Source organism: Phalacrocorax carbo, chromosome 1 (assembly GCF_963921805.1).
Source record: "Phalacrocorax carbo chromosome 1, bPhaCar2.1, whole genome shotgun sequence".
Taxonomy (NCBI): domain Eukaryota; kingdom Metazoa; phylum Chordata; class Aves; order Suliformes; family Phalacrocoracidae; genus Phalacrocorax; species Phalacrocorax carbo.
Window position 1 is genome coordinate 46,664,789 of NC_087513.1, and position 70,058 is coordinate 46,734,846.

General features: G+C 39.0%; 1 protein-coding gene across 1 annotated transcript; it reads right to left on the reverse strand.

Moving 5' to 3' along the window:
- Positions 1-21,748: 21,748 nt before the first annotated feature.
- On the reverse strand, positions 21,749-60,492 carry SLC6A15 (solute carrier family 6 member 15). The gene is made up of 12 exons (XM_064450376.1): positions 60,222-60,492; positions 49,072-49,552; positions 40,097-40,254; positions 39,500-39,626; positions 37,446-37,627; positions 35,773-35,883; positions 31,986-32,227; positions 31,689-31,881; positions 30,537-30,729; positions 27,404-27,563; positions 24,598-24,760; positions 21,749-23,117 (listed from the first exon to the last, which is right to left on the reverse strand). The coding sequence occupies exons 2-12, from the start codon at positions 49,358-49,360 to the stop codon at positions 22,746-22,748; spliced, it is 2,190 nt and encodes a 729-aa protein (XP_064306446.1). The 5' UTR covers positions 49,361-49,552; positions 60,222-60,492; the 3' UTR covers positions 21,749-22,745.
- Positions 60,493-70,058: the final 9,566 nt, after the last annotated feature.

Sequence of the window (70,058 nt, forward strand, 5' to 3'; positions counted from 1 at the left end):
TGGGAGAGGTAATGGGCAAAAGTCAGTCTGGACATTGCTAGAAAGTAGAATATCTGTGAGGAATTTTTTTTTGTAATGTCGTAAAGGGATGAGGGGTGGAGTGTGTGTATATTGTTCAACTTTGTTGGTGTAGTGATGATATTAGTTTGACCTTGGTGTGGGGAACTCTTTATTGATGTAAGTGAAGTTTGTGCAGATTGTGTGGTGAATGTATATTTTAATGATAATTCTTAACTATATGTTTCACGGAGGTGAGGGTTGTGGAGGTATGGCGGTGGATATGGGTGATGGATGTATGGCATGCAGGTGCTCAGCCGCTGGCAGTGGGGGTCTGTGGGGCGGCCTCTGTGGGGAGAGGCCGGGGCTGCCCCGAGCCGGACACAGCCGGCTCCAGCCGGCTCCAACCCCCCCACCCCAGGGCACGGCTGAGCCCTGCAGCCACGGTGGCGGCACCTCGGGGAAAGTGTTTGTAAGAAAGGGTAAGAGATACTACGTGGCAGCTGGGAGAGAGGAGTGAGAAAAATGTGAGCGAAACAGCCATGCAGACACCCAGGTCAGTGAAGAAGGCGGGGGAGGAGGTGCTCCAGGCGCCAGAGCAGAGATTCCCCTGCAGCTCGCAGAGGAGACCACTGCGGGGCAGACTGTCCCACTGCAGCCCATAAACGACCACAGTGAGGCAAATATCCATTCTGCAGCCCATGGAGGACCCGATGCTGTAGTAGGTGGTTGTGCCCTGAAGGAAGCTGCAGCCTGTGGAGAGCCCATGCGGGAGCAGGATCCTGGCAGGAGCTGCAGCCTGTGGGAGACCTACACAGGAGCAGTTCTAGAAGTACTGCACCCCATGGGAAGGACCCACACTGAAGAAGTTAATGAAGGACTAGCTGCCATGGGAGGGATCCCACAATGAAGCAGGGGAAGAGCATGAAGGGGAAGGAGCAGTAGCCCTCAAGTGTCATGAACTGACTGCTACCCCATTACCTATCCCCCTGCACTGCTTGAGGGGGAGGAGGTAGAGGAATGAGGACAGAAGTTGAGCCTGGAAAGAAGTGAGGGTGGTGGAAAGGTGTGTTTAGTTTTGGTTTTGTTTCTCACTATTCTACACTACTTCTAAATGGCGATAAAATAAATTAATCTTCCTCAAGTTGAGTCTGTTGTGCCTGTGACGGCAATTGGTGAGAGGTCTCCCTCACTCAACCCACAAGCTTTTCCATCTTATATTGTCCCCTTGTCCTGATGAGGAGTGGGAGGCAGAGAGTGGCTGCGTGGGCACCTGGCAGCCAGCCAAGGTCAATCCACTGTAGTATCGAATAATGAAAGATTAGTTCTCATCGATATCCACATTGGTACACATCTATGCAAAGTCTGTGCAGATAAAAACAAAGACAATAAGCTACACAGTCTGGAGGGCGATTTTTAAAGAGTAGTGACTAAGAAAAAGATAACCAGCTGAAAGATAATCAGTTGCAAGTGTCTTCTGGCAAATGCAATTTTTGGGAATGTCATGGTGAATCTCTTATGTGTAAGCAGAACATAAGAATTCGAAGGTGCAAGTGTAGATACTGTGATTTCCTACTGCTTTTCTCTGCATGACATTTGTGAAATCATTATTTGATTATGATGTCCACAACTGATGTTTATTCAAGAGAAAAATAAAGATGATCTTATTACATTCTGTAAGTAAGTGTGGAATAAATTTCTTAAAGTCTGAGCATCTTTAATCTAACAGGTAGAAACTTCACAGTATGCAATGGCTGGAGGCTAATGTAAGACAAATTCACACAAATATTGAGGCATACATTTTTCAACACAGAGTAGCTAACCATTGAACTAGCTTTCCTAGTAAGGCAATGAATTCTGTACCATCTGCAGTCTTTAAATAAAGGCTAGACCATTTTGAAAAAAATTCTCTAGCTCAGAAGATATATTCAGTAGACTGCATACATCACTTATCAGTTTAAAGTCTACAGCTTCTGCAAGCAGGTCAAGCTGTGATGATTCCTGGTAAGCTTGAAATCTATGTTAATTCTTGAGAGAGAGTGAATGTGAGTAATAGGTTGCAAAAGCAATTGCCAAGAAGATCCAGGAAAGTTAGGCACGAATTTACAGTGAGGTGCTTACAGAGGTGAAAAAAGTAAACACAGATTTGTTTTATAAACACACAGGTCTGTATCCAAACAAAATGTGTGGATTCTGTGCAAGACTAGTGATTTCATTTTAATGCATCTTATCCTGAGCATGGTCTTGTAAGACAAACTGGAAGGATTTTGGAGAAAATCAACAATTCCATAGATTCTTTGTCATAGAGCCATTTGAATTTAATTATATACATTTCATGTCTGAATAGTAATTACGAAGTGAAGGAACATTTTAGTGAATGGGTACAAATGGCAAGGAAAGTAAAGATGAGATGGTGCAGAATACTTATCAACCCATTCTTTCGTATAATTACCCTCACACAAACCTGCTTTAAAAGTAGGATCACTAGCATTTCAGCATGTCCAGATTCTGGATATCTTCAATTTTCATAATTCAAGTGAGATTTACTGGGGAAACAGCTCTAAAACGGTAAAACCACATGCTTCTCACCAACCATATTGCAGAGGTATTTCCAGATTGGTTGTTATGACTGTAGATAGCCATCTGCCTCCATTCAAGCTGAAACTGCCACTGATTTTTGGAGGTGTTTTTGGAGGTAGCTACAGAAGAAATTGCTCATAACTGTGTCCAGCTCTGAATAACTAGCACAGTTTTTGTCCCTGACTTTTTAGACAACAGGAAGTTGACTTTTAAGCGATTGTTGACAGCAGCCACAGAAACCAGTAAAAATAAGGTGTATACCATTAAGCCTGAAGCAAATTTACAATTAAGCAAATAACCCTAATAGGCTGTTATGGATGGCACCTTGCAAATGGTTTCTTGCTTTCCGCTCTACGTCTTCCAGCAGAGTAAGCATACACCGTTATTATACTAACAATAATGCTCTGCCTCAGAAAATAAAAGTGATTAACAATTGATTAGCCATTGTTCCATATGCTACCATGTCATTCTTACTCTGCTTCAGTTTAAATGCAGGCTTTATTGCCAGCAGCTTTGTTTCACTTCCCTCGAAGCTTGCGTTTGCACAGTTGGAATAGCAAGGAAAGCTGCCAGAGGAAGGCCGAACTTTTCACATAGCACCTGTGCACACAAGAGCTGCACGCTGCTAGTCTGCCACAGGGCTGGCCGAGCTGATCAGTACAGTACCCCTTTCTTTTTTGGTTGCTCTGTCTTGTGGAAAAGCAGCATCTGAAGTTTTACTGAATCTTTTGACCTCCTGCTATGCAGTTCCTCGTCTGACAAATTGAAATGAGAGTTTTTCCCAGTTCATATCAGGGCTGTTCAGATTTGGGAGTCATGCAGAGTCAAGTTAGTTGGTATAAAGTCCATTTTCAACCAGTTCTGGTTCGACTCTTCCCCCTTGCATCTTCTCCCAGGCATTAGAAGCCTACCTGGTCTAGCCAACTGTGATCTCTCCTTTTCTGGATGGAATTTACAGGCGGCTCATTTTCCACCTCCACACTGGAATAGAGGTTTCCTGGAACTGTTCTCCTTTCTCAGAACTGAGCATGATGGATCAAATGTCCCTAGAGCCTTTGTTAAATGGATTTTGGATGGTCTCTTAAGAAGGCAAAGTTGGATACTGATCAGGATGTCTTGCTCTACTAAAATAAGATGCATGGGTGCAGCAACCTTAACCCTTTTTTTCATTTTCTTCTTGGCTGCAGTGAAAAGGTATTGTGTTAAACCACAGCAACGCAGAGTCAAATACAGGGAGAATCTGGTGTAAATTGATTTAAGTATCACTTGCTTCTCCCTCTTCTTGTGGGGCTCACTGGTTCTGCCGCTTAACTAACCTGGCACCAAATCCCCATCCCCACATCCCTTAGAGTATGGGGATTGCTTTGAACAAGTGGAGCTGATGTTTCCCTTGTGCAATAGGTAGAGCAGCAGCTGCTGTCACGTTCTGATATTATATCCTAATTCTAGATGACAATGTTTACCCTGTAAAGCACATTCATCATCATGAAATCTTTTAGCATTTGTATTCTACATAATCTGATTTCCAATATCTTTTCCCAATCCAAAAAAAGTAAAAAGAAATCTCTTACATATGTGCGTACCCTGATTGCTAGGTGTTGACTATGTGGGAGGCACTGGGGGAAAGTACACCACTACTTGTGAAATTTAGAAAGATACACTAGGGTTCTCATTGGGTGGTTTTATGAAAATATGAAGCGGTGAATTGGTTTGCTTCAAATTATTTAATATTTGGACCCTGTTGTACATGAGGATAAAAAGTACTTTCCAAGTACAAAAACAGAGCAGACCATTTTTATATCAAATCATTCATCTTCCTCCACAAAAACAAAAAGCTATTTCCCTAGAAATGTTGCAAAACGGACTGTACAGTCGATTTAGGAGAATTGAGTTTTGCTCATAGCACAATGTGACCAGCTGGTAAGTATGCATTTCTTTGCAGCAGCAGAGAGAATGAAATCTCCTTCCTTTTTATGCTTGTGGATTAAAATAAATATCTGAAAAATTCTCAAGGTGAGGGTGTTGTTCACCTTTAGAAATATGTCTACTTTCATATCTTAAAATTAAATTCATTTTCTGTGCATGGAGAAAAAAAATTGAAGATCCATCGGTAACTGGTTTTTTCTGCATTTTGAGTGGTTTCTCTAGTCCCTTGTTACTAGACAGAATGATACGCTGCAGCACTATAAGATTTTTTTCTGCTTAACTTATTTGGCTAGCAGTACTGTACATTTTCAGCAGCTACATGACCATGCTGTACTGTGTCTTTCTGTGTCCATGACTTGGATCTTTCCAAAGCTTAGAAGTCTGATTCAAAGAAACTATTAAAATGCACAGGCAGCAGAAACGGCAACCTGCAATATCTTCTGTGGTTCGCAATGAATTTGAGCCATGACTTCTGACTCCCATTACTTTGTGTGGGTGGTCATTTGACAAGTTATCTGCAGGGATATTACTAATACACTGATATTTTTATTTGAAGTCCAAGCCTATCAGTTAGAATGAAAACATTCTGAAGAACAAACACATTTTACAAGGACAGGGAAAACTTACTTTCAAATGAAATTTAGCCTCATGAAATCCACAGCCCTGGCAAATGTCTCCGATTGGCTGACCTACCCATCACCGGCAGATTCTGTAGAGGGTTGAGGAAAACTATCAGTGAAACACCTCATTCCCATGAGCATCAAAACATCCCAGCTGCCAGAAATAACCGCATTTTTATGACTGTATAACCTGCCAGAGTCTAAATATGACTATTAGCCACAACACTGTGGAGAAAACAACTGCTTTGATTTTGTGAGGAGCTGAGTACTCACAGTTCCCCATGATATAATAGTCCTAATAAGAAAATCAGGCCTGATATGTCCTGCGGTTGTCTAAGAGCTACTCCAACCAAGGTCTCAACATCGGCATGTACATTAACTATAGAGGTACTATTTCACTAAATATGAAAACCACCAAAACTTCTTGCATCAGTCTACACATGGTAGAGTTTTTCTAAAAAAGAGAAATATATCCTGCCATCACTAATAAAATAGGCCTTAGTACAAGCTTGCAAAACGTGATGTTCTCACCCTGTTTATCTGAATGGTTTTTACCAGAAATAGCTGGAAAAATGGGTTTTTTTCAATAAATTTTCAGTACCAAATGAGCATCTTTCCTCCACAAAGAATTTCCAAACAAATACCAACTTCAGCTTGTCATCTTTGCAAAATGATTACGGAATCCCAAACCTTCTTTCAAACCTGAATGTAAACCTTTCTTTTTGTTCTGTATCTGAATGAAAGCAGCCTTGCCTGCATTCCCCTCACTCTATGTGATGTTGACTGAATCAAACCTGGAGTAAGAGTGCCAAATTATGGTGCTAAACTGCTTGAGAAGAGCTCCAGCTAATGTCCCTGACGGGCGTTTTTTCAAGTTCCCGTTCTGTATGGGGCAGCATTATGCATCATCCTGTCTAACCCACTTTATACTTGATTACCTCAAGCCTGTTTCCATAAAACTGAAATATTATGCACCACACTGTATTGAATGGGCTGGATGCACACTTATGACTACACTTGAGAATGAAATGGGTAGACACTCTGCCCAGAATATAGTGCTCTTATACTACCATAATGGAGAAAGCAGATGAGTGTCATAGACAACTCTGAGGCATTTCTGTCATTGATAGAAATGGTTTTCATGGGGACTGACTGATCTGTCTGTCCCTGTACCTATCCATATTTCTGTCTCCATTAATCTATTTCCCAAGAGCTATGCAGTGTTTTGCCAGATGTATTGCACAGATTGGAATCAGTGCTCTTATCAGCAAATCTTTGGACCAGAAGCACTTTAACAGCATACAATGAAGGACTCACAAGAAATGAAAATGTATTTTTGTTAATAAATCTGTTAATCTCAGCTGTATTTTACTATTTTGTTTTGAATTTATGAGCAAACTTTTGACTGTAATGTTTAAATTTATCTGAATTCCATTCTGCTTATGAAGGGGCATAATTTTATTATTCTGCAGATCAGGTCATTATTACTGCTATTACAGTGATCAGATTCATGGCCATACTATTCCACTCTCAGTGTATTAATATTGGAACAGTACATCAATGGCTCCTGCCCTTAAAAGAGGATTTCTGTCCTGACCAGCCACAGCCTCATTAAAAAGGAAAGTGAAATTAATTATACACCTAATTACAAAAGTACAAAACCAGTTTCCTAAAGAGAAAGAAAAAGTATATATTTATCTCTCCAAGTGGCCCCCAGCATATCTGGCTTAAGATAGAATCGTAGAGTCATTTAGGTTGGAAAAGAACCTTAATATCATCATGTCCAACCATTAACCTAACACTGCCAAGTCCATCACTAAACCATGTCCCTAAGCACCACACCTACACATCTTTTAAATACCTTCAGGGATGGTGACTCAATCAATTCCTTGGGCAGCCTGTTCCAATATTTGACAACCCTTTTGGTGAAGAAGTTTTTCCTAATATCCAATGTAAACCTCTCCTGGTACAACTTGAGACCATTTTGTCCTATTGCTTGTTACTTGGGAGAAGAGACTGACCCCCACCTCTCTACAACCTCCTTTCAGGTAGTTGTAGAGAGCGATAAGGTCTCCCCTCAGCCTCCTCTTCTCCAGGCTAAACAACCCCAGCTCCCTCAGCCACTCCTCATAAGGCTTGTTCTCCAACCTCATTGCCCTTCTCTGGACACACTCCAGCACCTCATGTCTTTCTTGCAGCGAGGGGCCCAAAACTGCACACAGTACTCGAGATGCAGCCTCACCAGTGCTGAGTACAGGGGCATGATCACTTCCCTACTCCTGATGGCCGCACTATTTCTTATACAAGCAAGGGTGCTATTGGCTTGCTTGGCCACCTGGCCACACTGCTGGCTTTGAATGATGCCAGCTGTCAATGAATAACTCCAGGTCTTTTTCTGCTAGAAGACATTCCAGCCACTCTTCCCCAAGCCTGTAACGTTGCACAGGACTGTTGTGACCAAAGTGCAGGACCTGACACTTAGCCTTGTTGAACCTCATACAACTGGCCTCAGCCCATCGATCCAGCCTGTCCAGGTCCCTCTGTAGAGCCTTCCTACCCTCAAGCAGATCAACACTCCCACCCAACTTTGTGTTGTCTGCAAACTTACTGAGGGTGCACTCGATCCCCTCATCCAGATCATTGGCAAAGATATTGAACAGAACTGGGCCCAGTACTGAGCCCTGGGGAACACCACTTTTGACCTACCACCAACTAGATTTAATTCCATTCACCACAACTCTTCAGGCCCAGCCACCCAGCCAGTTTTTTATCCAGAGAAGAGTACACCTGTCTGAGCCATGGCCAACAAATCTCTCCAGGGGAATGCTGTGGGAAACAGTGTCAAAGGCTTTAATAAAGTCCAGGTAGACAATATCCACAGCCTTTCCTTCATCCACTGAGCAGGTCACCTTGTTGTAGAAGGAGATCAGGTTAGGCTAGAAGGAGATCAGGTTAGGCAAGCAGGACTTGCCTTTCATAAACCCCTGTTGACTGGGCCTGATAACCTGGTTGTTCTGCACATGCCACATGATGGCATTCAAGATGATCAAGATGATCAAGATGATCTGTTCCCCTGGCGCCAAGGCCAGACTAACAGGTCTTTCATTCCCTGGATCCTCCTTCCAGCCCTTCTTGTAGATGGGCATCACATTTGTTAACTTCCAGTCAACTGGGACCTCCCTGGTTAGCCAGGACTGCTGATAAATTGTGGAAAGTGGCTTCATGAACACTTCCACCAGCTCCCTCAGTACTCTTCGGTGATCCTATCTGGCCCCATAGGCTTGTGCATGTTGAAGTGGTGTAGCAGGTCACTAACCATTTTTCCTTGGATCAGGGGGCTTCATTCTGTTCCCTGTCCCTGTCTTCCTCCTCAAGGGGCTGGGTACCTGGAGAACAACTGGAATTACTATTAAAGACTGGGGTAAAGAAGGCATTAAGTACCTCAGCATTTTCCTCATTTTTTTTGTCACTATGTTTCCCCCTGCATCCAATAAAGAATGAAGATTCTCCTTAGCCCTCCTTTTGCTGTTAATGTATTTATGGAAACACTTTTTGTTTTCTTTTACAGCAGTAGCCCGATTAAGTTCTACCTGGACTTTGGCCTTTCTAATGTTCTCCCTGCATAACCTCACAACATCATTGTAGTCCTCCTGAGTTGCCTGTCCCTTCTTCCAAAGGTCATGAACTCTCCTTTTTTTTCCTGAATTCCAGCCAAAGCTCTCTGTTCAGCCAGGCTGTTCTTCCTCACCATCTTATTTTTCACTAGATGGGGACAACCTCCTCCTGTGCCTTTAAGATTTCCTTCTTGAAGAATGTCCATCCTTCCTGGACTCCTTTGCCCTTCAGGATTGCCTCCCAAGGGCAATCAGTCTGTCAACCAGTCTCCTAAACAAGCCAAAGTCTGCCCTCTGGAAGTCCAAGTCCAAAATGTCAGTTCTGCTGACACCTCTCCTTACTTCTCCAAGAACTGAAAGCTCTATCATTTCGTAATCGCTATGCTCAGGGTGGCCTCCAACAATCACATCTTCCACAAGTCCTTCTCTGTTCACAAACAACAGGTCCAATGGGGCGCCTTCCCTGGTTGGCTCACTCACCATCTGTGTCAGGAAATTATCTTCCACACACTCCAGGAGCCTCCTAGACTGTTTTCTTTCTGCTGTATTGTATTTCTAGCACACATGTGGTAGATTGAAGTCCCCCACAAGAACGAGGGCTAGCGATTGTGAGACTTTTCCCAGATGCTTGTAGAATATTTCATCTACCTCTTCATGATGGTTGGGTGGTCTATAACAGACTCCCACCATGATATCTGCCCTGTTGGCCTTCCTCCTGATTCTTACCCATAAACACTCAGACCTACCATCACCATCATTAAGCTCTAGACAATGAAACCACTCCCTAACATACAGGGCTACCACACCACCTCTCCTTCCTTGCCTATCCCATCTGAAGAGTTTATAACCATCCATTGCAGCTGTGCAAGTCATCCCACCATGTTTCTGTGATGGCAACTACGTCATAGTTTTCCTGCTGCACAGTGGCTTCTAGCCACTCCTGTTTGCTGCCCATGCTGCATGCATTGGTGTAGATGCACTTCATGTGGGCTATTGATCCCTCCAACGTTTGGGGCATTCTCAGGTGCTTCGGTGGGTTCTAACACATCCATAACCCTTGCGACTTTGCTGCTGCATGGATCTCCATCCCCTACCTCCACTGAGGCAGCAGACTGAAGGACGTAACTAACATACCGTCCCTCAAACATCTGCGTGCCACCTCTAGGCTTCTCTCTAGTGAGCCTGGTTTTATCCCTTTCCCCCTTCAAATCTAGTTTAAAGCTCTTTCAGTGAGCCCTGCTAACTCCTGTGCAAAGATCCTTTTTCCCCTTTGAGACGGGTATACCCTGTCTCTCATCAGGAGGCCTGGTGTCAGGGAAACTGATAAAAATGATCAAAAAAACCTAAAATTCTGCTGGTGACACCAGGCTCAGAGCCAGATCCTGATCTGCTGGCTCTTCCTGCATCTTCCCTCATCATTCCCTGAAACTGAAAGGACAGAGAAGACCTCTATTTGTGCTCCTGATCCCTTAAGCTGTTGTCCCGAGGCCCTGAAGTCTCTCTTGATTGCCCTCGGACTTCCAGCTGCAACTTCATCACTGCCTACCTGAAAAATCAATGATGGAGAGTAATCTGAGCACCGTACCACGGTAGGAAGCTTTCTTTCACATCTTTAGCCTGGGTCCCAGGGAGGCAGCAGACTTCCCTAAGTGGGTCTAGTCTGCATATTGGGCCTTCTTTTCCCCTCAGAAGGGAGTCTCCTGTGACAATGACCCATCATATATAAGCAACCTGAGCATTACCTGAGATCCCAGGCTATGAAAAGTCTATGTTTTGGCCAAGTTAGATAGTGGTGAGTGTTTTCTGTGGAGAGGAAAAGTCAAGGGAATCTCTACTGCTTGCGGAGCTGCGTAATATAATATGACTGTAAGAGACCTAGCACTTTATCACTGCTGCTGTGGTATTCTCTCCTTCAGTCAAGTGCAGCTAGAGACCTTTATGCCTTCTTGAGAAGAAACTTAATACTAAAAATAGAAAATTTTTATTAACTGGAAAAAGAATACTTACTATCCTCTTTTGACTGTCTTCAACGTATCAGTGAAAAATTTATTGTTATGGGAATGTTAAGATGTGGGTTGCAACTTATTCATACTTTATGGAAAAAATAACAGATATGAAAAGAGATGAATTAAACGATGTCACACAAGAAATCTGTGTCAAAGTTAGGTTTAGAATTGGTATTCTCTGAGGCAAAGTTCTGTACTTGAACCTTAAGAAATTCTCTTCTGTCTTTTTTTTATAGCAGTTTTTTATATACACTCGTTGCATACGTGAAACAGGCTCCAAGCTTGCATTGTATGTCTGTCATGACATTTTTGGTGCTCAGCTGTTTGGATGTTCATTCACCTGTGTTCATTCACAGCACCACCTGTCCATCACCCGTACAGCATCTGCTGCCACACAGTCTCTTTCTCCCAAAGGTTAGTCAGGCACTATACAGAACCACACACTATCAGGAAATGTCAACATGCATTTGAATTTTCTACTTTTAAAGCAAAAAGCTCCAATTAATTTTTTTCCACCTTAAAAGCAAAAGCAATGGGAAAAAGGATAGTTAAAATCCTCAATTAAAAGAGGCAACTGCCTGCTCTCGCTGTTAGTTCAAAAGAGCTATAAAACAAGCACGGAAGAAAACCTAAGGTAAACACATTGGCCAAGGGCTATAGTGCCAGCCAGCTCTGCACTAGCTATGTGAAATTGCAGCAGTATGCAGCATCTCCTAATCTCGGCAAAATACATTTTAAAGGATGGACTCATTTCTTTCTTTGGCTTCATAAGCGAAGTGTCAGCTCCTTCCTCTCCTTTCCAATGAATGTTATCTGAGCTTTGTATCTACATCTGTCACAAACTTGATTTGTGATCTTTCTAGTCTTTGTCTTCTCTGCAAAATGGAGATCACACATTCTATTTTATGGGAGCTTTGTGCAAGTACAGATTTAAAGTAAAAAATAAGAAAAAGAATACCCAAAATGTGCATCACAGGCCTCACAGTTCTGGGAAGAGGCTAAATTATTCTTGCATTCTCCCAGGCTTAAACTGTTGGAGAGTCAGTGCTGTTACAACTTCAGCAAACAGGGAAGTCCTGTGTAGGTTGTGCAACCCCTTTTGCACTGCACTGTCGTTTCCAGCAGCTCTGACAATGCTTATTCCTTCATTCCCAGTTGCTGACAGTGCCCTGCCTCCTGTAGGCTCCCTGACCCTTTCCAAGGCTAGTGTACTTGCTGCGAAGGAGGTGTATCTCATGGAAACTGGACAGCTCTGTCTGCACAAGAAGAATCCTCATCCATGATGCTTTGTAAGTTTTTACAACATTACCAAGTATGAAGGGGTCATAACAAAGATGACAAACTCACAGCTTTGGTAATAAATCTGGCCTCATTTGAATCAATTCCCAAACCTGTTTTTATTCCTATCTTTTTTTGAAAAAAAAAAAGATAGAGATGAAAAGTTAAAGGTGGGAAAATACCACACATACAGCCACATACAAGTCATACTCTTCTTCCCTCCTGTATAACATGTAGTCTTGGCAAAAGTTTGTGGGTTTTTTGGAATGATTTAGTCTTAATAGCACCTACCAATGAGTAGAACTGACTCCTCCATGTAGAAAGGAAACAGTTGCCAGCACAGATGAATTCTTTCTAATGCTGTTGATGATGCAGCTATATTAGTTCAAGACTAGACTGTCAACCTAAATTAGGGGCCCGAGCACTGAAAATGAAAAAGATACTGGCACATACTGCACAGTTTGGCTCAAATATGTGACATGCAAGCCAGGACGCACAGTACATGAAAGATTCAAAAATTAAAATCTTCATCCCTAATGGTTGCACAGGGACAGGTTTTCACAGGGTTAAGCTGCATGACACCCATTAAAGTAAACAGAAGTTTAAAGCTTGAATCTTCTGTCCACTTTCAATACTTCCCTCATTGTAGCATATAAAGAGATTGAAATGTCACATTTTCCCCTTAAAACCTGCAGTTAACAAATGAGAGGCTAATTCGTTTGGTTTATTATGCACCACCAGACTTACCTTCTTAACATTGTACAAGCAATAAAAAACTGAAGAGAGGATTTATTTTCCCAATTTTGGAGGGATTTACTCATGTATATTGTCTGTTAAAAAAGGAAAGTGGAGAGGAATATAACTGAGCATCCCATCTAGTATCTCATTTTGTTGCTGTTACATTCCTCTCCTTTTTCAACAATTGTCATAAATCCTCTGGTGTGAGGAAGATGCAGGCTGGGGAGACAGATTGGACTGTTACTTCTGTCATAAAAGGCAATTATAGGAACTTTTAAAATCTCTGGGACAGGATGAGGTTTCCTTGGCTTTTGTTCTCTTCGCATTAAATAACTGCATCCAAGTCTCACTAAAGCTGAGTACTCATTTCTCCTTGCTCAGTACGACACTATCTTGAGGGAACAGTAGGTATCTCCCACTGTATCTGTTTACCTGCATCACTGTCTGATAGGCCAGATTGCAAACTGTAAGCTGCAATCCTTTATTAGTAGAGTAGCCTGTTTGAGAGAAGGGACTGATCTCTTTGTGCATGTGTGTGGTGGGAGATATTTCTGGCTTTATACTGTTTTCCACAGTGGAGTTTATACCCTAGCCAGGCTCCTGCGACATGCCAGCAGAACAAATAAATATCTGTCTGGATCTGCTTGTCCCCTGCAAGGCTGCATTTTGATAAAGGAGGGTCTAGAAGCATGCACTGTGCATCCTGCATGTAGTATATGTGAGGGTGTACAAAGGCAGACAAATACAATTTTTGCCCTCTCTGTTGCTGTTTTCTTTTTCCAAGCAAGCAATACTTATAAAATACCCTTCATTCCTGATGCTCACAAAAGTTAGAAACAATGGAATTCTTTCTTCGCTTTTTAATCAAATTAAAACACATTATTTTCAGGTCTATATCATTCAGATGTTAGTGTTTGAATACCATTTTTCCCCTGCATTTTCTTTTCCACAACTTTACTCCATAGTTGTACTCCTTTTATTAGTTGACATTGTCCAGTCACCTGAATGCTTACCGAAGTACTTTTTAATCTTACTACTATAACATGTCTTGCTGTCTAAAGTGATCACCATATCGTGATCTCAGCGAGTTTCTGGCTATTTGCATACTTTCCACAAGAAACATATTCCTGAGGAGCTGACCCACTCTGTGATGACAAAAGGGCTAACCTTCTGCCCAAAATCTGCTCCCGAAGCTGCAGAGACAAGGTATGCTTATGCCTCTGAGACCAATGTGATACTTGTTGCCATTTTTCTTCAAATCTTCCATCTGAAGAAACTCAACTGTCTAACATAGCTGCAAACCTTTCTGGTTTTACTCCCGATGTTGTGTCCTCAAGTGAGATCTTCTATATGTTGTGTAGCATATAAATAATTATGCATAAAGCCAGCAAGGACACTGACGTGTTACATTTTCATTATGAATTTTTGTTCATTTCCAGACACAGTCTTAAAATCTGTTACACCACATGCTGAGTTTCTCAAGTATTTTGCCTGGGCAGCACTCAAAACTTCATATATGCCTGTAAATGTGCTAGGAGTCAAATCTAAGATCTGACTTAGACACATTTGCATTCTCTCTGAAGAAATGTGTTCCCATAGCTAAATAATGATCTTCTGTTAAAATCAGATTAGCCATTTAGTATTATGACTGTGACGATGGAAGGTCAGCAGCACATTCAAGTACACATCAAGACAGGGAAACCACTGAGTCAATTCAGCAGCAGCAAGCAGCAGCGTTAAAACCTAAAGGAGTGGCAAATTATTATATTCACATTAAAGACATGATTAGGCACTAACATTTCCCTCACAATTTGTTCTAGAAGATTATTAACCTGCTTTAATAAGAATGCATTATGAATTCAATCGGTAATACATACCGTGAAAGTTCATGTACACATAATATAACCTTCTTAATGATATAGCGGATCTGGGAATTGTTCCTATCCTGGCCAAAATTCAGATTATCCAGTCATACATCTCCATCTTGGGCTAATGTTACACAATTAAGCAGATATAATAATTTCATTATTACCAAAAGAGAGAGGTCATTCCCCCATCCCACTCCAACTGTCTGTTGCTTTCCTGACTGTACAGTCGCCTCCTCCCTCCTGCATCTGTGCTTGCACTCGTTTCACCCTGTGATGCCTCAGTTTAACAAAAAATAAAGTGGAATAAAAATTGAAGTGCTTTGCTGGTATAATGAATTTAATTCGTTCTGTGAGGTTCTAATGAACGTCAGAGTGGGCAGAAGTGAGAGTAGGAAGATAAAAACATCCTCCTCCTCCTCTTCCTCCTCACCAAATTGCTAGATTTGTTCAGTTGCTTTTTGATATCACAAAATCCCACAATAGGTGCTTCACCTAAGAATGGTTTGAAATGTTTCTGAGAAAAACAATTAGTTCCCTGGGCCCTTTACATAGCCGGTACAGAGAGATGCAGCATGTGTACACAGTCAGAGTGTGATCTGGACCAGAATCCTTCTGACCTGGGCAGGATTGGCTTGTGGTTTCTGTCCAGCTTAGCAATACAGACTCAGCTTCTCTGCATTCAAACTGCAAAGGCAATTAAGAAATCCAATGCAGATAGGTAGAATGTATTTCGTATGTGTGTGATAAATGCTCTTCGGCTGCTTCTGCAAATTCCAGCTACTTCACCAAACTGCTGAGTCCTGAAGGTTGGTGATTGTGTAATGGGGAAAAGATAGATATGGAAGGCTAGAAAAAGTTATCCCCAATAACAGAAGGAAAAGGCTGTGGAAAGAAGTTTAAGAACTGCAATTCAGTCCCTTCTGTTGTATTTTAATGATTGCGATGAACTCATGATTTAATGTCAACAGCTCTTTTTATACAGATATATGGCCATATATGTGTACACCATGTGTTGGCTAACTTTCAGCTACCTGCCAGCAGTAAATTATGTAAAACCCTTAAAAGACTGTGGATATTTTTTAGTTGTTCATATCACAGTTTTCATAGAAAGAACTGAATATTTCTAAGGCTGAAAGCAAAATTCCATGTTTCTTTCTTCAGTGGCAGTGGAGGTTTAAGCAATTTCCACCCTCAGCCCTTCCTTCCTGTTTCCACACTGCCACATGCATTGTGCCAGCACAGCTGTTTGTGCAGCCGGTGGTGAAAATGGGAACCACCTGAGAAATTCTGGGGCGGCAAAGAGTAATCAAAATCAAAAGGAAGCTTATAATAACATGTGAATTAAGATGTATGAGGGACTGACCTTGCACTGGAACATCGACGAGGTATATGGAGACCTTGTTAAACTCATGCTAGAGGATCTGAGGTCTGAGGAAGATTTTATAGTTTCCCGTGAAATTTCAAAACATGTATCAAGAACCCTCTAATTTCTCTAATTCAAAAGCTCTTTCTTTATCTAGTGACCTTACTTTTAGCCATTTGCCGCTTTTAAGACTTTTTATGGAACAATCTTAATCTTACTTGAAGATAAATCTTCTTGAGGAGGAAAGACAGACACTTAAGTGCCAACTGTTCCATCCCTCCTTTGTTTTTCTCCCAGGAAGCCAGCTGAATTGTAGCTAGATATCTGTTCATGTATATGTATACATATACATATAGGTATAGGTAATGGGTACATATATGGCTTACAACATTTTTGCAAGCCACACTATTTTTTTATGTTAGGTAAGCAGTTTTCCTTTTATTTATTTTTTGCTGCCTAGGGAAGAGCAGAAGATTCATTACATCATCATTAAATACAATATCCATGTTATTAAATACTTTTATATTAAAAATATTTTACACTTGAACAGAGCCGAAAGCTCAGTTTCTGTAAAGAAAGACCCACAGACATTAATGCCTCACCTGTCTGATCTGGCAGTTTCTCCAGAGTGCCTCAGTTTCTCCTTTTTTGAGAACAAGGGGTTCTGTCACACTCAAGTCCCACACCAAATGTTGCCCATTTATAGATCTATAATTTTGGAACAGTTTGCTGTCCAGATGCATTGCATATGGGAGGCTGGGTATCTGGTTTCCATTCCAGGGACCAGACAGTAAAAGGCGTATCACTTAGGTGCTTTGAGTTTTTTGGCTAATTTCAAGTCTGTGCATAATGACTGGGACTATTCATATCCTTGATGCTAGGAAAATGCTCAGGAGATTTACTACAATGTTAAATCACAGTAACACAGTGGTCTCCAACTCAGAGCTTCTAGTCACAAACTCTCATTTTTCTTCACCTCATATCCTCATACATTGAGTTTTCTGTGCTTTTAAGTAATTATTTTTCCCCTTAAATTCATGGCACAATTAAGCTGGTATTTTACCCTGACAGTTTTGTCTTCAGTTCAGACAGCTAACATAAAATCATTTTGGAAGGCTGCATGTCTTTAACATCTTTCCCCAGACCATCTCAAAATGCTTTATGAAAAATAACCAAGTTTTTCAGTATGTCAAAGGCACTTGGGTACTTAGAGAGAAATTGATTCTGACACAGCCCAAGTCTTTCTTCCCAGCCCAGCATGTTCTTGTCCAGATGCATTCCTCCTCTCTCTCTCCTCTATGCTAACAAAACTTCAACCACCTTTGATTCATACCTCTCTTTAACAGCTATATCTAACTGTAGACTATTTCTTCTAAAGGCTTGATTACACCATACTTCACATGGCCATCAAATCCAGTTTTCTTTATGAAGTCCTTTTTTTTTTTTCTATATCTCTTTATCTTTCTGGTCACCTAATACCTATTCAATTTACACTTTGTCATTCATTCAGTGAATCTTATTTCTGCACTATCTTTTTCCTTCTTCCTTCTCCTAACGAGCTCCATTTCAGTTCCATCCCCTTTCACCACTCTTTTAACATATTTTCTTAATTCCTTATTCTTTGGATTGCAAACCTGACTCTTCCTTTACATGTATTTCCTTTTTGCTTGAATCAAAAATCCAAAAATCAACTAGACTTGCTTTGAAGCAAATTTCTTTTTTCTTTCCATATCATTTTTCTTTTCGCTAATCAGTTCTACTTCTTTTAGTTAAGAGAGTATCTCTTATCCTTGAACGCCTAGTGATGGAAAACATATTCTTTTTCCGCCTGTTGAGTTTGGATTTAACATGAGACATCCGGAGGACACCTCAAAAAGCAGAAAAAGATAAAGGACTGAATAAAAAGGGAGAATGTCTACACCTGCTTTTTATACTGAATACATTCTTTATATTAACACCATAACTTAAAGACTACGGCGTAGGCGCTCATGGTGCCATTGTGTGTTGGGAAAAAATTAAAATCAAAGGCATGTATTGATGCTGATTTGAGGCAAGGGCATCTTAGTTAATATTGTCACTCATTCAGTACTAAGTAATGCTGAATACAGTACAGATGAAAGACACAGCGGTTCTGTCAGACTGAGCGAGCAATGCTTTACACCCTCTTTACAAAAAGGGTTAAACAGCTGCCGGCGGCATGTTTTAGTAGCTGTACTACCTTCAAAACGCTACCAGATATCACAGTAGTTGCTTTCTTCCGGAAGCAAAGTTAGAGGCTTGAGTCACTCCTGAAGCTGCTGTCCCTTTTCGGTGCTACTTGCTGCCCCCTCAGCTCTCACCTGCCTCATTGCAACTTCCAGCGTTAACGATGATGGAAGTGAGAAGCGTTGAAGTCTTTAATATTATTATTAGTGGTAGAAGTAATATTATAGTCTGAGATTCTCTTATTCCACCATTAATTCCAGTAATTAATTTGCCAAATAATTAATTCACTGTTTTCAGAAACATGAATGGCAAGTAACAGGATATTTGAGAAAGACGTGCTAGAAAATTACTGATTTCAAAATACTGAATCAAGAAGCTGCTTGCTTTCAGGACCCAAAAGTGTACTACTTGGCACTGGGATACTGATAGTGTGTTGTTGCTTTTACATGCATTAAAGAGTTGTTGTGTCTTTCTTTCTTGGATATACAAAAAGAAAAAATATCTATGAAAGCAGCTGAAGGTACAAAAGATTAGTAAAGTTCTGGCTTTTAACAAGACCATGATCTTCCTGAAGAGTTCTCTTTCGGTAGAGAACAAAAATACAGCATCCTCCTCTTTAAAAACTCGGCATGCCATTTTGCTGACACACATGAAATATGAGCACCATCCAGTGGCAAAGTAAGTAAATCACACCTTCTATTTTCGATTTCCTCCTCTTTTTCCTCAAACCACAGAATCTAACTAGGCATTTAAATGTTTGTATTAAATTTCCTGCATTTATGAAAACTGGCACAACTACATTTCTGCTAATTTCTCAAAGATGTAGCAGTAGGAAGCTCTTTTTTGAGTGCATTGCATCTCAGCTGAACAGTGCATATTAGTCTTTAATGGTCGTCAGGATAGTTACGTGTTTTCATTAAAAATATGAAAATCTTTTGCAAACACATCCTTCTTTTTCTCAGCCACTGCTATCGCAAACATAACTGATTCCTCAGTAGTGTGACAAGATAACTGTTCCTCTTACACCAGCGTGAGGACCCCTTGGCCAACATGTAGCTGCTGCTCCCTGAGAAGAGTGTTATGATTATTCAGCTTTTTTTCTTTTTTTTTTTTTTTTTCTCTGTTCTCTTTTTTTCTTCTGTGCATGATACTCTAATGCATCGATAAAATTTTGATACATTAGACAACACTAACAACAGGCAACAAGACTGTATAATCTCTGTCCTGCAATTCACTGAATATGAGAACCTCTATTGAAGAGTATGGAGGTAACGACAGGGCCTTCGTTCGTGCCATACCGATGCTCACTGATTCTATTATCTTTCTTTGGGGAAATCAGATCTCACAAAGCATATTGGTTTCAGAAACCTTAGGCCTTCTGCAAGAAATTATATTGGAAATGTATTTTCACTTTCCACATGGATGATTTTGTTCTTAGGCTATTTCAGATTGTGTAGGACACAAATAGGATTTTCTTTAATTTTAAGCATGACTGCCTTTTGCAATGATCTTTTCTTCAAAAAAAGGCAGATTAATTGCAGTTATGACTGACATGACACAGAGGCTTTCTGGCTTTTAAGTAGATAAATATCTGAAACCTCCCTCCTGCCCTCTACTCTTACTTCTTTTTATCTGTAAAGACAGCAAGTACCAACTTGCTCTCAGTGTGAAAGCGGTGTGAATTCCCTTGGTTTTAACAGCAATGGTACATATAATTTCATACTTTTCTTCAGCAGTTCTTTCATTAATATGCACGGACTTGGATGTTACACTTTATGGTAATTATTTTTAATGTTTTTAAACCTCCACATCCAGCAATTTTTTTTTTTTGGCCTGTCCTGCTTCTTCAGGCAGGACAGACGGTACCTTCATTTTTAGCCCATCTGACTAAACCAAGTTGAAGGGACTTCTGCACTTCAGGGCGTTCAGTCATGGTTGAGACTGAACTATGGATCAGACATCCGCCCATAGACAGGACAGACACTCTCTGAGCTTTCTCAAGCTGAAAAATTTCACGAAGCTGAGGTGAGACATGCTAATTGGAGCTATTAGGAAGCAACTGATTGAGAAGCAGTGGTTTAAATGAGCGGAACACCTAAATACTCATTAGAAGTGCTCAAGGAGACAGGCCAAAGGACAGAAACAAGACATATATTCCCCAGCAGAACAACCTTCAGCAGTCCGCTTAAGTAGCATTAGTCCCCTTTGTGATGTTTTAAACAGAAGTAGCTATTGCACTTTGATAGTAAGACCTTGCTCTCATTTTTTTTAACAGGTCTTGTGTAGCATCAGACATTTGGCCATCACTTCACATTTAGAACTAGGGTTTATGTAACTAAAACCACGTGACTACAGGCAAGAAGTCTGTAACAAAAGACTTCTCTGCTCTGTGGACTGGGCAGAGGGGATCCATGGTAACCACCCTGAGGAGTCACTTACTTTAGAAGCGTGATACGATACAATGGTGGCAATCTGCCTCTGCTCTGCCACAGCAGTAATATTTTGTACACATTTCCTCTGCGTCTCTAATGCTGATCCATTATACACATAGTAACATTGCCAATTGATCAGATATGAATTAACAACCTTCTTAAATTACACCAGCTCCCTCCCATATGTTAATACATGCACTTAGGAGAGCTACTTTAAACTCTATTTCATATGCACAACTTCTAACAAATATAAGCCTGGTAATTAAATATAGCTTTTTCTCAACTAACGCTACCAGTTCAACTTCCTATTGGAAATAACTTCAAAAGCTCCCAGGTTAAAAATGGAAAATTGGCTGGCATTATCCCCCCAAAGACAGGAGCTGTCCCTAAGAAATTTTACTGGGTTGCTAAGATACTTTAAGATTTTGCTCCTTTTCATTTGTTTGGCATAGCTTTTCCACACTGATGTGCTCCAAAGCCATACTCTTGAAACACATCTACAGCCACGTGTTAGAACACCATTGTTCCCCATGCGGGCAAGCAGAAGCGCTTACCTCTTGGGCCACCAGCACTCCAAATCAGCCTTCACAGTTTCTCTTCCCAAATCAAAGGGCAAGAGGTGGGCAATGAATGGTAGAGTAGTCAGAGCTATGTAAGAGATCTGTTTCAGTTTTTGGCCTCTGAAACAGGGTTAAACTGGAGTGATGGAGAGAGAGTGAGACATCCATCCGTATCTGGTTATGATTCTGACACTTGCTTTTACCTCAGAAGGATTAATCTGGTTCTTTGTCTGATGCTGGGACAACATAACTATGTTCTGCCCTTTGCTTATTACAGGTAAAGAAGTCAGTATTTACACCTAACTTTAAAGCTCTTTCAGGTAAGGAATAAATCACGTACTAGATTCCAGAGTATCACGCCAATTTACAGTGCTACATCAGCTACTGTATTCACAGTTGAGGTCCTTGTCTGAAAGTTTATTGAGATGACTGATTTAGCGTTTTTTTTGTTTTCAGGTTCTTTTTGCATCTCTATTCAGCTGTTAAATGTTATTCTTTCAGATAGTCCAGCTGAGAGAAAAGCAGGCTGTGTTATAAGTGTATTTGGAAATCACAGAGAAATACCTTGTCAATCTCTTTATTCATAGGTTAAAATGTAATGCCATACAGTTCTTAACAATTACTGACTGAAAAAAATTATCTGCATAAAACAGAAGCAAAACTGAAGGAGACTAATTAAAAAAAGCCATCTTGCTTCAACTTTTGAAACGATTACATACAGAATAATATACATATTTACATTACAAGTATATTATATAAATATAATATATATGTAATCTTGTAACCACAATAAATATCAAGAAGGTCTTTTTTAGGCACACAGCATAGAAAAAAATGCAGAATCTGCACAATCCTTAAGATTCTCGGAGTGACTCACTCTTACATTGTTTTCACACTGAAAAAGCAAATATTTTACACAAAATATACAGCCACAGTTTACGCAGTCCCCAGTGAACAGGGAATCTTTCCTCGCCTTCCTGTAAGTCTACTCCTTGATTTTCTAATACTATTGCTCTATACAGCTATTACATAAGAAAATAGTTTGCAGGTTTGTTTTTTACTCAGCTAATAGCCTAAGTAATTATCAGTGCTAACAAAGTAAGTACAGCGTATCTACATAAGGTATTTACAAGTGTTTGCACAAACACGGGTTTGGTGAACTACTACCTAGCTCACTTTTAATACTGGGGAGTTATTCTGAAAGCGGAAAGAAAGGATTTTCAGTGATTCTACCTCAGAAGTATTTTATCATTTGAGTGACATGTGGGCTTCAGAGATAGAAAGGTTTAAATTTAGATATTAATTAAAAAATCAAATTCTTGGCTATGCTGGCAGATACAGGCTGCCATTGATTTTGAATGTGTTCCCTTCAGTGCAAATGAAAACCCAGAGAATTCATCCAAAGGGAGTTTTCTCAACCTCTACGTACAGTCATGACATTTTATACACAGTCACTGTGGAGCACCTGAGATTGCACCCTAGTAAGTGACGCTGACCACTTCTCGTAGGATAGCCATGATCAGCGAGAAGAGAAATAAACAGCATTTTTTTGCTGCAGTTACAAATCAGACTCCGGCATATCAGGCATATCTGCCATCAGGTACCCAATACCATAACGTCCATTTGGAGCAGTATCCAGCGTTGGTGATCCAGTCTGTTTTCGGTATATGTTTTTGCCAAAATTTGGAGACGGCACTTCACTTGGACTCTTCCCATGAATCAGACTTGTATTATCTCCCTCCAGATTAACAGGTTCCTTTATTATCCGGCCTCTTTTGTATGATACAGATGCCAAACTACCAGAGCTATCATCGATCAGGTTGCAACGGCGCACCATGAACACTATTGGGACTGGCAGTATGGCCAATACCATCAGCAATATACAGACAATCATGCCCCATGTTGGATAGCTGTGGAACTCTTCCATAGCCTGAGAAACCCAAGAGAAAAACTATTAAAACATGTTTATTTAAAAAAAAGAGCACATCTGCAGTCCTCACCAAGGTGCACAGTTTTCAAACACATACTCATCTTTTTGTCACCCTGCACCCACAATGTGGGCACTGCTATAGATCTCAAATTTGAACAGTCATGGAGATGGAGAATTACTATCTTTCTGGCAGTGAATAGGACCAAACACTGCCCCGCAGTTTCTGAGATGCTCAGAGCACTGTAGTATAGCCCAAATCAAGATTTTCACATTAGGCCGCCTTCTACATTTGTCTGTAGTTGCTCCCTGATCCTTTAAAGGATGTTCAGAACAGACAAGTGGGCAGAGGTGTCTGTAACCGTGCCTGGAAAATAAGTCCTTGTTCTGCAGGCTAATAGCTGGTCTAGACAGGGACTGTCTCACATCACCCTGTGTAATTGTTTCACTTTGTACAAACTTCATGCAAACTATAATGCATTTACTGAGGCAGTGACTGCACCCCACACCTCTGCTGCATCCATGAGCCACTGGCCAACAGACTGTTTGCCTAGTAGCTCAATTACCATTTAATTTTATACACGGAAAGGAATGGTATGCTTGGTTTTCTAACGTATTTCTGTTTTTGCAGGCAAGAATCAAACATAACAAGAACATTTTTCTGAGAATCCCAAGAAAGCAGTAGTGGTTGTCCGGTCTATCTACAGTAAACCCAACCTCTTGTATTTTGCTTTACCCGTCTTTGCTGTGATTCCTGCCCGCCCCCTCACCCCCACCACCCCACCCCCCAGTCCAGCCAATTGTCCATTCAGAGGGGTCCCTGAGATCCGTTTCTCTGACATTTTATACTCCCTATATTTTGTATGACAAGCCTGTAGACACAGCGGGGGGCTGATGAGCCTAAAACTAGCAGAACTCTTAGGAGTTACCTTGTCTGAATCTCTTTTTGGAGCAACACGCAGCACTGACTCTGCAGTTCACACAGACAAGTTTTTTCACAAATTAAACATTCTTATCAGAGACAGGTTTTGATGCAGCTGTTACCTACAATGTGATGTGTGTTCCCAAAGGGGAAAATTTATGACATGGCTAAATCTCAATATTTAATTCCACATAAAAATTTGATGTGATATCTGAAATTATTTATTCAGTGTTATCAACCAACTATTTTCTGCAGTAAAGTAAGATTTAATGGAAGTGAGCGACCTCTCCCACCCTTAAGAACTCCTTCAAAGTGCATCAACAAACTAGAAGCCACAAAAAGCATGAAGTTTTGTGTCAAGCAGTTATATTTTAAAGCAGAACTACTCTAAAATTTAAAAAATGGTTGGTTTTACATTAATGTTACTTGAGATAAAAACAACCATGTCATTATTTATACTGATTTTGAATTTGTAATTGCAAATTTTTTGTCTTTTCATGTACTTCTGAAATACTTCAGATATGATCATTATGATGGTGATGGCACCAGTTATATACATACCGTATCTTCAATCCAAGCATTGTAGCCAGGAGGACTTAATACCATTTGGACAATGCTAGCTACGAGCAAACACAACAATACTAAAGGCGAAACATACTTCCACATGTAGTAATAATACTGGCTTGGAGAAAACCCAAGCATATCCTTCAGATCCTCCATAAATCTGTGAAGGGAATAAAAAGTTACTGTTAGTGCGCGTACTGAGATTTCAGGTTCTATAATTGATACATAGCACCTAATTTGAGGGAGCAGACACACTGAAAAAACACATGTATGGAAATGGCTGCAGTTTAGATTACCTGATGGGCTGAAAAATAGAGCTTGTATTACTAGTTCAGAACAGACAAACAGAAAGAATTGCTACACAGTGCAGTGACTTAGTAAACTGCTTGCTGGACCGTGCTGGACAGATATTTAAACTCATTGTTCTTTTATAAGATTCTTTTTTACATCTTCTTACATTGTCTTCTGGGTTGTTTACTAAGGCATGTGTCATTACTTCTGAGGACATATATAACCAGCACATCTTACAGATTCTGCAAAATTAATTTTGAACCCACATGTGTGCTGCAGTGTAAAGAATAACTTTATGCATAAACTATGGTTTGCATCATATTAAGTTGCTGAAATAAAACTCTGTGAAGTTTTAAATCTGCCTCCTTGTGCCTCAAAATTGCAAGTTACGATATGAATAAAACTCATATTTTTGTACTCTTGACGGAGAAGTACGTGGTTCCAGAGACAGTAGAAAAAGAGAGAATATTTTTAGAATGAATTCTTTTGAGTGGGCACAAACACTGATTCTGTTTTAACTCCCTTGTGGTCCCACTCACTTTTGAAATGTGCGTCTCAAGAAAGCTCTTACAGCAATAAATATGTTTTCAAAGCAACTACACATGTGAAGCTACTGTCACATGAACTCTCAAATAATTTTTTGAGCTGCATAGTTTGGGGTATTCTGTCCTTTGGTTACACTGCAATGAAACACATCATTAAAGAGAAGCTGAATTTACAAATGGAGCGTGTCCTCTATAGCTAGCCTTTTCTTTTCTGGGATCTCCAGTTCTTCATCCAGTTTAACATAAATCTATTATCTTCACTTCAAAGTCTCCATCCTACTTATCCTCTTTTAAAAGCTACCAAACTCCTTTAGCACTGATTCCAGCGTAACAGATTTTCCTTCTTGGCTACAGGGATTCACATATTGTCTGTTTTCTCTCCTTTGGCTATAAGCCCTTTGGATGCAATGGGGTGTTTTTTCTATCTGAACACAGACAATGTGTCTAATAAGACATATACATGGATCTTCATCTACGAGGAGGACCTCCTGGTGCTATCACAGCCAACGACAATCTGCAGTTGTTGATTCTGGCAGCTTTTGCAACAGGAATGTGAGGTTTTTGAAGAAGGATCTTCTGGAGAAACACACATCTGAAGAAATATTATGAGTACTCCAGAGGGAGGTTCAGGTGACTGATACGAGTGAGAAATTTGGCTGTTAAGTTTTCGCTGTATGCTGTCAGAACCCCTTCCGAAAACATGACTCCACTGCACTCCAATTCAGGAGCAAAGTATTACCATATTTTAGCTGTTCCTACACACCAACTTCCTCACCATTTAAGCTGCTGACTTTTGGCCCGTCTACCTCCCTTCACAGTGGAACTCTATCTGACTGGACATTACTACCCTGATACCCAGGTCATCTGTTTCATCTTTTGTTTCCATGTGTAAAAAACATCTACATTGTGTTTTCATGTCAATGGGATCAATTATAGGGTTATACACGTGGCCCAAGTGGGAATTCTCCCTTAATGAGTAAGCAGACCAGGCACTATTTGCGTAGACCAGAATCAATGTCTGGAAACCATAAAATTAAATTTTCTTATTATAGTTTTACTTCATTATGGCAAGGGTCTGGCTGATTACTCAGATCGAACAAGTGAAAATTCAAATTAAAACCCACCCATTCTATGTCACCCTTTGTACATGCAAAGGAATCACAGATGTTTAAATTACTTCAACATGCTAGTATAGCACGCTCTGTTTTATCTGTGGATGGTATGAGTTATTTTTGATACAAACTCTTCTATTCCTTAAATGTGGCACACATTGATCTCACTTGGTAAACACATTCTGGTGATTTCGGTCATAAGACATGAAAAAATTAGAGGGACTCGATGGTCTTTTCTCTTCAGCCACCACTGACGGAAGGTCACTTCACTGTCAACTGTGCTGCTTCCAAGTAAGTTTTGACCCTATTCTTTGCTATTATTTCCTCCTTCACAACTAATGCAAAGAACAATTAATTGCTACACCACCCCAAACTAAATCTAGTTCATAAACTGAAACTTTCTTATTGTTACTGCTATTGGAGTTTGCTTTGTTACTTTCTCAGGCTGCCTGGAATAGTACAGATCTGGTCAGAATACTGATCTTCATCTGCTACTTAGACCACAGCTATTACTTCTTGAAATCTTTCTCTTGCTCTCTTATTTCTATATAAATTCCTCATACTTGCATATCCAGCCTCCTTTCTAACTCCCTAATATTGCCTCTTTTACTGCATTCTCCTCTCTTTAGATCTGTTGCAATTGCTCTTTGCGTTTCACTACACTGTCCTAATGCAGTGTCTTGCTCCCAACCAGTTTTAAAAAACAGACTAGATTCACCTCCAGATTGACCCACTTTCTACTTACGTGTGTTTATGTGTACATAGCAAAAACTTTGCGCAATATAAATAAAATAGTAATCATTATTGTAAGGAATACTGTTGATACGGACAGGGAGATACATTTCCTTCACTTACTTGTCTATTCCATAAATTCGTGTGACTGCAATATTCTCCAAGATGACCACAATAAGCAGGGGCAGAGTAGCTGAGTAGTCATCAAACATCGTCACAAAGTAATTTCCAGAGCGCTGCACAAAGATCAGGCCAATAAAAAATGCTACCAAGCAACAGATGACTGGAATAAAGGACAGAAATGCGAGTGGTAAGTATGACAAAGTTCCATACACAAAGAGTAACTAAAGAGAGTTCAAAAGAGCAAATATATAAAATGCATTGTTTCAGATAATCAAGGCTAATTAAATTTTCCTTTTTTTTTTGTTTTTTTTTGTTTTTTTTGGGGGGGGCAGTGTGTGTCTCAATTTTAAGAAAATTATGAATCCTACCTATTCCCTACATAACAGAAAAGTTATTAAATCAGAATTACTAGAATTGCCATATTACAGCAGTCCTGATTAAACAGCAGAGATTAATCAAGTGACTATTTCTCATTAAACATTTAACTGAATGTGAATGCAAGGCTAAAATAAACAGACCTGGTAAGCTAAACATCACACATGATGTTATCTGGTCACTAGATCACATTTTGGAATATAGAAGTGAAAAGAACCAAAGTTTCAGACTATGATGCTAAAAAATGAAAAGGCTGCATAGGCTTCCCCTAAATCATTCCCAGCGCGAATTTCCATTATAATCTGCCTAAATGTATTAGTGCACGAAGCAACAAAATTTCTGCTCCTTCTTTTGATAAGGGACAACTCGAAATATGTTTCTTGAATGCTTGATCCTGCATGAAGAATCTCAATTTAATTTCTTCCTACTAAATTTATTGAGACTAGAACTGAACGCTTAAGTAGCCGTAAAATAGGTCAAATTTCAATAAATTGTGAAATCAGTTGTACGTTGAGCGCCGATAAGGCTGGTTCTCCCAGCTGAAGTGCCCTTTTTTTTTTTTCCCCCACTGAGACCTTAGGCTAAGGATATACCTGAGCAGTCTAGAAGTAGGTGAAATGCAGCTGGGCCAAAGTAGAAAATACCATTACAGAATATACCCGTTACATAAATCCCAGATAATCAATTAAAGTAATGAAAAGAAGACGACACTTTTTTAAATACTGTGGCATAAGACCAATCACTTTTTTCAACCTTGTAGTAACTATTGATATAATGACTTTCAGAGAATAGAGATTTATAATTAAAGAGATCATTACAAATCGGTGTAACTCAAAGGTGACAAAAACAGAAGAACACAGATAAAATCTTTGCAAACTGAGTCTCATTAACCATACCAAGTTTTATTACTGACCCTGTGAAAAGAACTGGACTATCAGAACCGTGTGTATGTGAATTCAGAAATCCTTGCTATTCTTACGTTCTCCCATCACGTCTTACCATAACACCCCAAAAATATGCATCTTCAGTTGTAAGCTAAGGCTCTGGTAGGTATGCTCATCCTAACTCAGCACATACACATGAGGACTCCAATTAGGAAATAACTGAACACAGAAAAAGTTAAAGCATAGGAGTTGATTTCCCTGAACTCAACAGGGACTGAACTGGAACCGTGGGGCAAAAAGTTGCAAATGTGTTCACGCTTCTGCAAAAATGGAAGATTTGTGGTTTCTAAGCACAAACTCCAGTGCAGGCATAATCCTTCTTAAATTCCACTGATACTCCATGAAGTATAACCTGGCATTTCAATTTCATAAGTTAAGTTGTAAGCCTCTGAGTACAACGGAGTTTAGCAAAAATCATGCATGCATAGCACTCAAAAAAATTACCAGAGAAAGGCAGTTCTTGATTATTCCTTTATCTTAATAGGGTTTTTTTGTCAAATGCAAGAACAAGGAATTACTGTAAAATGCTCCATTACTCCAGAGCAATGACTATATATCATGGTATTTGCATATATACTTAGGGAAAACAGCTAATTTCTAAATGTCACACTGGTTATTCAATAAGAATTTAAAAGCCAATATAAAAAAATTAGATAAAAATTAAAAAAAAAACAATGAACCAACCAAACAAAAACCAAACAAACACCAAAAAACCCAAGTACTCAATAGGTCAGGACTTCTGAAAAATCAGGTGATTAATCTTTATGAATAATTTTATCTTTATAAAGATTTATTTTATCTTAGAAAAAGATCTAGCAAAATAAAAAAAAAAACATGTCTTCTGTTAAATATTACTTATTATCTACATATTCAGCAGTCAGGAAAGAGCAGCGTTCTGCTGCATCAGGGGTTAACTCTTAGAAGATATATTATTTCCTTCATAGAGCCTGATAATGCCAAAGCAGCTTATTATTTTTTTTATTTTCTATCCCTCGTCACAGGTATCACTATGAAATCCGAATTTCTGTCCCTTGCAGCTGTCCTGAAGATTTTCAGAAACCTAACTCTCACATTTTATGCTGATATTCTAGCTCAAAGCTAGAAATTGCTACAAGACAGAGCTACGTGAACAGTCTATACCTCGCACAACTTTAGGGTATTTAAAAAAAAAAACACAAAAAACCCCAGACATCTTGTTTAAGACCCTTTCCACATTCAACAGTGAAAAATATATTCCTCTAGAGGGTAACAGTACTTATTTTTAACATAACAAACATTTCATCATAAATTAAGATTTCATTGGCCTACTTAGGAATCACCTGGAGTAATTTGCAATGTCTTTCAATCTTTCCTTTTGCTTTGTTTCCCTGATCTGTGACACAGGCTGGAATGGAAAGTATCCTGGGAGAGCTCAGAAGGACCGACCATAGAGAAATTTGTAACAGAAATCCTCCATTAAAATTTAAGTTCTAGAATCTTGCTGCTCGTGTAGCATTCAGGCAAAGGTTTTACTTGCCGATATTAATGTGCCTGTGCATGGACGTACAGTTGGAATACAGTGATTTACTGCTCTGTAAAATCATAGAATCATTAAGGTTGGAAAAGACCTCTAGGATCGTCAAGTCCAACCATCAACACAACACCCCCATGCCTCCTAAACCATGCCCTGAACAGCCACGTCTACATGTCTTTTAAATACCTCCAAGGAAAATGTCAGCACTGAACATTTTCATGTCAGAAAACAAGACTTCATACTCTCAAAAAAAATCTTTAGCTTACTGCTCTAGTGAGAGAAGAAAGTTTGTGCAACTCACCAGTAAGAATTTCCTTCCTGACTTTGAAGGTATCAACAATAGGTGTGATGATGCCTTCAATGGTTCCAAACATACTTCCAAGCCCTAAATTTACCAACATGAGGAAGAACATGACTGACCAGAAGGGAGAAGCAGGGAAGTGGGTCATTGCTTCCGTAAAGGCAATAAAAGCTAAACCAGTTCCTTGAACTGCCTGTCAGTGAGAAAAAAACCACGTTATTATTCATGGACAGTATTTTTTTTCTAGTGTGACAGTCTGATGTCATCATGCAATGCCACTGGTTAAATCCTGAAGTTAGGCTGGGAAGTTGCTACCTAATATGTGATTTTTCCAAACCTGCAAACAATACTATTTACTGAAATACTGGATTTGTCTGAGAATCTGTAAGTTGATTGATATTAACAACACATTTCTTACTCTCACCAGTAATTCTGCATTACAGCTGTTACACAGGAGTGCTACAAAATACACTCTTGTTCTCTCCAGCAAGTATATAAAGGACTTCATTTCTATACCTATTTGTTTCAAACTTAAATGGCAGGAATCACATAGAAACTTTTAAAGTGTAAGTCACTGATTTGACATTTTAGCTTCAGATACTGAAACAACTACAATAGAGGTCAGTGTTTAAAACTGGAAGTCCCTCTGAAAAAGTTAGAAAAATCTTTCTTCTGGCTTACTGTAAAGACTTCAAAACCAGATGATATTCATTAAGCAATTACATAAGTAAAGAATAACTTTTTCACTTTTTAGTGAAGTAGTATTTATAATTAATAATTGTGTTGTAACATCAGAGGACGTAAGTTTGAGATGTTGAAAAGGTACACCTCTGTTTAGTCTCTGGAAAAATCCTCATGCTCGACTCTTCAAAAAAACCAAAACTTTAAAATCTCATGAGGAGAGTGATGTAATGATCAGAATACATTACAAGTCAGTGAAGACAATATTAAGACATCAGACCCAAAAGTCCTCAGGTGAGCTGGAATGCAACCCTGCACAGAACCATGTTTTCATATGGATCTCTAGAGGTGCACTGCTCATAGGTACGCTGTACTGACACTCTCTTTAAGTGCTCTTTGCAGTTTATTTCGGGCCTACAAATACTCATCCGTTCATAATCTCTGTATTTAAGACTCACTTATTACTCTCACCTTGTTAAGTTCATCTTCAATTTGACAAGATTTCAGACCAAGAGAATCAAACTCCTCTTCTTTAACTTTCTGAATAATGTCATAAACTAAATTGTAATCTTCTGCTGTAATGCTTGAGAAATTGATATGATGTGGGATCATATCCTGGCTCAGATTGCCTATTTTCAAAAGTTTTAAGATCTTCTCTGAATTTCTGTAAAACACAATAAAACAGAGAAATCAAACTCGATGATCTGTGTTAATTCATAAATGAAATATACCATTAAAATAATAAAAAAAGGAAATGGATATTCGTACTGGATAACACATTTTTCATTTATGATATTGGCTTTGAAACCCAGAACTGCAAACACCACCAAAGTTGCCAGCACAGAAGTGAAAAAATTGATGAAGGACACCAGTACAGCATCAAAATGGCAGTTGTTGTCTCTCTTGTTGTAGCTTGAAAAGGCAATGACTCCACCAAATCCAAGCCCTAAGGCAAAGAACACCTGAGTAGCAGCTTCTCTCCAGACCTTGGGCTCCAGCATTATTTCAAGCTGTTTGAAATTAGATATAATATATGTCAGCTATAAAATGCATTTCTATTATATGAAAAAAAACAACAGAAAAAAAAAACAGGAAGACAACCTACATCACAAAATGCTAATAATCCACTACAACTATATTTTCATTATGACACAATGAAAGCTGAATGTGACACAAAGTTGAGCAAACTTATCAGCCAGAATTTCTATTGATTTTATATGATATAATCCATAAAAAGAAACAGATGTGTTCTGAACAATGCGACACTACTAGAGCTATATGATTACTGAACTAGCAGCTAGTTATACTGTGAAATAAGGGAGAACATGCATCTTTTTTTCTTTTTATAGGATTTACTGTCTTTTTTTACAGTACATGGATCATCAGTTGTAAGAACTAGGATTTAGTTTGGGATGATCAACCCTCTTATAAATGCAGTAAGTATGTTAGTTGCTTTGTTGTTATTTTTCAAAAAAAAAAAAAAAGTGACCATGAGATGCACATGCTTATATGGAATTCCATTACATGCAATAACATAAAGCGAATGCAACATATGAAATAAACACCAGCCACAACAACCTATGTAGTCCATGAGTCAAATCTCCCTTAAGGGAGATGCATTCAATTTACCCTATTACCCTAAGTTAAATGGGACATGTATTTGAGGGCCAACTTTTTTCAAAAAAAAAAAAACCAACAACTTTATTGCTCTTTCAGATCACCATACTTCAACAAATATCTTTGTTCATGTTATGAGTCATCATCTGTCTATCTCGGATCCTTCTAGATACTGAATCATAAAAAAGAAGTACACCTGAAATCTACCACTAGGTTTTCTCAAGTTGATTCAGAGCCTCCATCCATTTTACAGTGAAAGACCTTACTTCTGTGAATGTGTTGGGGTTTTTTTTGTCTTTTTTTTTTTTTTTAACCTTAGTCTTATCAAAACCAGCAAAACTAAGAAGTTTCAGCATAGATACCAGCATCAGAAGACTGTCTTACTCTGAGGGGGAAAAAATAAGTCTGCTATTGTTATGATAATGTTTTGAAAAAATTTCCCGTTTACCATAAAGATTTTTTTATAGATAGGTAGAAGATATCTTGTTTATTCTTTTATCTATAGCTAAAATTCAACATATTTGACAATAAACTAGCTCTTGACTTGTAATTTTTGTTGTAATTACAATGCACAAGTAGCTACTGCCCGCAGTTCAATCTGCCCGTACCACACAGCCATGCTACAGCTTCTCCACTAGAGGGAGCTCGAGGAATAGTCTTCATTTTACCGTATCTGTAAATGGTTTAAGTATCAAAACAGTTCTCGCTTTCTGCAATATATCACTTGGTATCATCAAAGGTAGTATGTTCTCAGATACATATTGCCTAGAATTTCGAAATCAACTTGTAATTGATTTGCTATTATATTTTCTGAGAAATTTTGGGGGCTCTGTATTTAAGCTTCCTACAGTCCTACAGTTTCACTCTAGTAGTTGACTTCAGTGGGCTTTTCATATAACTTTCTTCAGGTTTTTCGATATATAAGGTTATTATTTAGAGTTTCTGCTGTGTTCATTAACCACACCAAAGAAAGGAATTCACCTCTTCTTTATCAGCCCGGTGCTCTCACACCTGCACCACTGTGTGCCAGCCCTCTCCTGTGCTGACACGACTCTTCTGTGGGAGTGTGTTGTGATCGTCTGTGGTCAAAATGTGGTCTTCTGCTGAACTAATCAAGGCTGCAAAGATGTTTCTCCCTCCCTCCTCACATTGTCTACCTGTATTATTTTCAACTTAGACCAGTTTAGCAATGCTGTTCACAGTCTGTCTGTCCAAATAAACTGTTAGCACAATGGAGGGAATGGGAACAAGTGGGTGAGTCTGAATTCCTTCAGGTATTTTCATACAAACCTACAGTCCAAGTAAGTGCTCAAGTACAGAAACAATCAGAGATTACAATGAAAATACTTTTGAAGGTTGACATTCACATATACTGTATGTGACATATAAGCCTCCTAACCTCAAATTTAAGCCACAACTTAAATTTTGAGATACAGAACTGGAAACCAGTAGAAGACATTAAAACCAATTTTTCTTTCAAGATTGTTTATCTGAACACTTGAACAACTGTATGATTAAGTTATAACTATAAGGTAAGCATCAGTGGCAACTTAATTTCGGTCTAACTCATGAAAGATGAAATACTGAAGAGTGAAGAGGTGTTGGAGTTTCAGTGTTCACTCTCCCTCAGTATCTAGTGGTACTTCTCTAGTTAAAGAAAGGATTTATCCTGTGGTTGAGAAACCAAATTATAACTTCGAGGCCTGTATTCCACCTCTGCTAGACTTCCTCTTCGTCAACAAGCATTGCAGTTCTCTGTTCCTCCGATTTCCCAAATTTGCCTGAGCAGCCTGCATGTTCCTGCAGAACCACAACTCTGAAGTGGTGACAGTGAGTGAAGTGGAGCATGACTGCATTTCTCAATGCAAGAAATAACAATGTGATGGCTAACAAAGGTCATTTTTACAGGATGACAGTTCTCCACAAACTCAAACCACCTGGAATCAAAACAACTGACAACACCCCTGTCATCTGGCATTAGCCACTGTGTGCACTGATTCTAACAATCTTATTAGTTAGCTTTCATTTTTGAAACATCAGTTCTGTTCTGCTCAACTGTATTATGAAATGCACTTGTTTGAAAGTCCATTTCATAATACAATAATACAAGAAGCCCAGCATTATGCGTTCCTGAGCAAGTATGGCTCTGACTATTCAAACATGCTCTACTTCCTGTAGAATAGATACAGTTACAAGCATTCAAGATGGGTGTGGGTAGAATTTAGATCTTCAGGCTAAACAATGATTTGTAACATCCCTTCTCACCTCCATAGTTATAAAATCTGAAGTTCTGTAAGACACATTTCCAATAAAAATGTTGGCAGTAGACCTGCTGCTATCTTGCCACGACAACCATACAGAACATGGCAAGGAAAGCCAAGTGGCAAGTACTTACACTACTTTTACAAGATGAGCAGAGCATTAAAGACAGGTCTCCTGTGCTTTTGGGCTACCATGCAAACAGCACTATTTTTTTTTCTAAAAAGGGACATATTTGTCCTTTATAATTATATAAATCCACAACAGCATTCAAGGTAAGGCATTTCACTGTGACATCCCAGAACTAGGCATTTCAATCCTAGAGAATGGCAAGATTTAAGATTCACTTCTCTTTTAGTGTTTGGAGCTTTCTAAACATCCTAAATCCTGGAAATAACACTTTCAGTTTTTTGTAAAGGCAAAGGATGCCTTTGTAAAGGCATCCAGCTCTGTGAATCTGTCACCCAAGGGAGGTAACTCTACACAGACCCTAGGAACACTTACAGCCTTTGGACCTTAGGGCTTGATGCAGTGCCACTGAGGTCAAAAATTTTGCAATTTAACTGAACAGGAAAATGGTCAAATGTTCTATGAAGACAGTAAGCTTAAATGAGAGCACTCAAATGGTCTAATCGCTACTGAAACTTTAATACACTGCCAACAGAAATTAAGCACATACCTTAGGTGTGAACATGTGACGAATTCCATCCACTGACCCATTAAGGAGCAGTCCTCTGATCAGAAAGCATAAAAGTACCACATAAGGAAAAAGGGAACTAAAATACATGATCTGAAAAACATTAAAAAGAAATTTAACATGACATCCACTGACTTTATTTTCAATAGCTTAATTCGTTACTCATTATATAACTGAATTGATAATCATATGCTCTAAGAAATATGCAGAACGCTTCCCATTCCCCTTGCCTCTACAGAAGAAAGCAAAATCACATGACTGTAAAATAAATTCTGTACTGTATTAAAACAATGCGCTTGCCATTGTGTTGACTGGTAACAAACTGCTGAGCTTCCACAGAAATTCACTACAAATTCAATGAGATGTTGCACAGAAGGACAGAAGTAAACTGCTTTAGAAATGCTTCACTTTACAAACGCTCTTTGATTCAAGTACATAGTATGGTAAAGATCTGCAGAATGAACAGAAACTCATTCTGTCTTCAGAAGGAGAGAAGTTAGAGTCAGTGGAAAGTATATAACCAATTGATTCAAACCACTACGTAATTCTTACTGCCAAAACAGAAGAAAAGCTGGGGATACTCTCTGATCTACAGAAATTATTTAAGACCTGGTAGGTTTGAGTCAAAAACTAGAAAGAAATATTGCACTGACTTCTGGACAAACAAAATGCCACAGAGTTGTCAGAGTCCTGAAGCGCAACGCTGCGCAGCTTTCCACGCTGAAGCAGCGTGCTTTTGCTACTGCATTTGTGTTGGGCTTCTGTATCACTGAAACGCTTGTATAACAGAACACCTTTCTGACACACTGATTGACTCATTTATCTAATACAAAGAGTAAATAAAAAAAACAGTAGTCATATACAATCTTTCATTCTCACCATGAATGAAAACATCTATTCTGTGCTTTAAAGTTTAGTAAAATGATTCTCTCACTGAACTTGCTAGTTGTTTCTTTAACTGAAACACACTGAAGAGGTCACAGACATTTCCAGCTCAGTGACAAATTTTTTAAATCACAAAGAATTTTGCTATTTTAACAGATTACTTTTCGTCTGAAAGTCCCATTGAGATCAACAGAGCTAGTAAATCATTCAGTAACCAATCCAGCTGGCTGCATGGAAAGGAAAGAAGACAAGGTGATGGACTCAGATGCAAAGGGATGGTTAGTCATTAGTCAAAAGAACCCAGAATCCTGAAAAGCTGCTGTGTTAATGACAGAAGCATGGATACCAATGACAGTAACAGAGAAAAGCAAAATGCCAAGGATTGTTGAGGACCTGAGTGCCCTGCAATCACACTGCGAGTATACATGGAAATCCAATTCCACAGACATTCAGAAACATGCATTAAAAACTTATTCTGCATTAACAATTCAACAAAGCTGAGGTACAGTTACTTGCAACAGTTACGTTGATGAGAACAAAATAATTCTTCTTCAGCTCTCCATTCCCACTAAATTACTACAGTTCCCACTAAAATTACTACAATTTTAATGCTTAACTACTAACATTCCTCTACTTCAGATTATACAAATACTGGGGTGAGTCACAGCTTCCAACAGGCACCTACATATTTCATGAGAGGGTGCGGTGAACAAAACGTCGTGAAATGTTTCAAAGTAAAACACTGTCATTTAGAGAAACAGTATACTCACTTTTCCTGAAGACTGAATGCCTTTGATCATGGCTAGGCATACCATGACCCAGGCAGCCAGCAAGCAGATAGTCATCTTCCAGTTTAAACCCCCACTCTCTGACAGAGAGCTGGAAATATTCAGCGCTTCTCTGTACCAGTAATAAGTGGTTGCAGAACTTTTTTCACACTCTGGCTCCACAACTGTCAAGAGATATTAGCAAGTAAAGAATGGGTTCAGGACAGAAGTATTTTCCCCAACATTGCATAACAATGTTCTACCAGTTCCCAATATTTGCAATTGTGCTGTCATAATTTACTGAGAAACTAAACTCACAAAGAGTCTTAAGACATTCGCTGAAAGAAAATGTGACTGCTACCGGTGAAAGGTTCTGGAAAAATCTTCATAAAACAAACCTCCAGGATAACATATTCCTCTACATATGGTCAGCCTGAATCCTAGGCAGAATTTAGTTCTCACTTAAGCACTAAATAGTAGGTAGGCCAAGATGAAACATACATTTCATTTATAACACGTAAGATTAGATTACCTACATATGATACTGTGGCTTACACACTATGAAAAGTACCTCTCTGAAACTGAACACTGAATTATATTCATTTTGAAAATCTATGGAAAACAAATTCTCAGTTGTGTCAGTTTTGTCATGACACTCAAATCAACAGTCACTTAATTACTGTTAGAAATTATAAAATAACATAATGATAACAAAGTGATGAGAAAAGAAAAAAATGGCTCCTACACACCTGTTAAATGAAAGTTGCTATGTGCATTCCAGAAATTATTTTATTATATTGTAATTCTGCTTTAATTACATTACTGAACAATTGAAGAAATTGTGCACAGCTAGACATAAATAGAATGCTTCAAAGAAAATATGCACTTAACTTTTATAAATTATTTATATCTGACAATCAATCTCTACGCTGGGTCCTGAGTGAAGGTTAATTCATGAAAAGAAGGGGAAAATATACTAATTTTAAGAAAACACAGGTGTCAGATCTTCACAGAAATAAACTGCCAGAAAATGATAGAATGTTATCAAATGTAACACTTTTCTGTGTTTAAGCTTACTTCAGATGACCTCTACTGAAGTTAGGCTGACACAGTATATCTTAATATTTAGGCAGGGTAAGGGTATATTAACAGCCAAACAGTGTGGCTCAATTAATGGACAACAGCTTGTGGAATACAGTCAATTTGACTGTGTGCCAACGTTCACAAATACTGATTATTTTAAACAACTGAAGCAAGCAAGTCTGGCAAAGACACTATAAAAACTTTGTACAACTTTACAAATGTCCCTGGTTATATTCTTTATTAAATGGGCAAAAACCACAAAAGGTAATTAAAGAAAATTTAAGATCTGAAACAAAAAGAAAATAAATATTTCATATTTCAAGAGCAAGGATAATGCAAAGTGCATAACTATTATGAGATGACCAAAACCAAGTGATACGGAAAATTTAATACTGTTGTATAATATGTCCACTTCAGACTGTTGCATTATAGCAACAAACCAATGACCAATTATCTAATTTCTATTGGCTTACAAAGCAAACAATGCTTTTATCACATGAATTTAATTGATGCTTACAGTTTTCCATTTTCTGCTTTGTCAGTAAAGCAACACTTTTTGCTTTGTAGCCAGAAAGTACCCAAACTGAAATGCAGAAATATGTGTCTTCCACTTTTTTGATCAGATACGCATAATTTCCGATTTTGATACTTCAAAACCAGAAAAAAAAGAAATCAGAATTTTTTTCTGCAACACAATAAACAGCAAGCACTCTCCTAATTTCTTTACTCTTTAAAATGCTGTTGACAGTGACGTCCCTTTCCAAATACAGTATGTTTATCTTAGATTAGGTTTCTTTATTTTTTCCAAGTATTATAATGTGACATCTTAAGATGCAAAACCAGCTTTACCTATGACACTTTTTTCCACAAACATCTTTGAATTGCATTTTTTCTCCTTTTTGTTTTAAAATCTCAAATTTTAAATATTTTATACATATTTATATGATTTTTTGAGAACATTCATATAGACTTACAAGTATGAGATGTATTTTTAACTAAAGGGCACTGGTCCCATGGTAATGGATGCTGAAAAGACTGAGAAAAGTAAAACAGACTCCATCCAATAATGACATTGTAGTACAGGGCCACAAAGAAACATACCTATAAAATAAAAAAAAAGATCAAAAAGTTACATTTATTAATTACGTCTGTAAGTTTAAAAAAATCCCTACCGAACTGCATATTAGCCACTAAACCTAATTTTAACGAAAGTAAGTCAGAAGTAAGAACTGAATGGCTTGCCCCATTAAAGTACCTAGCATCTTCTAAATTTTCACTTTTCTCTGTATTTATCGTGTAACACCTGATATTTTTACAGTCTTTTTTTTCTCCAGAAGATTATGATGTTCCCTAGCTCATAATTTCAAAAGAATCACGAAATATAAGTTGTCTGGTGTTACAAACACATCTATATCAACATTTTTAAAATGTACTAATTATAGGATCTTCCGAAACAGTGTAAACTGACCTTGAAGCCCAGCTACAAAACACTGGCTTTTTCCAGTAGCAAAACAGAAAGTCTAAATCACACAGCCTGAAAGCAAATAACACTTTTAATGTTAAAAACTTACTACGCAGCTTGCAAATCCAATTCCTCCAAGTTTAGGGCTGATGTAATTCCACACACCAATACTCCCTCGGCGGATCCTCTGGCCCACAGCAAGCTCCAAGAAAAAGAGTGGAATCCCTATTATCAGTAGCAAGATTAAGTATGGCACAAGATAGGCACCTATGAAAGGGACAAAGTGAATCAGAGTGAGAGGGAGAAGAGTCAGACCTTGACAAAACAAATGTGAAACCTTCTAACAGCTTCAAGTTTGAATTAGTGTCATTCACTGCAAAGCTTTTTTGATCACATGCAAAGAGTAATTTTACCTGAATCTTAGCCGTATTTCTTGTAATATATGAAAAGCCCAGAACTTCTAAAGCACTGTAACATTTTGAGGCAAAACTTAGCAAGTTATTATCTAATCTAGTTGTTTGTTTGTGCAAAAATTTTGGGCATTTGATCAAACTTTTTAGAAATATAGTGATGCAATCAGGAGCTGAATCAACATTTCCTAAAAAAACCTCTACGCCTTGATCTATAACAAAGCAGCAAGACTAAAATTATGAAGGAAATACAGAAAATACTGTGCATACAACATTCTGAATTCCATCCAGTCTTAAGTGGTTTCAGGAGACCATACTGTGGATTTCTCCATGTGCACCTCAGATGCTCAGAAGGGGGTTTTCACAATGTACAGAATAATGACTCTATCCAGCTAAGCAAGAAAACTGTATCAGCCCATTTCTACCAGGCTCCACACAGAGACTAGAGACATGAGGTGGAAATGAAATGGAGTATTTTAGATCCAGATCTTGCAGTATTCGCAAACTCTCATTAAAGACATATTTGAAAATGCAACTGTTACTTCACCTTTAGACATATATATATATAAAACAATTCCTTTTTTCAAGGTCTTGGTCCCAGGAAGTGGCCATAGACAATTCTAACTTCAGGATGTATCTCCATTTATTTCAGCAAAACTAATTGTAAGGAAATACATCCACACACTAAGTACACTGACAAGTTCAGAGCCTAACTTCTTCCTTGCTGTTGAGGAGTATTTAGTACTAGAGCTAACAAAACATTTAGGCAACAGCAACTTGCAATGCAGCACTTGATTTTCAAATGCATTGCTCTTATGCTGCAATATAGAGTACTGTGCTGGCCACCTAATTCAAAGGGCTTAGGACTTTTGACTGCAACCACTGTAAGGCTAAAGAAGAGTACTCGAGATGCAGACCGCAGCATGTTGGAGCAAGCTACAAAGCAAAGATCTAAAGACCTCAGAAGCTTAGACTAAGAGCTATTAAGTTGTCTAATCAATTTATCTCTGTGATGAGAGGCAAGCTGAGCAAAGTTCAGAAACCAATTTGGGATGTATCCTCAACTTCAGCTAAGTTCTACTTCTTCTTCATCTAGTGTCAACTTCCTGGGGCTTTTTTAGGAGTCTATCAAAATATACTGTCATTTGCATATCCTTAGTAGGTAGCTTATCTCATTGAATATGGTTTATTTTAGAAAAGTTAAACTTTCCTAAGCTGTGCAGAAGGCCTCAGATATTCTGGTACCATCCACTCCTATTTAGGTCCACTTGCTATTTTGCTCTTCATGAAATACGCACAAATTGGACATCACCTTCCATTATAAAGATCTTACAAAGACTCTAAGCATGGAGTAACTACAGTCCTGAGTTTAAGAAAACTAAGAAAAAAGAAGAAAAAAAAACCTGAGAAAAACTATTGGTGGACCAGACAAAGGATATTGATCTTAGTTGCCTCACAGTCTATAGGCTACTGTGAGCAATGAAATAGCTCCTTGTGTTTCATGACATGATATGATATGCAATGATACTGTTTGAGCAGCATTTGGTCAAAACCTATGCCAGGCTCTGAACAATGTACTGGTTTTGAGGATACAATACTCCCTCATAGAGCCAAACATCATGGTCTATCTACCCATTTCAACATTGTATAAACTTAAGTATTATTTCTACTGAGGTAGCAGCTACATTCCCAATCAGTACTTTGGTGTCTTTTGTGGTTCATCTTGTACGTGCACATAACGGAAAGAACACAAAGGACTTATTTTCTACTATGAAAAGAGAGACAACAGAGACAGAAGGAAATAAACATGAGGAAAACTGAGGAATAGAGAAACAACCACATTCCAAAATGAGGGGGACTATCTGTCTTAAGAATATATAAGACAAATAATACCATTAAATACCCTTGATTTACCATGAACATTCTCTCAAAATTTCTGAGAGACAGAAGTATACTGTTAATTCGTACCGCAAATGAGAAGCTTTGGCATCACTATCTTTAAAAATTTGGTCATACAATTAATTGAAAGCCAACAGTACATAGTTTATTAAATAGTATAACACTACTGTAAAAGATACCTGAGGTCTTAATTAGACAGGTGTTGCATAGCTGAGCAGAGACAAGCCTAAACAGCTCAAAAAAATTGGGGCCTAAGTGACTTACCCTGTATCCCACTGGATGACTGTACTAGAGCAGGAACTGAACCCAGCTCTTCAGTGTCCCAGTCCACAACCTTAATCACAAGGCTGCAAAGTTAAGCACATGTTTAAAGACTGGGCTGATGTGGGTGTTTTATGGTGCAGTATCAATGTAAGTTGCAAGATTTATCAGTTAGATTCAACTAAATGAGTTAAATAAATGTGGTGCTAAATCCACACTACATTATACATGACACAACCCTGTAATTCAGTGTGGTAGCCAACAGACTTCATCTTTATACTGCAGGGCTTGTGCAGAGCACCTGAAGCGTGGGTCTTCTCAACATTCAAACCTGCTGAGCTCCCTTCTGAAGTTGTGCCCCTCCCCAAAAGAAGGACATAATGGAAAAGAGTGCACATATGAGTTTCAGTGCAACGCAGTTTGAACATAGCCAGATTATACAACTGTACATCACAGCTGCAAAGAGCCCCTGTGCCCTGTAGTCACCATGAAACCACAGCATCTCTGGACAAGTATTTTGTTTCAGCCTTCCCTTGAAGCTAGACATACTTCAAACAACTGAGAGACATCTTCACTTCATGATAAAACAGAATCGCTATGGAAACAGCTCAGCATGTCTCTTATTTGCCAGTGCATGAAAACACGGGTCCTTGGAGTTATAATATTGAATTAAGGATCATTTTTATTTGAATTAGAACAATAAGCTATACATCCTGGCCTTGAACAGCATCCTACAATTAGCTATATTATGTGCTAGATCTGTCAGCTAAGCAGCCTTCTGAACACGACAGTTCTGTGTGGTTCAGGATCCCCAGGTCTCCTTTCTACATTTTCAAAATTGTTCTACTGTAAAGTCACCTTTTTTGTGTATTTTGGCCTTAAACACTGGCTTTCCTGTTAAAAAACTCACCTCAACTTTGTACGGGGAAAAACAGTATCTACCTTATCCTTCTTCACTAGAATGAAGGACAAAGATTCACAAGATTACAGGAGCTGGTGGTGGTTAATACTGTGCACAGCACTTTCTCTTTTATTTTTTTTCTTTATTTTCCTTTAACCTAGCACCGAAATGAGATAAGTGATAAATTGTCTCTCTTCATATTACAATACATACTACAATTGGCAACATTATTGATAGAAATGGAATATTAACATTAGTTTTGAGTTTTTACGAACGCCTGGAGGGAAAAAAAAACAAAATGACATGATTCATAGTGATTAAAGAGTTGGAAAATAATTTCAGAAGCTGTAATGCAGGACAACATAACTATTACCATGTTGATACTACAGAACTTTTCTTCTCCTAGCCAATCTTGATGCAACCTGAAAAATCTAATAACTTTCCAGATTTGTATCAGCTGCTGCTGTGCTAGTTTTTAATTAAGTGTCTACTGCCTGATTTAATTCTTTTTCAATGAAGGTGAGCTTTAACACTATCCTGAGGAGACATTCCAGTTCTTATAGCTTACTGGAGATTTACTAATAGAAAGCTACCAAGAAGTTGATATTCAGATGAAGATCAACTTCTTTTCAATGCCAAATGTTAAAATTTTCAAAATTATGACAAGCAGGCAACAAAATACTACAGGTTTAGTCTAATAAGCTCCTGTAAGTGAAATTATTTACCATTAAAAATACAAATGGCTTTTAACAAGAAATCTGATAAGAGGTTTTGTGTTTTGTCTGTAGGTTTGTAGTCTACCCTACTGATAGCATAGTTTTCCTGTCACTAGTCTTCCACAGTTTAAATACGTTCAGGTGTGCCTATTTATAAAACTGTGCTTAAAGGATGAAAATCCCCTTAGTCAATGATGTTTAATGAAGAATTACACTTGCAAAATAAAACATTTTCAGCACACTGAAGTAAAACTAAATTTCAGGTCTGATAATACAGTTTAAATCAGAACTCACAAAATAATACTGAATCCATCAATGAATCCAAGGCACTGATTATAAATTATTAATCAAAAGCTAAATAATGAAGCCACTGAATCCACACTCAAGTTTTGGAATACAAAGGAATACTTGCTTTCCTCCCATTCTGCTTGTATTAGACAATCAGGCTGAGTTTCTAATGACTACTCAGTCTTTAACAGTTTACATAGTGTTTCCTCAGCACTCCTCAGCAATCGCTGCTTTACTCTTTGTAAGACCACAGAACTTAACTGTTCAATCTGCTGGTATTTCAGTATAAAATCCAGACTACTTAACTGTAAAAACTCACCATGTGACTCTACCCATGTCAATCTTTTCAAACCGTAATAGCAAGATAATCTGCTACAAATTTCCCTATGCTGCTCACAGCTTTTATCCATTTATTATTGTTTAATAGTTCTTTTGACTTTTTATATCACAGAGTCATTAAAAGACTGACCTAAAAAAACCAAAAGGAAAATAAAGTCAATGCTCATGAAACTGCAACACAAAAATCTTTGGGTGTGCAGTACTTTGTCCCAATAACACCTCCAACACTAGAAGCACCTCTTCGAAAACTATGTTCACTTGTCTTCATAATAAAACTCACTCAAATATCACTTATTCTAGCATAACAGCTCATTTTGTTTGCTTTTGTTACTTCTAATATGTGAAAATACCATTTTTAATTCTGCTAATCCTAAAGGAAATGATAAACAAACAGAATAAACTTTAACTATTTCCTTTTTTGAAACAAGTGAAAGGTGTGCAAGCTGTTCACCAAATGATAGCAACAAGCAGCATGAAAATACAGGTCTGGTTGGTCACTATTTATTAGCCTCATGGCAAGACTGGGTAGACCTGAGTGATTTATTTTTAAGGCTCACTATCTCCTGGGAAGCTGAGGCAGCTTTGAACGCATTGCATTCTATCACAGGTTACGAAAATGTTATATAGGACTTCATACAGTCAAGGAGTAATAAACTGTATAGTGTAAAAAATGATAAATATTAAAAAAAAATTTAAAGCTAAGTTAAGAGTATATCCAGCTCCAGTGCAAATCACCTTTGTGAGGCATCAAGGAAGAAACAGCTGTTTTATCTGTTAGGCTGCAAAGAGTGGAAGAGGTGCCTTAAGTTCCAGATGGGAACTGGGCATTGCCCACCAGGGAGAAGGGGAACCTGTGGTGAGGACAGAGGTGAAGAAGGCAGAGAGATCTATAGTGAGTTCCTCAAAGCTTTACTGAACACCTTCAGCCCCTCATTTGCAGAGCCCAAAACTCCTTTGAGCCCTCCCTCTCATCTGAAGTCAAGAAAATGAGCACACACTGGAGTGCTCCCAGTCTCTTCCCAGCCTTTTTGTCTTGATACTTTTCTGCATTACAGCTACATCCCAAACGTGGATCGAAGTTCATCCCAGCTGTGTACTAGCCTCTTCTCTCATCTCTTACAACAACTTCTTTTGTGGGAAAAAGCCCAGTGTGAAAGCCAGCAAAGAGCTACGCAGTCTAACTGTAACTTAAATGAGCATAAAAAATACAAGATATTACTCTAAATATTTATGAGTGTTTATGAATTAAAGAAAGATGACAAGAAAGAAGGTACCTGTTTTGGCAGTACAGACCAGACCCGGAAACAGAGACTGAAAGATACCTATGGGCGTCCAGTATCAGCACAGTGTAGTGATACGAAAGTTACCTTTAAAGATGGTACTGCAGATACCTCACTGAAGCAGTTCAGAGCTCTGAAGTCAGGAGTGTTGGCACACCGCAGGCCATAGCCATAAACAAACCCAATCTCTCTAGAAAACAGGCCGGTGAACGCCCAAGTTTTTCTCCACAAAACCCTCTAATAATATACATCTATCTGGGCTAACTTTTCTGTGTCTTTTCTGTTTATTTTGTTGCTTTTGTTGTTTATGTCACAGAAGTTAAAAAAAAAAAGACAAAAATAAAGATTACTACATTGTTAGGATCTGATGTCTCATTTACTGATGGCTTTGGAACACCTAATGTTGAAAGAAACCTGTGAGGGAAACTAACAAGTAACTCGATTTTTGCTTCTTTTTATTTTAAACTCGGAGCAGATTTATTAGTTTACTGGTTTTCAGTATACTCCCCCAGCCTGATGGTATTTGCCAGATCTAAGTTGCTTAAACATAGGGAAGAAAATGAAAAATATTTGGACAAGATTGAAGGTGGAGACCTAGCCATATACTCCACTGAAACAGTTCTAATGAAAAGCCACAGAAAGGCTGTTTACCTTATACTCAGAGACTTCAACAGGTATTACAGTAAAACTTTCTCAGCAAAAGATTACAGAACAGTTGTGACACTGACATTTAGAATGGGTTGCATAAAAACAGTCTAATTTTACCTAGAATGGAACATACAGTAAATAGTATGCGTAGCAGAAAACTGAAATCTCATACGACATGTGCGTATTTTTTTTACCACGTGTTTAAACTTCTCCCTCCCTCCCCCTATTCTTTTATGCAATTGCGAGAATTATCTGCCCATCTGCACACACAAATATGGGCGCCAATGTGCTTTTCTTTATGTCACCTTCTCTATCTTGCACTATGGTTAACTTGAAAATCAAGAAAGCTTTAGCTCAAATAATCACTTGCTTTTCTGTGTTGTTCTGAAGGTTGTAATTCACTAAAAGAGTGCAAAAACATTTTTAAAGGCCAAATACATCCTTGTCTCAGCCATGTGCAGAAAACATTGTCTCCACAGACTATGTTATATACCCAAGTTCCTGCAATAACAGCAGCAGGGAAAGCACTTCATTTCAACCTGAAATGACTCCATATTTATTTTTTCAAGTTTGATTAATGAAGTGCCATAATCCCTGAAGGTTGAGGGTTTTTTTTCTAAAATGTGAAATTATTAATTACTTCAAGACATTTATATTTGTTCTGAATGAAATTTACACTCACTGGCAGAGTGACTTTAGAAGTGTCTGATGGTATGAATACACCAGCCTAAGGAACACACCCACAGACCTTTTCTGTTGGTCCAAAGGAGAATCCAATGGGCTTGAAAAATCAGTAACTACCTGTATTAAACACAGACTTTCAAAAGGAACACAACTATACAAAATAAACCACTGCAACGCATTATCCTTGAGGCTACACCTTGACACCATACTTAGGATTAAATGATACAGAATATAAATGTTTTAGTAGCTACATCCTTAACTCCAAATAAGTTAGTTTTAAAAATTGTTCATTAACAATTGTTCATTTAATTGTTCATTAAAATTTTTCAACTAGTAGTGATACATGATCAGTTCTCCACTGTGTCTAGCAGACTAGATAAGATCACCATTCACTGAAAAGTTATGTTTTTTGAGAAGCTACATTCAACATGTTTTCTGTTAGCATCACAGTTACAGATAAAGAAAACTTTAGATTCCACACAAATCATTAAATCAACCATTTAATGACTTTCTCTCCAGAATAAATAAGAAAATAAAAGGAAGCTAAATGAAAGTGAAAAAAATCTTTTCACTAGATATAAAAGTATTTAGACTTTATCCTGGAGATAGAATATTTAAAAGTATAAACTCCATTTTTACTGCTTGAACTGAATGAGACAAAACAAAGTACAAAATTGTACTCTGATTATATTCTAGACTTATTTCTATAGCCCCCAATTACATCAGTTTTACCATTCAACTTTTAAAATCCAGCATGAATAAAATGTTATTCTTTGTATTCTGTTCTGTAATAGATTCACTTTTTTATCATAAGAAGTGACAGGTTTGTTTTGAATTCAGCGAAGTAATTAGCTACAATAGGACGTGCATTAATGTAGTATAGTAGGGTTCAGTATAGCACAGGATAAAACACTAATCCTGCATTCATAAAGGAAGGTCTCTAGCCTCATACTTCATACTACATTCAAAACCATAGACGGACAGCTAACAAATAAATGGCTTGATGTTATTTTTCTAAGTGAAAGGTAACTTGTTATTTAGGAAAAGTTAACCATGTAACAGCACAAAATAGATGTATTCCCTTAATGTAAATTATATTATTTAAATTATTATCTGTAAAAAACTCCTTTTCACTCCTACAGTATTTTGTGGTTCTTGCAGAAAGTAAACTATGATCAAATGGCTTAGGAGCTAAAGGCAATTAAAAAGTGAAGGTGTAAAGGTGTGAAGCCTAGTACTGCCAAATACCAAAGACCAAATACTGCCTTGGTCTTTAAAGTGGATGAAGATTTAATGCCTTGATTTATTGCCCACGTACTATAAAGAACATTTTAGCACAACAGTAATCAAGTCCTGAATTATACAACCCCTCCATAAAGATGTGTTTTGCTTAACGACTAGTTTGACCATAGTTAAGGTCATATCAAGAACTTTCTCCCTTAAAATAAAGAAAAGGAATCTTAGAAAAATCTGCTACTTACTAACAAATGCATCCCTCTAAATAAAGAGAATACAGGTTTTTCCTCACAGGCTCTGGAAAAAATTAAATGTAAAACCTGACATACTGGAGCAGGTTTCACTGTGGATAACTCTGCTAACTGTGAAATCTGAAAGGTTATCCTCATCATTTAGTTATGACTAGCTATCACAAGACTTACCTCCACCATTTTTCTGACACAGATATGGGAATCGCCACACATTCCCCAATCCAACTGAAAACCCAACTTGTGCCAGAATATATTGAAGTTTGCTGTTCCAAGCAGGTCTTTCATCTTCTACATCTGAGCCTTCTTCAACATCTACATCTTTTTCTTCTTGATCATCAACCATAAGTTCACTCTTCTTAAAGGCATCATCTGAAGAGTCTTCATTAGAGAGAAGGTCCTTAACTGACTCAATGACCTCATCATCTAGTTCTCTTTTCACTACCTTGCTGTTCTTAGGCATTTGTAATACAAGAAAAACAGTAAGGAAGTCAAGTTCAGCTGAGACAGATGGACAAGCGCTGAAGAAAGCTCTCCCTCTGCTTGGCCAAAAATATTGAAGAAATAGACTGAAGATGGTGCCTGATGAGTCGTTGATACCAGGGAATCAAGAGTAAGAACTTCTGTTTCTGAAAGTTTGTTCTACTGAAAGTACCTGTGAAAAAAATACAGGAGGACATTATAGTGTTATGCAGAAGAAGCTTAATTTGAAATTATATGCTTTGGTTTACCCATTTCTGCTTATCTCAATGATCTGACAAAAGGAGAAAGAGAGAGGAAAGGGATGTTAGAACACTTCCAAATTATAGGAATTAATTCTACTTTTGGGACTTAAATATTTATGTAGAATACATTTCATTCACTTGCTGAGGGCCAGTTTAGTTTGGTTTTTTGTTTCCTAAGGACTGATAGGCTAATTGCTCATATTTTGACAGCCTAACAAGATTCTTCTTAGCAGGCACAATGGGGTATATACTCTACATAAAATTTAGAAGCCCAATTCCATTACTTCCTGACTTAACAGCTGTACTTAATTTACTAAAAATATATTTTAAACAAAGTAGATTAAGTTTTTCAGACCATCTCTGAAAGTCATGCAGCAATTAAGATTTTGATATACAGGACGCACCTAGTGCTTCAAAAGCAAGGGTGACTTATTTTCCTGTATTCTTTATCAAGGAATATATAATCACAATAATTTTTTCAAAGAAGAGATGCTCATCTCTTATGAGCTTTGATGCTTTAAATAGTTTCTTAGAAACAGGAAATAATTAAACATACCTGAAACATCTGAAAAGCTGTAACCAAATCCATTTTAAAAGGCTGCTATTTCGAACATATATGTACAGACACAAAAATGCCTCCATCTGAATATGTGTTTTTCTTTTAAGACAATTAATCATTTTAAAAGACAAATTGACTTGCTTGCAGCTGCCATACTGAACGTAACCATAAGATTTTGGGGAGGAATGTTTTTTGAGAAATTCTTTACTAATCACATGGGACAAACCTAGTATGTGCAAAGCCATCTGCACAATTAAGAGTCTTAAAAGGGATTTAGATTATGTGTTAAGCTTCATGAAAACCCTAAAGAGGGAATACAAGGAGTCTAATCAAGAACTGCTAACTGATGAGAATCAGAAATTACTGCGGGATACACGAAAACTTGCAGCTTTTGCTTATGGACTTGCTGCAACATCTGATCCATAGGATGAAGGCTGTATCACTTTCTGATGAACTCGCACGTAGCCTAGAACTGCAAGGCATTAGTGGACTGTTAGCACAATAATTGAAAGATCAAGCACCTCACAGCTGCTTCAGTGACAGACCAGAAGAAAGATGTTAAGCCACTGGAGCGCAACCCACAAGCTTATCAAGATGAGGCTTCACAACAGAACTAAAGCCTCTGGCACCAAAAGTACTATCACCAGCCTTGTGGCCGACAGGACAATTACCTTTTTCAATATTTTCCAAGGATTTGGAAGTTGAACTTCACTCCAGCTGCCTACTAAACTCCATTCGAACCTCTCTCCATTCATTCCCTAGACTCTCATCACTGCCATCTCACTTTCCCTCTCCCTCCTGTTACTGCCTCCTCTAAGTAACTCCAACTCTGGCAGTCAGCCCAAATTTTTGAAGCTGAGTAAGGCTGCTTTGTGCTCACCCCTGACACTGGAAGGGCTTAGGGTCCTATAAACTTTCCTTCTGGCATGTGGTAGAACTAGTATCAGGCTTTGTTTTGTCTCATACCAGTTCTTATAAAAAAATTAGCTATAAGAGCTATACACAGAACAGTATAATGGGGAGAGTCATTAAGCCAACAGAGAAATCCTAATTCTGTATCCTTTATATCCAGGCTAAATAAATGTCTGCTCAGGCCTCTTTTTATCTGTTTTGTCTCTTAGGTTGTAAACTCTTCAAAGGACTACGTCCTCTTCTACTCCATGTATGGTTCAGTAGCTCTTAGTTATGACTGAGACATCTAGGTAGAAGCAGAATGCAAACACCAATAACACATTAAATTGAAGGGTTTAAGCTCTCCTTTGGGACTATAAGCCACAGCATATGGTACTTCAACCACTCCTTTTAGTCACATTTCAAACTTTCCATTTCCTTTTGTTCCACTGATGTAAATTAGAGCAGCTTCTCAGTTCCAGTAATTAGTAATAAGTTCAAGGAGCACATTAAAATGAAACAATTTTCTCTCTGTATTTAATGTAACAGCTGCACAAGTGAAACTACCTCAGTATTTGTAGGTCTGAGATCCTTCTCCAACTGTAATAAGCATAAGATATTTTCAGTCAAAAAGGCACTAGCCATCTATCAGTATTTATTAAAATGTTTTAAAAGGTCATATCTGTATTAATAACTTTAGATATAGTCACTTGCAGGGCATCAATATGATTTATCTGGAGCTCTCACAGATGAGTCAACTGCAACAGAAATTGCATCATTCTGTCCTGTCATGCATTAAACACTGCATCAGTACACTTCAGAATAAACTGGGCTTGATACTTTTATTCTTAGCACAGTATTATATTAATTTCCCTTTCATTAACCTTCCATTAAGCAGGATATTATCAATAGTGCTATCACTGAATAGACTTGCAACAGTTGCAGGGCTTGAGAAAATGTGGGAGGCAGGCTCAGCAGACTGGTGCTTGGTCTAACTGTACTGGTTTTCTAATTGAAGATGTACCATTGGCCAGCTTGCATCAAGAATGCAGGGTAGCCCTTCAGGAGACATCACAAATCCACAAGTAGTCTCCAACTGTCAGATTTAACAACTTGTTCTCTGTACTAAACCAAACAAGGACTCCTACCTCACCAGACACTACCATCAGGTGCAAATATTCAACACATGGTCCCAACAGGTTTGTGCAAGGAGCCTGCTGTTCCGTGCTCGGCACTCCCAGGACACACGCTAAGAAACATACAGAAGCCTCTCTCTTTGATCCAAATGACACCTGCACAGAAGGCAGACACCGAACTACTCAGCCTGAGCTAGGCCTAGGTATAAGCGCTCCAAAGTGAAGACTGAATAGGGAGATACCTAGTAAAGTTACTCACCAGCACAGTTCAGCTAAACACGGACCTCTGAACAAGACCGTTTTTTCATATCACAGTATTGAACTTTAGTATGTCTACCTATAAAATTATATTTTAGGTTACCACACCATTTGGATCTAGTCTGATATTGAAGTTCTTCATTAGCATCAAACAGTAATTAGAAAATATCATGCCAAATTCTGTTAAACTGCTCTTTCAGTTAGTTCTACCACCCACTTTCTACACAGCCTTGTGCAGTAATACGGCATTATGTGATAGGACTGTTTCTCCTAAGTGTCATTAAAAAACCTACATAACAAACCATCGTATTTACTAATGGACTACAGAATTCAGAATCATAGACTCAGCCATTACCGTGACCATTTTAAACTCCATGTCCTAAATCTTGTCACGTATTTTAAAATATTACTATACTGTTAACAGCACCTTGGATTAAAAGTAAAACATCTAAGACATAACTTAGCCTTCTTAAAGCTGTTTGTTTGGGGTGGGTTTTTTTTCTATCTTAGATCTAGATCATGGAATTTGATCAACTGATTTAACTCTGGTTTCCAGGCAGTTTCACTCATCCTTTTCGTAACTTAAATGATGTCATGTGCCAGATGAAAACACTGAAGGGAAAATTTTATTATCACATTTACTGGAGAATAGAGTATTTCTCTGGACTTTTCCACAACTGAAATGAACAAATAAAGATGGTATCCCTTTTTTTATGTATAATCCCCTTTTAAAAAAATCTAAAATTAACCTTAAACTGACCTGACAAGTGTCTGTATTGTTTTAGGGAATTTAACAGAAAGGAAATTGCTGAACAGTACCTGGTTCGGTTAGAAGAACATTTAGAAAATTATTCTGTCACTGTATTAACAGTAATCAGTAATCTGAGTTAGCATAAACAAACTTTTGGAAACAACTTTCTAAAATCAAACAAATCAGCTAGATTTTTATGATGTTTTACTAACATTGTCCTTGACATGTTAAAATCATTATTTCTTCCTCATACTGAAAGATAAAACAGTGAGGGGTTTTTGACGCAACAAGCAAACTGCAGACCCAAACTTTCCTTCTCAGAACACAGTGGGAATTTTGTTATTTTCTTCTGCGGAAGAAGAAGAATCAAGCCTTAATGCATCAGCATGCAGAAGTAAAGTAACCTGATTAGACTGCCACATTACTAGCAGATTAAGCAATAATAATCCCTTGTGACAGGGAATTCAGACCCAAATTAGCTCCCTGGGAGATCTGGGCTCGCTATAGAACTTTTACTTCAGCTTCAGGCCCGCATTCAGAAACGCTGGCACAGGGAGATAAGACCTGTAAAGCCTCCACTAAGCAAACTGCATGCGTTTGCAGTAAGACCCAAAGGAACTTCATTAGTCAAAGCACTAAAATACACAGTGAAAAATTTTACTGCACACCCTTTTCTCCCAATCTTTCTTACACGTAATGCCTAGTAAGGGATTTGTACTAGTTCTGTCCAACACTGCGGGCTCCTCTCCACTGTTATACTGGTAAGGCATCTTCTGTCGGGCTCCCTTTCAACGCATCCCTATCAGGCAGATCTGCATGCCAACAGACAGACGCTACAAGAGCAACACTGTACTTCTAGTTCTCTCAACTGTGCAGTACCAGTAAACAATTAAAAGTTTTGAGGCTGGAGATTTTCACAACGTGTACAGAAGAATAGGCACAAAAAAATCTCACTTGCTTACAAATTTGAAAGTATAATGAGTACAACTGCCCCATGTTCTTGCAATTACAGCACAAGTCTCTACAACAAGCCATTTGTAAAGCAATTTCATGTTTAAAACATCCCACAATACTACTGCAATAACTGGTATAACTAAACGTTAAAGAACTTTCAGCAATGCTTTTCTGACATAAATTAAAACACGATTATTTTTACATCGTGTTCCTTTTTAAAACCAGCACTCCCCTCTGAACAGCAAAGCCCAATAAAACCTCAATTCTTTTCTAACACAGTGTACTTTATGTCATTATCTTATTTTTACATCTGATGAAAACACAGCAATTCAGCAAAATTACCTACATTCAAGTTTTAACGCATTACAAATAATTCTCAAATCTTCTTCGATCAAAAATGGTTTCAATCTTCAATGTGAGTTGGAAGAAAAGGAAAGAAGGGGAAAAAGATTGAAACAGTGTGTTCACACTTTCATAAAAGACTATCAAGAAAGCCCAGACAGAACATAACTCTCTAGAAGGCTACTGTAACATCATGAAAAATAGTAAAAAAAGGAAGAACGGATACCTTTTCAAGTTCAAAGATTGCCATTAAAGGGAGAAAATGATTAACGTTCAGTTCTTCAGAGCTCTGCGTTCTCCGATGAAGCAGTCAACATACCAATATGCTGCTGTGGGGGTAGCAAAATGGAATATAAAGCTGCAGCCGGTTCACATTGCTATAATCTCTGCTCTTAAGGCAGATTGTGATGGCACAGTGTACGAGTCCAGTCCCACAAGCTTACGTCTTAACACTCCTGTTCACAAAATTTCCACCTTGACTCCCAGTAAAGAAACTAAGTGATTCAGCAGAGGACACAGAACAAAAAGTCAGGATTCTCACCGTGGCAGATGTTCATAAATGATCTCAACAGATATTCATGCCAAAGGTTTCAGTCTGTGTGGAATCACTTGATGAGAATTATACGCAAAAGTGAAGAAGGGGAGTTCCTTGCACCTTGAAGGAAACCTATAAAATGCATCTCAAATACAAGCCTATGAGCTCGGCAGAAGAAAGCATGATGGGAACAACCAAGGCAGAAAAAGGAAAACCAACATTTTAAGAGCAAAGGATGGCTGCGAGTCTGCAAAAAGGAATCAGGCCACTGGTGCAGACCGGATATGGGGAACAGCTGATGACCATCATATCTGAGTGAGGAAAAGAAGACTGCAGGAGCAAACCAGGTTTCGTGGGAGTACTGCAATTGTGAAGAATGGCTATCGCTAGGGGAATCTGTGTACGGATAATTATTTCAGCAAGAGTTACACTGTGTTACAGTACTCACTGCACAGGCTGAATTACTGCTGCAATGCAGCATTGTGTTCTTTGGCGGAAATAAGAATACGCACCATAGCCTTTTTGCCTAGTCAAGCCCAATTCTATCTGTCTACTGAAGCAGCCATTATGCTGCTCTTCAGCGCGAACTACATGACGTAGCATTTTGCCCTAGCTAGTTTAATACAGCCTGTCAATAACAGATATAGTTTCAATAGCTATTTAACTCAATCATAATGGAGAATAATTATATTCTATACAGTGAAACTTAACATTTCTCTGCATTCTTCAGTGATGTTATCTGATACACGCTAATGCACATTACACATACTACATTACATTGTAAAAAAGGTAAGAGCTCTTTGGGCTATGGGCGACTTGAAAGCATTAAAAAACACAAATGTTTTTGGTTCTGGTGTCTCTATACAATTCAGTTATTTAGACTATAGCAAAACTATTTATAGATACAAGACTGAATTCACACCTGCTGCAAACGCGGGTAGTTATACAGACTTCAGTGATGTTGCATCTGTTTCAGATTGCTGGGAGATTTGTTCTCAGTTCCTACAAAATGTTCTACCTGGCTTTATCTTACATCAAGACCCTGCACAGTCTCAAATGCAGACAACTTCTCTCCCAGATTAGTCTCCTTAAATTTTAGTTACCGGAGGATAGTTTCTACTATTTTAAGACAAACACAATGATTTGACAAAAATAGTATGATTTCTTTCTCGGAATTTTTCATTGTCAATAGATTTGATCTTAACAGCTTCTATGACTTAATCCAAATCACTGGCCCAAACAGAAATATCTAAGAGAGGGAATGTTACAACCTAGAGCTCTTGAATGTCACTTTTTTCTTTCCACTGCATGTAATCTCTAAAGACTTTATTGGCCTTACTGTAGTTTGTCACCTGCTTTCACAGATTTCTCAGTATTTTCTTCTCACAAATCAACTTCACTGAAATACTTCTCAGACTTATATGATGTGCTAAATGTAATTTCCTATTCAGACGGAGAAAACATATCACTTATTCTGCAGTCTTTTCTTATATGTACTTCATTGAAGGAACAAATTCAGCAATTACCACTCCTCCGGCTGAAGGTGAGTGAAGTAACCTCAGCAACTCTGACAACACTCCACCCTTGACTGGTCAAGCTCAAAAGGCGTAACTGCTGGTAACTTGAAACAAAATCTCCATTTTCTAAGTTCACCATATAAGCTACAAGAGGACCACAATTTTATTATAAAATCTTATCACACTTCTGAGAAGTGAGAGGATATAAAAGTATATTAAATATTTCTTGAAAGTATTTAGGTTACAAAATCAAGTACAGAAAGTGAGACATCACCAGACACATGCCTGCCCCGAAACATTAATTCTCTTCACTCCGTATTTCAGAATAGATCAATAAGTAAATCAAGTTGTCCTTGGCAAGAATTTATGTGATTACTTCTTTGTCTGTTTTTTATACATAAGGAAAGAAGCTGAACTGTTCATAGATGGGTTAGCAGAAATCTTGCTTCTCATCAAGTCTGATTAGTTAATTTTGTTATATAAATCATGCTTCAAGTTATGTTACACGAAATCCCTATGTCTTTTAAAAGAAAATGATTAATACCACTATTAATTCCACTATAGAAAAATCCAACACTGTAAATGTCCTACTCCAGTTTCCCACCCCTTCTCCATCTTGCCTTAAGAGCATGCTGAATCATTAGCACTGCAGGACACATTTCTGACACTTGAAATGCAAAAATAATATCATTTGCCAGCAGCAAAAAAACTATTTCCCCAAAGTGGGAAACAGACAACTGGCACCGCGAGTTAGATTCAAGGCGTTGTACACAGCACTACACATATTTTTCTTTTCTTTCTTCCATACAGACAATAAGGAACCCCTAGTCTTAAGAGTGAAAGATAGGAATGAAAAGCTCTGTTTCAGTGCAGATTTCTGGGAAGCTCAGCCCAGTTATCGCCATTGCCTAGAGCAACTGTTCTGGCAGTTACCATTGCTCTTTCACACTACTTTGTAGGGGCTTGTCAGGTTTTGTGCATCCAGCCCTTTAGTAGTATAGTGCTCAGTTATCCTTTGTTGCCGATACTTTTTCCCTGAATATTCAAGAACATTTCCTGAGTAATGGCAAGGTTACTTTGAATCACATTTCAAGGAAGAAGGGAGTCACTTAAGTTTAAAGATGGCACCTGCTGATATGTCAGAGTTATTCTGCAACCAAGAATTCAGACATCTTTGAAGTCCCGCGGGAAAGCTGCTACTGGTATGATCATTTCTTACAATCCATTGCCACGCCCATCTATAAACTTTAGGAGCAAAGGACCCAAAACTATTCTTCCAAAATCAACAGATATTTTGTCTTTTGGAGCAAGAACATTATTCCTTGATGTAAGTGAAACAGTCAGTACAATGGAAAGTAGCTGGGGACACAGGTGACAGCATCGTTAAAGTTGTAAGCACTTTTGGTTGTGCACTAGAGAATTTCAGGAAAAAATCTGCCTCCCCACAAAGATTCCTACCACAAATACTTCCCAAGTGACGTAATGAGCAGCAGCTACTCCAATATATCCTAACAATACAATTTATATCAGAACGAACAGCTGTAATTAGGAGACTGTGTTTCTGAATAACCTGTGATTCTTTTTTCTTTCAACATTTTAAAAGTTTTGTGCATAGAGGCTTTTGCAATATAGAGCAAAGACAGTTGAGAGCTGTTCAATCTATATGGTCCTCATCTGCACTACTACTTTGTCACTTGCTTGCCTGTAAGAAAAAAGAAAACTGTAAGAATGACAAGACACTAAAGGTCAAAAGGAATCAGCTTATACTGGAAAACTTTATTCAAGATGCCTTAGCAGTTTCACTTACTCAGTTTCACTACTGCTGGCACATCTGAACAGCTATGAAACGGCTTAGTTTTTCACCCACAGATCAAACCAATGGCATGTTTTGTTCATGATTCTGAGGTACACAGCTGAGCCCAAAGGGAGTGTTTGAAATGCACCGAATGCAGGCTGTAATTCTAACGTTACCTTAACGTGCTCTATGTGTAAACCAAAATCTTGTATATCAGGCAACACAAAATTAAGCAATCTTTCCTAAGTATTTTTTAAAGTTTCCATTTAATGAGATATTGATAATAGGGAACACACTACTAAATAGAGAAAACCTAAGTATGTTGTCATAATTTCTTAATCAAATGGAGTAAGCCGCCTGCTTAATACATCCAGCGTGTATGTACATAACATCAGATAACAAAATCTTCATTTATACTTTTCTTTGGAGGGGCAAACAGAGATCTGGATCCCTGTTCCATAGTATGTCACAGTGACATATTCATGGTGACATACTATTTAAAAATAATTAGGCTTCGCTTAGAAATCAGTACTATGGCCGTGAGCCTGTTAGTAGCAATACCTCACATAAAATAAAATGGCTGATGGGGTCTTGACTACATCTTTTACAAATAAAACAAAGCGCAATTTACTTAAATGGAACAAATCCTATTGCAACCTCCCATGAGGCAGGTCAGTGTGACAGTGCAGACATATTTCAATCATCTCATTTACTTCCAAAACAAAAGCAAAGCCTTGCAAAGAAATTCCAGTTTGCTCTAATACTAGTAAAATCGGAACAAAACCAGCTGGTATGGGCATGGAAAACAAGAATAATTAATAAGAAAATGGAAGAGGGAGGGGAAAAAAAAAAAAATCACTGGGAGCCGTAGGGATGAACCTACCCTGTGGATATGCCGTAGGACACAGAGGACCGCAACCATTAAAATCCTGAGCGGAAAACAAATCCGAGGCGCATAAAGGTTGAGGAAAGGTCCTCATTACCATACCCACCCAAACATGGCTGACACCAGGGCGCACCAGCCCCCAGCCCGCCGGGGCCGCCCCAGCCTGCGCGGGGCGAGGGATGCGGGCGGCGGCGGGGGGAGGAGGAACCCGCGGCGGTCCCCGCGGGGCGACGCCCACGCTCCGCGGCAACAATGCAGCGCCCCTGCGCCCGCGCACCCGCCGCGCCTCCGCCCAGCCCCCCCCCGCTCCGCCGCCGGCACGAGGCGGGACGGGCCGCGCTCCTGCTCCCGCAGCTGCCCCAACGGCGAGGCTGGCCCCGCTCGCTGCCAGCCCGCAGCCCGGCGCGCGGCGAGGCGCGCGAGCACGGCGCTCCCGCCATGGGGACCGGCCCTCGCCCACTCGCCCCCTGAAACACGCGCCACACATGCATCTAAGGTGTTTTACGCAACACGCGGGAGATGAATGAAATTTCTGTCGGCAGTGGCAGGGAAAGGATGTAAGTTCCCCGCCCCCACAATAATAATTATAAAGAGCGCCCCGCACAGCCCTATAGCCCACGGCTGAATCAAAGCGCACGGGCGGCTGCCAGCGGGCGCTCGCTATTGTCTCCCGAGGGGCCGGCTGCCCCCCGGCGAGCGGGGCTGGCGCCGGGGCGAAGGCAGCCTCCCGGTGTGCGTGGTGGGGAGAAGCCCCCTGCGCCCCGCAGGAGAGCGGGCGGAAAGGGACCCCCTCCCCCGCACACCCCTGCCCCTTCCCGGCCCCGCTCCCCCCCGCGCCCCCAGCCGCACGGCTCGGCTGGGCTGGGCAAGCGCGGGTGGCGGCGGCGGCCAGCCCGCCCAGCCTCCGCAGCCGCCGCCCCGCGCAGCGCTCCGCCGGCGGGCGCCTTCCCTTCCCTGTGCCCGGCCGTGCCTTACCTCCGCCCACGGGGCCCGCCGGGCGCCAGCTGCGGGAAGGGGGGATCCGGGTACCCCCGCGGGCGCGGGGCGGCGAGCGGGACCGTGCGGGCGCGGGGCTCAGCGGCGGGCAGGCGGCGGCGGCAGGCACATGTGCCCAGCCCTCGCTGCGACGGCGTTTAAAGACAGACATAAAAGCGGCGGGGGGAGAGGAAGGGGGAGGGCAGCGGCGGGCCGGGGGAGCCGCACCTCCTGACGCAGGGAGGAGCGCCCCCCGCCCCTCCTCCCCCCCGCCTGCAGCAGCATCTCCTTCGCCGGAGGCGGGCGGGGAGGAGGCAGGGGCGGCAGCGGGAGGAGGAGGAGGAGGAGGAGGAGGGAGAGGCCCGCCGGCCCCGCCGCCGCGCCAGAGCCCCTGCGGCTGCGCTGCAGCCCCGCGGGTGCCCCCTCCTCTGCCGCCTCCCGCCCGGACGGGTGGCGATCACCGTGTCCCCGGGTGCCGGTACCGCGCACAGGGGCGGCGAGCGGCCGGCGGCGCCGCCGCGGCCTGGTGTTGGCCGGGTAGCGGGGCACAGGCGGGGAGGTGGCCCCGGGGGGCCCGGAGGCGGGCAGCAGGCGCGCGGTTGCGAGCTTGCTTGGGGAACATGGAGGTTCTTCCAAAAGAAGGGGGTGAGTGGGAGCGAGGGGTGCGGGCTCGAGCAAGGAGGAGGGGTCGGTGAGGAGCAGGGTGGCGGCCGCAGCGGGCACACCTGGCTGCTGGCGGCCGGGGGACGCCCCTGGCAGGGGCGAGCCTGGAGAGCGGCGGGGCGGAGGGTGACCGTGAGGAGGCTGAAGGCACGGCCGGTACCCGCGGTGATGGTGCACCAGCCCTGGCGCCCAGACCTCGTCTGCTACCGCAGCCGCATGACGATGATGTGTCACTTCAACACCCCTCCCCAAACTTTCTGTCATTAAGTCTGTCCACTTCCCTTCCACAAGGTGTGGTTTGTTGTTTTGTTGTTTTTTTTTCTCTTTGCTTGCGTTTTTCTTCGAAAAAACACGCAGATCGATTCTGGCTAGAAAGGAAGGCTTGCAGTAAAGATGAGAAAGTAAGCTGTTCAAAGGCGCGGCGGGCAGGAAAAGCGTGTTGACTTTGGTTGAAGGTGGGCACGATGGGATGGAGAGTGGGCTGCTGTAATGTTCGCTTTGTGAGTAATTATTGCAACAACTTCAATCTCAACACATGCTGAATAAAAATACATAACTTTCTTAAACCGCCTGAATCAAGGAGAGATTTTTATTAGAGTTATGAAGTTAGTCTGCCTAACTGCTGATTTGCATTTCCTTCCTATTCTACTGTGAAAGCTGTGATGCAAACTTATTTTCGTATTTCTACTTCATTATCAAAAGCAATTTGTCACAGAGTTGAGCATTTCTCATTACTGTCGCTAGTACACTTAAGTAATAATTTCCACAACGTGTTTCAGCTATGTGTAAAAACTGTCCTGTAAACAATAGATTTTGCACCTAGTGAGTGAATATTATTTGGACTCAGTAAAAATGAACTTACCTTGAGTAAGTTTCTAACTGTGAACTTAACTGCTTTCATACTAAGTACTAATGAGAGGAAGAATTTATGCTTTCTATGGGCAGATCATGAGTGATACTTTTATTTAGGAAATTAATAACGTTATCACATGACTGCATAATTAATTGACACAGGAAAAGGTCATTCCTGGATCCCTTTGAAGTCTGTGCACAGCTAATGATGAGCTTAGATCTGTAATCATGTTCTCAATTATTTTGGTGCCTTTATTTTTACCATAGGAAAGGTATCATTCAACTTTTTATGTCCACCAAACATCATCAGATATTTACAGCTTTTTGCAGTTCCTTGAGGAGTTTGCAGTTCCTCAAATACCATGTAAAATACCACATTGGTAACGATTCAGTTACAATCTTTTTCTTAAAAATTATACCTCAGGTTCATAGTCCAGGGCTTGAACCCTCTTTAAATTCCACATTGGTTTAATCCTCGAAGTACAGATATTTCTGGCTTCGAAACTGTAGAAGCAATTCTACTTCCAGTGTAGACGGATTTCCACTTTTGCTTCTGGGTGCAAATGACAGAAATAGGATACAAAAATAGCTCACTAATTTTTGCCATTTTTTTTAAACAGAAGAAACTAGCGGTGGAGAGAAGGTTTGCAGTTTAGCCATTGTAAGATTGAGCTACATTGGAGGGGAACTTAGGGGAGCTCTCTAAGCTACGGGCCTACACACACAGAGAGCAAAAGCCTCATTTGCTGATCAGACTCTCAGTGTATCTGTGCTTGTGACTCAGGATGTCTGAGGACAGAGGGGAACAATCTAAGTGGAAAACAAGAAATGCCAGCATGAGAAAAAACATCCTAAAGCAAAGCTGAGGTGCTGATGTAGGAAACCTCTACCTTGTCAAAACTGACATTAAAAAAAAATGCACAAGCAGCAAAAACACGTATATGCTGTTTGGAAGAAAATGTTTTAGGTTGCGGTTATGCCAATTTTATTTTTCTGCTAGGCTTTACTATCTTGTCACTTGCATAGAGATTATAGCATTATTTTATAGTTTTGTTGGAAGTAAACATGTGAAATAAGCCACTTAATGTTTTTACACCTTTTCTAACTATTGAATAATTACAATCTTAATTAATAATGTACCGAGTTCTTTAAAATTCTCTTCTGCCCTGAACTATTTGTATTCCTTAGATTGGTGGTGTGCTATTCAGTAATAGGTGAAAGTTAGGAATAATGCTGCTGTGACTAGAATGAAGTAGACAAGTACATCCCAAAATAGGAATAAATATGAGTCAGTATACACCAGTAAATTTGAATGGAAACATTCAAACATTTGAATGGTAAGTGATTGTCATTATTACTGCTTAAAAATCATACCTCAGGTTCATAGTCCAAGGCTTGAACTTCCTGGACAGAACCATTTTGGGTTTCGGACTTCTCTATAAAATCTGTTGCATAGTTCTTCATTTTAAAAATGGCAGTTTCTTGTTAAATGGGCCTTTCGTATACAAGTATCATTAATATTCTCAGTGCATATAAATGACACTTTTTCACATGCTGGCTAAATGTGAAATCAGATAATATTGCCTCTTGCGCCTTTTGAATCTGTCACTATTGTTAATGTTCTCTCGTTGTCTCGGTATTAGTTCAGCGCTGAATTTAGCTTAAGCTATTGCAATTCAGAAGATTGTGGATTGTAAGCTGAGTTATATCAGTAAGTATCAACTATATTATCTGACCAGCCCCCTACAGCTGTACCATAATGACCTAAGTCTCTGCTTTACACCAATACTTTATTTTCACAGATTTTAAACTAGGATTTGAGGCACAGTAAACATGCAGGTGCTACACACAAAGCCCCTCGAAAAGTCAGGTACGTTGTCAATAGCAAGTCCAGAGCTTTGTGCTTACACAGCAAGGTGATTGTTCCAAGGATCATGTTCAACCTGAATTTTGATCCTGTGTTTGTTTCAAACTCAGAAGTTGAAGAAGAAAGTCTGCTTGACTTTGTTAATATAATTTATCAGTGCCTGTTGCCAATGCCAACATCAGTTTCAGACAGCATCACTTGATAGTGTGCTGTCAAAATAGAAAAGTTTTAGATTTTCCACCTTGGGGTGCCATTTGTATTTTTCGGTTGAGCATTTAACGTAGTGCAAATTAACCACCAACCCAAGTTTTTAGCACCCCTCTGTTCACCCGTCAAACCTGCTCATAATTTAATCTGTCTCTTCGGGTTTGCGATTATCATCAAACAGAAATTCTCAACTAGATTTGAAACCCCATTTCTGGTCAACTGAATAGCTTTTCAGCTTATTAAAATATGTCCCAATTATTATGATCACATTTCTGAGCGCATTAATGGGAACTGCTGGATAGAAAAGAGAGAACAATCTTGGGTTTTTATCTAACTTAACTTGCCCTTCAAAAATGAGAAAATTTCAGACAGGATGACATTTCAATCTGACCTTACAATGCTTTTTGCTGTAGAACAACCTGATGACAAGAGCAGACTTCCTTGGCCAAACAAATGCGCATAATAGTTGTAGACCTAAGTTTTCTTACCAAATCTACAAAAACTATTGTAGACTTTGATGTGGTTCTTTCATGAATGACGAGCTACAAAAAACATGTCAGCATATCTTAGATCAGGTGAGGTTTTAAGAAATTTAAGAAATACCAGGCAATGGTTGTATAGCAAGTGATCTGTTGAGATATTGCCAACTACTGTGAGCAGTTGTAAGCCACAGTAGTTGCTCCTACATGTCGCGTTACTGATGGAGTCCTTAAAGTCTGGCTATACTTCTTCAGTTTTTTACATTTTCATCTCTAAATACTATCTAAAATATTAACAGATATAAGAGATTTGCTACTTTTTGCTGGCTTTATCAAGGGACACATATGTTTGCGTGTTGTCAAAAATGTGGATTGTCTGTTACTCTGTGTATTACGTCATTGCAGTATTTAAGTCTGTTGAGAAGATGAATGAAACATTTTTAGAATTGCACACAGAAGTTACTAACAACTAGGCAATATAAGAGGAAAAATCAGTTGAAAGATCCTCTGAGTATTCCAGTGGCACATTCAACCACAGGGGCAGAGCAAGGGGGTATCCGGGGTTAGCTACTGAACTCATATTCCTACACTCGCTGGTTTTGGGTGAAAAGTCCATGAAGATTTCACTTTATAGGATTTCTGTAACTCTGCAAGAGCACCGCGGGAGGAAGTGGTCACAGCACTTGTCTGTTGCTTAGAATTGCAATATGTTAATAATCTCTCAGCTGTGGTCTTGTGTGATTCCTGCCATCATTGCTGTCTGTATCATGGTGAGTGAGGAACATCCTAAAAGTTGAATCTTACCTTCAGGCTTTGTCTCTCAAATATACATATTTAGGCAACTCTGGCAGCTAATTTAGGAAGTTGCAGGGTACCTCGTTCTAGCAGGGAATAAAATGAGAAATTAAGTCCTGGAAGTTGTGAGCTGTTGTAGAAATATGGCCAGAATAAATGTGCCCTTCTGTCACCTATTGAATAAAAAAAACTATCGTAGATACTTCCAAATATGAAACAGTGGCATTGTATTGAGTGATAAAACAGAACACTGGAAGGGTATGCAAATCACAGATGTTCAGAGCACTACCTGGTTCATTACAGGTAAAACATATACTAAGTTAGCATCCAAACCACCCAGCTACATCTTCTTTTCTTGAATATAAAACAACAGATATAACAACTACAAGAATTTATGTCTATACAAATCAAATTTCAAGACACCAAGCTTTTAAAAATAATATGGTTGAGTGGGTTGAGAATGAGGATAAGGCTAAAGAGGCAAATGCACAGCAACTAGAAAAATAAAATAGGCTATGCAAACATTAGCCACAACTGCAAAACACTGAAAGAGATCCTGGACAAAGCTAAAATGTGAACTTTTTAACATATACATTAGAATCTTAACTACAGTGTTCAAGAAGCTATTGTTCCTATTTTTTCCATATTTTTCAAAAAAACTCATGATCAAGTAATCCTACATCACTTATGACCATTTTCAACTTAAATTTTTTATTTTAAATATAGCCTGTTTGGTTAACAACTTCAGTGATCTATTCATGGAATTAAAAATACACTTTGTCTCCAACAGTAGGAGAAGGATTAAAAGTAAAAGATGTAAGTTGCCTGTTTTCACTGATTTTGTGATAATGAACATGTTGAGGAACTTCAGCTGAACGGCACAGAACCACTGACGAGTCACCACGGCTTCTAACTACAGCATCGTGCCGGCTGCTCTTAGTTCTCTAGGAGATGGTGTCTGGTCAGGATTCTGAAGGAGATTTTTCCTTATCCCTTGGGACATGATCTATCCCTTGGGACATAGCGAGCATTGATTTGCTGACTGGGCACCTCCTTTTGTGTTCTGGAGATATTTAGAAAGGCACCTTATTCTCCCCAGTCTGGGGCAAACCAAAGTGCATTGTAAGACTTGGGTGGGTGTGGAGATTAAAATATTCAGTTTCAGGAAGAGTATGAATTGAGGGTTTAGCTAGTTAGGTTTTGAAGTGTGTATTTAAAATTTAATTTTAACTAAATTCAAGGTTTAGGTATAATTAATGGAATGGTACGTACATTGACCATCATTTCTTCAGCAGAATAAATTAAATAAGTACTTTATTTTATTCAGAGAAGAAAGATATAACATTGAAAATATTGTTCCGATAGCTACAAAGTGTCATGTAAAGTGTAAGCGTAGCCATAAATGTATTCATTTTGTTTTTGAAAATAATATGGCACGTACTGCTTACCAAGGAATGATTCCATGTGTTATGCTCATCTATATAAGACATTATGAGAGTTATATTCTCCATTTAAATCCAGGAGACTCATATGCTTACCATAAAATCATACCAGTAAAAGCATACCCAGGGGAAGTACTTTCTGGTTCCCAAAACTCACTGAGACTAGAAGAACAAGATTGTAGCAGCTCCAAACTGTGCATGAGGTAAAAATAATTGCCTCTCGTGTTGTATTCGAGATGGCACATTTTCCAGAAAACTGTTGGGGATGTGTTTTTTAAATAAATCAATACTTTTATGATAGAATGCAACAAGTAGGGACTATTGTTTCAACTACTGCAATTCAGAATATCATGTAAATGACTGAATGTAATATTCAGACAAAAGAAGATGGTTTATTTTCAGAAATCCCCAAAAGACTCTTTTACAGATTGAATCAATGATAAACTAATTTTTGTGACAGAAAGGAATAAATAGCATAGGATGTTCATTTGCAAGCCATCCGTGAGAGATTTTTAAATGCATTTAGGCAAGTAAATGCACATTTGTAGTGTGTTCTACATGGCCATCCAGGACATGGGGAAAAGAACAAATCCTCTGCTCCAGAAAACAGAAGTCACAGTTATGGATGTCATTGCTAAGGCTGGGCTAAGACAATAATTACTCTGAAAATGAAGAGGCCAGCAGTTCATTGAGTTGTTTTCGTTACACCAGAAATCTGTGTAGAGTTATGTTGCATCACAGCATTCAAAAAATTAAACGTTTAAATAGAAGTCTAGTGCTTTCACCTTGTTATATACTCAGCTTTAGCACATTTAGAATAAATCATTATCTTTTAGGCCACACACACATAAGTATCACATAATAGTCCACTATACAGCTGAGCACAGTGATCCGTTCATACATGCACTGTAAGTCTTGAATGAAGGGATAAAATTATAAAATGGCAGGAAGTTTGTTTGGTTTTTTTAAAGCTTGCAGAATAGTCCTCTAAAGAAAGTTATTTTTGCTTGTACAGCCACACTATATACCACATTTTGAGTATTATACTGAGGACTCAGTTCCAAATGGTATTTTTGTTCAATTCTTGCCTGAAACTGCACATGATACTCAGAATTGTTCCTTATGTTTGAACTAGGTAGGCTATTTTAAATATATACTTTGGCTGTGCTTTGGTGGGTTTTATTATCTCATAATGAAATAAACCAGAACAAAATCCCAGCCTCGCCAAAACGTATGCTAGAACTAATGGATCTAGGATAACATGGGCTAAGTCTATGTTAATCTGTACGTTGCTTGAAGAAAATTGTGGTTTAAAGGAAAGTTGCAAAATGTCTGTGGCTGTGTTGATTGTCTCGGTGAGATTTCAAAGCAAACCAGTTTGACGATATATTTTAACATATGACCTTAGATCACAGGCTTCTGGCCTGAGAAAATCCAAACACATTTCCTAATCTCAGGACTGGCAAGGGCAAACGCAAGGCTCCACTCATGCCTGTAATCCTAACGGTCATTGCTGCCCGCAGAAGCCATCATTCTCTACCTGCAGCCTAATTAACTGGGTTATTTCATAATCATATGAAATCCGTGTTAGATTTTGCCCAAGTCTTGCACATGCTGTTTCATACTTAGTTATTGATGGGCAAGGGTGGAAATTACTTTTTTACTCCTGCATGGAATTTTCTTAAAAAGCTGTGGTATAAGGGACTGGTGTATTCCGTATGCCTCAAGCTGAACACCTTATGAATCAACCACCACTAGATTCTTGTGTCAAAAGACAAAAGCAATTCATCTGAAATAATTTCATTTTAAAACATTACAACCATAAAGCACATCTGAGGAAATGTAAGCTTAGAGGATGCTCATAGAAATAGAATTTAGTTGTCGGCCATCAGTTAAGGTCAGGGAGCGAGGACCAAGCTGTGTGTTTCATTCACAGCAGTAAGAGACTGGATCCAGTTCTGTGATATCCTAGTCAACCTACCTGTATAAACTCATCCCTAAATTTATCATGTTCAGTCTTAAAACTAGTTAGATTTCACCACTGCATCTTGTTGAAAAGTTTCTCCAGAATTCTCTCCTGTGATGGTTAGAGACCATCTCCGAAGATCCAGTCGCTGCCTATTCATTATCATTTGTTCTTGTGCCAAAAAGTTCTTAAGCTGTCTCCTGTCTTTGTATTTTAGGAGTCATCATGTATTTGTGGAAAGTAACGCTATCCCTTTCTCCCTTTGTTTTGGCAGAGTGTATGAAACAGGTCTTTTAGAGCAATGAAAGATAATACAGACCTATGCTCGTGCATATTAGTCATGCACATCATGAAGAGATTGGATCTTAAAAGGAGGCGGCATGGGATAGTTTACTACAATATTGTAATAGTGAAGTGTTATCGCTGAGGTAATTTATTACACCTCTGTGAGCGACTAAGTAGCTCATGCCCAATACAACGCCGATGTATGTTGTTTCCATTTATATCTAGGATCAGAACAAAGGTCCACCTGAACAGTGTCTGACTCCAGCAGTGGTAAATTAGGTAGATGATTACAAGAGACTGTTAAGAACAATGCAGTTATGATTTCCCATATTATATCAAAAGCTTAATAAATTCAGACAAAATGTCCTATAGCTAAAAGGAAATACTAATTTATCAAAGAAAAATATGATGCTAATATGCATGAATTAACTTTAGTAAACTTATACAGAACCCACTGATTTTTATTTCTTTCTTTGACTACCTTTTTGTAAAAACCTTTTGTACCTTTCAAATTTGATTGAAAAATCTGTATATGATTGATGCCAAATGAGTAGTTTCACTGTTTATTTCCAGACATATTTGCAATCCTTGACTTTAATTTATTAATTTTCAAAAATTGTTGAGAAATTTCTTAAAAACATGTATTAAAGCATATCATGCATAGTACTTCTGGTATTCTGGGACAGAAATAATGTGGCTTTTTCTTCCCTCAGCTGTGTCCAGCTACACAGAAATGGAAGTTTTATTGTTGAGGTTTGTTCCATTTTAATTATTCTCATTAGCAAAGGTCCCTTTGCCACCAAGAGTTACACCACCAATTTTGCTGAAGACCCAAGCAACGTCTTATCATTTTTGCCTATTTTATTTAAGGAGATTCTGTACTTCCTCACTGTGTAAGTCCACAAATGTCCCTAGTAAGTTTCTGAACTTCTTAGTATTGGCTTCTCTGAAACCAAAAATGTTAGTCACAGAATTACTTAACCATTCTTTTTATGCAGTTGAACTAACTAGTCATCGCTCAACTCTTCGTTTTACTAATTTTTTTCCCTTATGACTTCACTGTTCTCCAAAACAAGTTAATATTAACCTGTTTCTGCTTCATTAGTTATTTGTAAAAAAAAAAAAAAACTATCATATGTCCTGCCCAGGAATAGTTGCTGTTGATAGTAATATTTCCTCTCCAAACTGTCTATAGTTTCTAGCTGTATGACAAAGGCTTCAGTGGTATTTATCTTGCCAGTAACATTTTTTTCATATTAGTGTCCTATTCTGAGGGCTTAT

Bases quoted from the DNA above. Each gene is read 5' to 3' on its own strand.
- SLC6A15 (XM_064450376.1), bottom strand. From the start codon at position 49,360: ATGCCTAAGAACAGCAAGGTAGTGAAAAGAGAACTAGATGATGAGGTC. The intron at 40,255-49,071 runs GTAAGTCTTGTG...TCCCTTTCATAG, and splicing joins GTGTCAGAAAAATGGTGGAG to GTGCCTATCTTGTGCCATAC. The intron at 24,761-27,403 runs GTAAGTGAAGGA...TTCCCTTCACAG, and splicing joins CGAATTTATGGAATAGACAA to ATTTATGGAGGATCTGAAGG.